Source organism: Chanodichthys erythropterus, chromosome 4 (assembly GCF_024489055.1).
Source record: "Chanodichthys erythropterus isolate Z2021 chromosome 4, ASM2448905v1, whole genome shotgun sequence".
NCBI classification, from domain to species: Eukaryota; Metazoa; Chordata; class Actinopteri; order Cypriniformes; family Xenocyprididae; genus Chanodichthys; species Chanodichthys erythropterus.
This window is the reverse complement of record NC_090224.1, coordinates 1405197-1477285: the sequence shown is the minus strand read 5'-3', so window position 1 is coordinate 1477285 and position 72089 is coordinate 1405197. Positions and strand designations below refer to the sequence as shown.

Here is a 72089-nt window from a genome sequence, read left to right as displayed (position 1 = left end):
GTCAGTGAAAATTCAGAAAATGAGACTGCTCCGTAACATTTGTGATATATTTAATATATCAGGGCCATAACCACCATAGACACTGAGGGGGACAAGTCCCCCCCCAATATTTAGGTCACCTGGAACCGGGAACACTTACTAAAACACCAGATGTACTCGTTACATCAGAAGAATAATGGCATCTACGCTAATATTAGTCTCTCTGTTTATCCCGAGGTTTACCCTAGTCAACCGGATCCGGTCCGTGTCCAGGTGAGATCGAGAACCTGCGCCTAGACATGACCACAACGCAGACCTGAAGTATCAGCAGAGATTGTGTCAACTAGATCATCCATTGTGAAGGCCTCATCGACACGGCAGCCAATGGCACAGATCCTCAACAAACCATTCCATACCGGCGTGATGAATACGATCCTCAACTGGATGGAACTAGATGGAAAGCGCTATATAAATAAAAGTGACTTGACTATTTAGACATGACCAAATTGAACCGAATTTATTAAAATGGCCCCATTCAAAAGTATGTGAACCACTGATTCTTAATACTGTGTGTGGTTACCTGATGATCTATGACTGTTTGTTTGTTTTGTGATGGTTCTTCATGAGCCTCTTGTTTGTCCTGGGCTGCATTTCCCAAAAGCATCGTAAGCCTAAATTGATCGTAAAAACGATCGTACGAGTGATCTTAATATTATGGTCTGTTTCCCAAAAGCATTGTAACTTAAGTAGCACTTGAAAATGATCATAGATCTACGAGTGCTCTGGAGTAATCGTAAAGCCCTAATTGCATCGTAAGAAGACAGAGTTATGAGGTCACCGGTCACACTTTATATTAAGTGGCCTTAACTACTCTGTACTTACATCAAAAAATAAGTACAATGTACTTTTGCTGCTTTTGAGGTGGGATACGGGTAAGGTTAGGGAAAGCTTTGGTGTTATGGGTAGGTTTAAGGGTAGGGGTAAGGTGTAAGGGATGGGTCAACAGTGTAATTATAAATGTAATTACAGAAATTAATTATAGATATAAGTACATGCAGGTGTTTTTAAAATATAAGTACAATGTATGTACACAATAAGTGCATTGTATCAAATGATTAATTTAAACGTAAGTATAAAGTAGTTAAGGCCACTTAATATAAAGTGAGACCAGGTCACCTATAGGACAACCGGCAGATTACATCTTTATTCAAGTGCAATGTGTAGAACATAGCTAAGGTTTTGACTTTGTTCCTCTTAAATAGTCTTTGTTGTTTAATATGAAAAGGGAAGAAAATAAAAAAAATAAAAATACACATGATGTCATAAATAGTGCTGATAGAACATGTCTGCAATAAAAATTTTGTCTGTACACTTGTAGAAATTGGTTAGATGAAGTACATAATTTGTGCTACTGTCACATGTTTGTTTTTGTGAATTGTGGGGACTTTCCATAGGCCGCAATGCATTTTATACTGTACAAACCGTACTTTCTATCCCCTACCCTACCCCTAACCCAACCAGGTCCCAACGATGTAGGTGAACTCAGGTTTATATTACATCGTGGGGACATTTGGTCCCCACAATGTAATATAAACAAAAGCACACACACACACACACACACACACACACACACACACACACACACACACACACACACACATATATATATATGCAGGACACAATAGTTAATTTCTGTAAGTGAGGATAACAAAATAAAGTAAACTGTGACATATACCCAAAAATTCTTCCTACAGTGGTCTACCAGCAAAATTGATACAAATTTGGAACGAAAAATTATTCAGACACTTTGACCTGACCATGTTTTGCTTAAGTGTTATTTGAGATCTTGTCATATTTTATTACCATTAAAAAAATAAATAAATCTGCAATAATGAATGAAATGTTCAAGGTGTCTGAAAAAATTGTGGTTTGACTGTATATATATATGGCTTAAAGAAAATGTCTGAAAATTACATCTTTGTTTAGCTCTACCTCCTCCAGAAGAACATTAATTGATTTAATATTTATTAAGTTTAACACATATTTATCAGTTCTAAACATTCATCATTTAACTGTAGCCTACTATATATAAGATCTTAAAATTGTTATACAGTGATACTGTCATTCAGTGTAATGGATCCTTCAATCAAGGAGGCGCCTTCATCTTTTTTCCCCTGGTGTAATCGATGTATTAATACGCATTCATTTACTGTAGTAACATTATAAGCTACTGCCGGTCTTTTACATTAAATATAATGTATATTCTGTCTATGTATTTTAAATATTTGAAAGGACTGATAATATAGGATTTAGGATTTTGTTGAAGTACAATGTCATTTTGACCATAAAATCTAACTCATAAATATTACAGTAGTATACAAATAATACTATACATACATTTCTAGGTAAAATCGAAGTCTGAGCCTCCAGTACCCATACTGTGACATCCAACAACTTCCCTGTGCAAAGGCTCATGAGGGCTCAAAGTGTCCATCAGTTGTACCCTTTGAAATCCTTAATTCCGAAGGGCCCTTTGAAGTTGCCAGTTTTGAGCACTTCGGTTTGGAACGACACTTCAATATGGCAGCCATGATTGTTTTCACTCTGAAGTGCCCTTCGGAGTGCGATATATCCCGTTTGGAATGCACCGTTAAACTTACTTGCTGCAGCACCACACAGACTTCAGGACGCCTTTTGATGATGTCATAGACTGTCGAATGAATATCATTTTTTTAACACTCTGAGGTCTGACGGTATCGCCGGCAATACCACTGTGGTTTTTTTCCTATCAGTGTGAAAAGAGACTCAAAATACTCCGTCAATGTTGCACATACAATTAAGAGTTATACACCATTTTAATCTGTGGAATATCTTCTTTCATTTGTGTACACTCAGAGTAAAAACAAAATGTTGTGCTTTTTGTAAAATAAAGAAAACTAACATGATGCGTGATCTCTCTTCTCCCTCTGAACGAAGTCCAATCTGATAGTTCTCAGAAAATGAACTGTAACTTAGTGAATACTAATGACAAAAAAAATTACACTTATGTCTAAAAAAACGTTAAGATGTCAGGTTTTAAATCATGTAAGTCAAATCGAAAACAAACCTTCTGTGTTTATGTAATCTGTATGAAAAGAGAGCCATGTCAGAAAAACTCTAGTCTACAACCTCCAACCTTTCAATAACCATGCATAAACGTTATTCCTTCAAAAACACAAACATGTACATACATGTTCCTCACATATTATTGTAGCCTAGTTTGTGCTGAATACAGTGTAATGACACTTTGCCCATTTATATGTTTATGAACAACTGAAAAAAGCACAAATGTCAGGGCATGTCAAAACTTCTCCAGGACCCCAAAAATCCTCAGACACCTGAGGGTTAATATGTCATTTTAGAAACTTGTGATGTTGTGCTTCGTGATGTCATTAATGAACTGTGCTAATGAGCAGGTATAGTATACAGTGCTTCCCACACACAGACTTTACTTGGGCGGGCCGCCCAGGTACATTAACGGGCGCCCAAGTATATTTAGAGACACATTTATGCTTTTATTATTTTTATCTCATACTTTTGTATCCGCCCAAGATAATGAAACCATCCGCGATCGATTAACTAGTGGAAAATCTCCCCTCACCTTACGTGTTTCGTACCTGCTCGTTATGTGTGCGTCAAAACTGTTTACTTGCGCTAACATTCCCATGTGCGTTGCAGAGATGCGGTGGATATTTCACAAAGAGCGCTGCATGTTGCAATGTCACAAGGCGGCACTGTTCTACAAGCTCGCGCAAAAGCGCTTCAGTCTGCTTTCAATTGATTCTCAATCAATGAAAAGCACAGGTTTATGCAAAGCGATTAATACTGAACTCAAGTTGAGGAATTATTACAATGTCTACTTTATGGTTTTAGACAGTTGTAAGGATAGACATTTCAAAATAAGAGTCCCGGTGTATTTCAGGCTTGTTTATAATTAAAAGTCACACACTAAGTTTTTTTTTTTTTCTGGGCATTATTGGTATTTTGGTTACACAATAAATTAACTCTAAAAACTGCTGGGTTAAATATGGACAAAACCAGGGATTGGGTTGTTTTTACCCAGCCATTTTTTTCAAACAATTTTGGATTTATTTTTTTAGCCAGCAATATATTAATATAGTAAAAGGCATGTTTTTGCTCACCCCCAAATAGGGGCAAATTTGTGGGGTATTTTAAGCTGAAACTTGACCATACCAGAGACTTATATTACATCATGTGAAAGAGGGCATAATAGGTGCCCTTTAACCCAACCTGCTGGGTTTGTCCATATTTTACCCAGCTTGGGTTTTTTTAACCCAGCATTTTTTAGAGTGTTGTATTTAATTTGATTTCCATTTAATTCATAGTAAATTATTGTAGTCTCCCCCACAGGAAGAAAGACCAAGAACATTATTTGACACGTATATTATTCATTATATACATTTTACTAGTAAAATCTGTCTCCCATTCACTGAGAGAGACACTATTTGACATAGTAAGGAGAACATAGGAAAAGGAGAACCATTTAAATGCTGTAATTTTGCATAATTTACAATGCATAATATTAGCATGCAATTAAATGTAATAGTATGCTATGTAATTAAAATTAATTTCAATAAATTAAAATACTGTTAAAAATCACACATTATTTGTTTGTCTCATATAGTAGACCATTTTTGTGCCATGGGTAATAGGAGGATTTTTCACCCGGCTACCACCGCAAGTATATTTCAAACCTGTGGGAAGCACTGGTATAACATTATTATGTAGACTTTAAATGTAGAAATCTATCAAGATTTATGAAAAAACAACAACATAGAAAAATATTGTTAATTTAGCTTGTGTTAGACAAGAAACATTTTCTCTGTTAAAAAAAAATCACATGCTCTCACAGTATAAAGCCTAAGGAGAGAAACTCACAGAAGTATGTCTCTCCAGACACACACACACACACACACAGTTGGGCCCTTGTGTTTTGGAGGGAGGGGCATTCAAATCTGATACACATCAGTGCGTTTCGGGTCCCCTGTGTATGTGTGCGTGTCTCAAGGCATGACTGTGACGGGAGTCACTGAGTCTCTCAGCCATATTCCCTCTACAGTCTCCTGTCCCAGAAGTCCCACTACTGTCTAATCCATCCAGAAAGCCACCAGGACATTGAGAAATAAAACTCTTTTATATCTAGGAACTGGCTTAACGTTACAGGTTTGCCAAATGTTTGTTTAGTCTTTGTTTTTGTGAAAATTTCTTAGGGCTATACTTGCATGCCTTGCTCCAAATTCAAGTAAGGGCCTGTCTCTTTCTTTCAGATATGCCTGGTTTGAATACCTTCTGCATATAAAATACTTTCAACAAAAGTTTTACACTGTTCTATCTCTGTCTGTCAATCTCTGTCTTTTCTGAGCTCCAACTAGCTGTTCAGCTATGTGCAGTTGTGTCTCTGTACAATATCTCCAGAAGTTGTTTAAATGTGCAAAACAGCAACACACATGAACTGCCATGAACAACAGGGAAAAGGGACTTCACCCTGTATCTCATTTCTGCTAACATTAATGTGGCCTGATGTGCTAAATCAACTGTGCTTTTTCAGTGTGAACGGTCTGTCCATAGGCATCTTTAATGACAGGGACATGTCAACACCTCTTTTTACCATGGCTGGTTTTACCTCCTACACTTATGGCAAAATGTGGAAACTTGTCAAGCAAGGGTTTCCATTTTGTTTGTGTGTGGAATAATGTGATGACCATGTGCTGGAATTTGTAGCAAATTACTGAGTTACAGCTACAATTTAGGTTTAAATAGAAACCCAGAACCCATTGAATGTAAACGAGTTGCCACATATCCATGCATTTTCCCACTACAAAAATCACAGGACTGACAAAAAGAGGTTATCATATCAAATATTTTATAATCTTTAATATTATAAATGTAAAATATTTTTAAGGTTTTTGAAAAGAAGTCTCTTATGCTCAACCAGGCTGCATTTGATCAAACATACAGTAAAAACAGTAATATTGTGAAATATGTTTACAATTTAAAATAATTGTTTTCTATTTTAATATATTTCAAACTGCAATTTATCCCTGTGATGTCAAAGCTGAATTTTTAGCATCATTACTCCAGTCTTCAGTGTCACATGATCCTTCAGAAATCATTCTAATATGCTGATTTGTTTCTTATGAAACATTTATTATTATCATCAGTTTTTATTATTATTCTTATTATTAACAGTTGTGCTGCTTATCTGATACATAATTCAGGATTCTTTGATGGAATTAAAAAAAGTAAAAATTATAATAAAAGAAAAAAAATTCAGTATTTATTTGAAAGAGAAATCTTTTGTAATATGTCTTTACTGTCACTGTCACTTTAGTATATGACTATTAATATATAAAATGCAAGAATAATTTTAGCTTCATTTGTTGAAAAGCACAGAAATGGTTATTAAATTATTTATAACATATAAAGTCAAAATATTATGGTTTATATTTGAGTTTTTAGTAAGCAAATAGACTTGACCTCTGGTTAAATGCATCACAGAGTATTTATTTATCAAAACTGAAAAACATCATATTAATTTTTTGGCACATAAACTATGACCATATTTAAATTCATAAATATTATCAATATTATATAATGTTATTATAAATATTATATGTCCCCACCACTTTTTTGCAAGTGAACCTCTGTTATAGCGGTTTATATGTGACAACACAGATGGCAGATGTGATTGTGTAGCTCTCATTAATCCATTGATGCTTGACATTTAAGTGCACATGTGTGTGTGTGTGTGTGTGTGTGTGTGTGTGTGTGTGTGTGTGTGTGTGTGTGTGTGTGTGTGTGTGTGTGTGTGTGTGTGTGTTTGCTCACAAGCTTGATGTCACTGTAATAAAGTCTAATTTAATTATGACATAGGAGACCCAGCACAGCCCACTTTGCCCTCAGTCGTACAGTGAGAAGCAGCAGTAATAGCCAGCCTGTACTGATAAGCAGCAAAGCAGTAATTGGGGTGTCATGAGCCACAGGTGTGATGTCCTCCCACATGTTTCTCTGAGTAGTATAGGATGATTCTGTGTAGAAATTAGATACCTGACTCTAATTAAAATGAGCTTGTTCAGGAAGACCTTGCTAGTTTGCTTGCGAATCAGTACATGGACTAGCGTATATACTGTATCTAACGGATTGTCTTATGTGAATGTGTCTGTTCAGCATTCATGATCCTCATAAACGATAAACATTAAGCTTTTACAATATTTAACAGCAATTTGTTACAATAAAATACTGTATTTAGAAGTTTACAGTGAAATCAATTCAGGCTAGGTCTTTAAAATATATGCCTAGTATAATATAATATAATATAATTAATATAATATAATATAATATAATATAATATAATATAATATAATATAATATAATATAATATAATATAATATAATATAATATAATATAATATAATATAATATAATATAATATAATATAATATAATATAATATAATGTCCAAAAACAAACAGCAACAGAAAAAAATCTGCAGCACATGCTACTACATGACAGTAATGTTATTGAATTGTAAAGCGACCTTGAATTTGCAGAAAGGCGCTATATATCATTACTTTATTATTATTATTATTAGAAAAAGAGAAAATGTACTGGTAATTTTCTGGCAGAACATTATCCGTTAAAGGGTTAGTTCTCCCAAAAATGAAAGTTATCCCATGATTTACTCACCCTCAATACTATCTTCTTTCAGACTAAGATATATTTAAAAATATCCTTGCTCCTCCAAGCTTCATAATGGTTGTGATCCATACTGCTCCAGGAAGTTAACAATGGCCTTCTGAAACGAAGTGATTGGTTTTTGTAGGAAAAATATCAATATTTAAAATAGGGCTGCACGATTAATCGCATATGATTGTCACGCACATTTCGTCAGTAAAGCCAGTTCCCTGATTACCGCTAAATCGCCACGCAATATCGCGTTCATTATCGAAGACGATTCATCTGCGATATGAACGCGATATTGCGTGGCTTGTCAGTGAACTACGGCTCTGTCTACTAAATGCCGCTCCATTTGAAAGCAGGTGATGGCGATTTAGCGGTAATCAGGGAACCGGCTTTACTGACGAAATGGGCGTGACCATCACGTGCGATTAATCGTGCAGCCCTAATTTAAAACTTTATTAACTATAATAACTAGCTTCTGGCAGATGGCCATATGCATCGATTTGCGGCGGAAGAGTAACCCCTGACCCGAAGCATGACGTAATGACAAACGCGGAAGCGCAGAGGATAGAGCAAAACAAAACACTAGTCACAAATTAGAAGCCTAAAACAATCATTTTCAAAGAGAAATGTCGATGATTTGTGAGATGATTTCGATATGAGAGAAGAGGAGCTTGAGTTTGTTGCCCAGTCCTATTTGTTTGAACCGCAAGCCACGCTGAACGCACATGAACGCCACCACAATGTCGTAAATATGAGTGGGAATTTGGGGATCTTCTTTAAGCCCCGATCTGGGGGCGTGTCAGTATGAAACATGGTGGAATACTACAATATTATAGGTATTTAGCAATGACATTGTCCAGCTTTTATATGAAGTAAGCTAATTGCCTGCACAAAATATGGTAGCATTATAATATAAAAATATAATGATAAAGTTTACAGTGGCTTAATAAATTCACTAAAAAGAACGCACCTGCCGTCAAATCAAGTCAAGTCACCTTTATTTATATAGCGCTTTTTACAATGTAGATTGTGTCAAAGCAGCTGTACATGATAACTGGTATATAATTTTGGCTGCACACCAGCTCTTAAAGAATAGGCAGATCAAAGCACTGAATATCAAATGTCAAGTGTCCCCAACTAAGCAAGCCAAAGGCAACAGCGGCAAGGAACCCAAACTCCAACAGGTGACATCAGGTGGCAAACAAGTGGCAAATAGGTGTTAAAATGGAGAAAAAAACCTTGGGAGAAACCAGGCTTAATCGGGGGGCCAGTTCTCCTCTGGCGAACAGTGCTTTGTTACAACTCAGGTTGCATAAGTCCGATAGGATCGCAACATTCAAAGTATTTATTTCAGTTCCATCCAGTTGAGGATTGTATTCATTACGCCGGTATGGACGGTTGTTGAGGATCTGTGCCACTGGCTGTCATGTTGATGAGGCCTTCACAGTGGATGATCTAGTTGACTCAATATCTGCTGATACTTCAGGGATGCGTTGTGGTCATGTCAAGGCGCAGGTCCTTGGTCTCACCTGGATACGGCTCGGATCTGGTTGACTATGGTAAACCTCAGGTTAAACAGAAAGACTAATATTAGCGTAGATGCCATTCTTCTTCTGATGTAACGAGTACATCTGATGTCGTAAACACGACTTCCCACCTCGTAAATACGAACTTCCCAGGAGGACTTGAACGTTCCATTAGTATGCTTACGGTCGTATGCCGGAAGCTAGTTATTTGAATTTATAAAGTTTTAAATATGGATATTTTTCTTACAAAAGCGCATCACTTCACTTCAGAAGACCTTTATTAACCCCCTGGAGTTGTATGGATTATTTTTTATAATGGATGGATGAATTTTTTTTGGACTTCAAAATCTGGACCTGGAGCATAATCTTCACTGCATTATAAAGCTTGGAAGAGAAGGATTTTTTAAAAATATATCTCAAATTGTGTTGGTCTGAAAGAAGATAGTCATATTGAGGGTGTGTAAATCACCCTTTAAGTTCACGGACTGGGACCTGGGAGTGTTGTAACGGGGTCAGTTTTCACACTGTCAGTTTGACAAGTTCAAATAGAGCTGTGGTGATGTCATCAATATCATACACCCCCCATCACCTTTTTAAGCTAGCCAGTAGTGGGGTAATTGCAGTGGACAAATGTGGCCACATTTGTACCAAAGTTTGAGAGATTTAGCACAAACAACCACTGAGTTACTGATGCTCAAACAAAAAATGTAACTTCCAGCCCCAGTCTCCCCTATTTCCTTTATCCCTGAAACACATCACAATGCAATGTGTTGGCTAATTAAAAATGACAGGTAAATAATGGATAAAACAGCTGTGAAAAATCAAAACGGAAAATTCCTTCATATTAGTACACTGCGTTTCTTAGAGTGTGTTCACTGTGAAGACACAATGCAGTTGTCATTTAACTATAGTAAAATGGAGAATCACTTCTATGAATAAAATGATAAAAATTATGTTTTTTTACAGTGTACCACCATGAGAAAGAGCATGTGTGCATAGTTAAATGACTGCTCAACTCGTTTATGTCAATGTGGAGACAGAATGACATCAAAAAAGAGCAGTAGGTGTGACCATCAATATAATGAGCATTTAAACGTGTCCCGTTAAAGCTTCCCATTTGGAATTCTTCTTGGTTGAGTTGTTGAACAGGCCGCCAATGCACAACTTCTGATGCAGGAACAGCTCTAATTTCATTCATCATATAGTTTGACACAAATCAAGGATCCAAGAATGGAACTGACAGATGATAGGCTACTTTAAAAATCGTTGAACAAAATATTGTTCATTTACAGTGCAGAAATGGTAAATCTAATCTAATGTAACTGAAGCAGTAAGCTCTGTAAAATGAGTCTGCTCTTGGTGTGCATGTCTACACTGATTCTTCTACACATTAAACAGTCTGATTATTAACATCTGATCAGTGTGATTTCCATCTGCCCACAGCACTGGAGTCGGCACAAGTCCCTCACGCATGGCTCACTCATCCTGAGGAGTCAAGCTGTCAGAAGTAAGTTTAAGGTCCATGCAGTGTCTGTGAACAGGAAATCAACCGTATTGTCGTTTTCTAGACACTGCACAAAGAATTATGTTGAGCTGTTTTGCAATGGCTGATGGTAACTTGGTTTTTCTGTGTATATACTGCCATCTATTGAGGCAGACAATTTATGATTTGTTGCAGAACTTTTGTGGTGTATTTCTGGTGCACAGATATTACAGACCCATAACACTAAGTTCTGGTGCCATAATCTGACTGGCTAAGTTGATATGGGGTCTTCAACAGGTGGGCAATGGCAGTGCTATTTTAGTATTAATTAAGCTATATACTCATTTTTTTCAGCTTTATTTTAATTTTAGATTTCAATCTAATTGTTGTGGGGAAGAAGAAAAAAATGTTAATTTAAAGGGTTAGTTCTGTCATTTATTACTCACCTGTAAGACCTTTGTTCATCTTCGGAACACAAATTAAGATATTTTAGTTGAAATCCGATGGCTCCGTGAGGCCTTCATAGGGAGCAATAACATTTCCTCTCTCAAGATCCATAAAGGTACTAAAAACATATTTAAATCGGTTCATGTGAGTACAGTGGTTCAATATTATAAAGCAACGAGAATATTTTTGGTGCGGCAAAAAAAACTAAATAACGATTTAGCTTCGGAGCATAATGAATCAGTGTATCGAATATTGATTCGGATTGCGTGTCAAACCGCCAAACTGCTGAAATCACGCGACTTTGGCGCTCCAAAAGGCAGATTCGATACACTGATTCATTGTGCTCCGATGCTTCCTGAAGCATTGTTTTGAAATCGGCCATCACTAAATAAGTTGGGTTTTTTTTTGGTTTTTTTTGGCGCACCAAAAATATTCTCGTCGCTTTATAATATTAATATCGAACCACTGTTACTCATATGAACCAATTTAAATATGTTTTAGTACCTTTATGGATCTTGAGAGAGGAAATGTCATTGCTGGCTATGGAGGCCTCACTGAGCCATCGGATTTCAACTAAAATATCTTAATTTGTGTTCCGAAGATTAACGAAGGTCTTATGGGTGTGGAACGGCATGAGGAGGGTAAGTAATAAATGACAGAATTTTCATTTTTGGGTGAACTAACCCTATAACGATCAACCAAAGCTAATGTTTCTAAAGTTAATATAAGCCTACTCAATGTTACATTGCTCCTTAATTCAACATAAAATTACAATGTGTCACTAATGGTTATTTTAACGTATTTATAATGTAAAAGTTCAGGACAGGTGATTTTTTGCATCACTTTATGAAAGGGCACTTACTTATTTTGCCAATAGAGGTCAGTCGTGTTTAATGAAAAAACATCGTTTCTGTAGAAAAAAAAAAAAAGCTTATTTGATGAAAAAAATCCTTCCTTTTGATCATTGCTCATAAAATATTAGTTAAAACATATTATGACTTTTGCAAAGTAGATGGAGTTTCAAATCAAATGTGTCCAATCTGTGCATGTAATGTGAGAACGTGTAATTGGCAGTGACCGTTCGCTCTCACCTATAACGGATAGCATTTGACACTACTAGAGCAGGAAGTGCACTCGAGCGAAGGGACTGGGAGTGGCTTGAACAGTCTACCTGACTCTGAGAGCTGGACTTTGACTGTCTGGGGAACTTAAAGGAAATAAGAAAAAAACCAAGAGAACAACTTTGCAAGGTTAGTGAGCAACTTAAATGAAAAGAGCGTTGACGGCGATGGGCAAAACATTGTGTACGAACTGTTTGTTTTCATATTACTGTCACATCAAATTGTTAATTTAATAGTTAAGTCACTCATTAAAATCACAAAACGTGCAATACATTCCAAAGTGTTGTAATATATGGACATGCTATTAATTAAAATACATAATTTTATATTGAAACTCTTTTATATGCATTTATGTAGACTATGTGGTGTTTTGAGAGGGCAAGTCTGCGCAGGTACGGTTATGTGCACGCGCATTCCAGTGCCTCCAGAGCGTGTAGATATTCTGTCGACGCAACCTGCTGCTCTCGAGGATTTCATAGTGCAGTCTACCTAGTGTTTATTTCGTCTTTAGAAGTGTTTATGGATGTCAGTTTCTTAACTAAGTATTTCACCCTTTGATAGGTGTTTAATTACAGCAAGTCAGTACAGTACCTCAGTTTTTGTCCTGTTTTGGATGAGGATTCAGGAAAACACACACAATTAAATAATTAAAGGCTAAACTTTATATACTATAAGTTGATTATTCCATAAGGGATGATTGGGAAAATGTCATATATATATTGGGAAAATGTCATATATATATATATATATATATATATATATATATATATATATATATATATATATATATATATATATATATATGACATTTTCCCAATCATCCCTTATGGAATAATCAACTTATAGTATATAAAGTTTAGCCTTTAATTATTTAATTGTGTGTGTTTTCCTGAATCCTCATCCAAAACAGGACAAAAACTGAGGTACTGTACTGACTTGCTGTAATACTTATAAAACTATACTTATAAAAGTGTACTTTAAAAATGTTAGGCATAAAATTAAAATTCTGTATTTTCCTTATTGTTTTAGAACATAACATTGAAGTTCTTCTTCCAGGTAATTGAAAATGCTGTTTGCGCATACAGCGCCTTCCTTGGGCTAGTTCTGTTTTGTGTGCCCTGTGGCTCTGAGCTAGCGTTAGCCTGCAAAAACTGTAGCCTCCAGAGGTCAAATCCCACATACTTGTTATCTCTGTTATATTAACAAGTCGTTCTGGTTGCTACACTAATGTTTTCATCTTGTTTTTAAGTAACCATACTTTAAAAATAATGTCAACTTTACTTATGTGACACTTAAACTTTAGTCCTGTGTAAACAAATGATTAGTCACTTAAAATAAAGGCCTAACTGAAATCAAATAATTTTTTTTCTTTCTTTTTAATCCCCCTCCCATTCATGACAAGATTTTGTAACATTAACCACAATGGGTTATAGCCTTATTAATCTCACACAATTTAAAGAAACAGAGCAGACACAGGTTTTGCACACACATGCATGCATTGCACAAGACTGTTTCAGTTTCTTGTGCACAAACACAGATAGCATGGCAGTCCTGCTTGAGTTTTTATTTTTTATTTTATTTTTTTTAGTAACCTTACTTCTAGGAATTCATTGCCTCAGGCAAACAAAACAAACAAGTCAGACCCTAATAGAGAATATGTACAGATACAGATGCTCACATACATGCATTCATAAACCTCCTGTAAACTAGAATCTTGCTGTGCCTTTAGATTTTATGTCAAACCCCCTTTGACCCCACAATGCAAATCAATAATCAATATTGTATCAGCTCTGTATTCAAGAAAATATAATCACATGGGTGTGGGGACAGAGATTATTTGAGACAGAAACACAATCAGTGTGAGCAAACAGTGTAACTTTGGTCTTATCAAATGGATTTTGTAGGATGTGGACGTATAACATCCATTTTGAATCTGCTTTTTTCAGGTTCTCTAATAATGCACAGTTTAGGGGTATGGGTAGCCTACCATATATCAGTTATCAGCCGATTTTAGAGTTTGTTTATTTAGTAATATTTGTTGATATTGTATATTTAATTATGCATGCTTATTTCCCTTATTTTTACATGTAGATCATCTTTGCCATCATCTAACGCTCACTTAAAAAGTTAATCTTTAAAAACACTGTTAAATGGTAATCTTTAGCAAATCTCAAAATGAATATCCTATTGTAATTACAATTCCTATTGTAAAAAGCAGTGTCTTAATTTTTTAAAGCCTTAGCACATGCCACAAATGTTTCATCTAACTATAAACCCTGTTCTTACTACCAGATGAGATGATTGTGTAATGGTGTGTGGATATCTTTGAGGACGTTACTTGGACATGGCGAGTGATGCAAGCACCCTTTCCTGGAAGGTACCCACACAGGACTGGGATGGGGGCATCAAAAGCCCTGACCTGGGTCCTGTTGGAGATGGCGGCCCTGTGAAGATCATCAAAGTGTGCTTCAGTAGCAGCAACAACCTCAGCAAAAACTTCAAACTGGTCAAATGTGACAGTTCATGGCAGATCAAGGTATACATACACTGTCTTTCAAAAGTTTGGGGTTTTAATGTTTTTGAAAGAGGTTTCTAAAAAGAAATTTCTAAACTTTCTAAACTTGAAATTTTTTGTATCATTAGGGGCCAAGCACTGAAGATGCGTAGGCACCTATTGAAATTGTTAGTTTTCGTATTATTATTCTTCCGCTCTGGAAATCTATAGAACCATATGCTAAAAAGTTGTGAAATTTGACACACTGATAGAGGACAGTATGATAGCAAATTTGGAGTCTCTAACTCAATCCCTCTAGCACCACCACCTGTCCAAAATTTCACTCATATTTATGCTAATAACTTTTAAACCATAAGGGTTAGAAACAAAATTATTTTTCTTGGGATTCCTTGGCTTGACAATTCGATTGCACCCTATGACGTCATTTTCCATCATGCACATTTCCCTGGTATTTTTAATTTATCCAAAACTACTTTTTTTAACTGCTGAGACCTAGGCCATTAATCCGATTTTCACGAAATTTTAACCAGATCATCTTCAGACCATGCCGACAAAAAGTTATGGAATTTAAGTTGATTTCTCAAACTGTTTTCGAAAAATGTGCAAACAAATTTTACATAGCGTTTGCGAAAAATAGACATAATGGATATCCTCAGTGCTTTATCGTATTCAGACCAAATTTGGTACATGTCATCACAAGCATTACCTAAGGCAACATGCAGCGTTTTGGCGCAGTGCCACCTACTGGTCCGGAGGTATGAAAAATGGTTATTTTTGCTTATAACTTCTTAACGGATTGTCCAAAAATCATAAATGTGGCCTTGTTGGATTCGGGGCATCATGCTGAGTGGAATTATATGGAATTTTCCCATATAGGCCATTTTGTATTTTGGGCTGAAATGCTGTATTTTATGAACGCATTAGCGTATCGTCACAAAACTCAGTATGGCTCAGTAAAGTAACTCAGCACGCTGCCCTGAATGAGCCTGAGATGTTTCAGATCAGCGCAGATTTTTTTTTGTTGGCGTCTCATCGTAGATTCAAATCTACAAATCAAAATGTCTTGCATTTATGAAGAAAAACTTGAGCACCAAAGGCTCTACCGCTATGCTCAATGGTGTCTTTGGGTGGATTATGACTATTTGTGATTTGGTCTTAGTGATTTAGGAGTCCTCTTGACTACTCCTAATGTTTCACAGATTAAGGAGCTAGTTTTAGCGCTAAAATGCTTTGTGAAATACTCTTAGAGCAAAAATTTAGGACTCCTAAAATTAGGACTGACACGCCCATTATTTTTAAGAGTTTCTCCTAAATCGGCAATTTAGGAGCTACTTTTAGCCTTAAGATGTTTTGTGAATATGGCCCCTGAATCCTTGCCGAGTCCAGCAATACCAAACATGCTAGGTTTTGCCTTGTGGTTTGTGCAACGTGGTGATTTTAGCGCTCAAAAAACTTTTGCGAATATCTTCCGTTAGTCCAATCGAGACGAAACCAGCATAGGAAACATGGAACCATAGTTGGTTAATTTAATGTTGTAGCCAAAATGTCAAAATTTTGATAGGAAGTGGCAAAAAAATCGAATCAAAGTCGCCCATGGGTCATTTTTTATGTTCTCATACATATAAATTCCTATAACTCCGAAGCAAAATGAAATATTTGAACCAAATTTGACACACACATGTATGTATGGCGTTATTTTACTGTCATATGTCGAGAGCACATTATTGTGACGCGAGAGCATATCAATTTAATGCGCGAGCACAAATCTGTCCTCGCGCGCGGATTTCCTCTGCTCTCGCGCAAATCTGTCCGCTCTCGCGCGGATTTCCTTTGCTCTCGCGCAAAACCTGGACGAGCGCTCTCAAATATACAGTGCTCTCATGAACTGCCTCTCCTCTCGCTCAGATATTGCGTGTGCACGCTCAAACTGTTTCCTGCGTGCTCAAACGTGTCCTGTACGCTCAAACTGCACATATGCGCTCATGAATCTCTCTGTGCTCTTGCAGAAATTAATTTGCTTTTGGATTAAATGCTGTCAAAAGTTATAAACCAATCAGAAGAGACGACTGATCCATGAAAATGCTACGTGGAATCTTATTGGCTGAGAGTGAACTGCGCCTGGAATTCTTTCAACAAAGATATATATTTTATTTCTTTACAATTTAATAATATTTATGAAATGTAACCTAGTCTAACTGTATCACATTACAGGTCAAACCCCGATTTATCTAAACAAACAAACAAACAAACAAAAAATTTTACTTAAAGTTATAGTGGTCACACGTTTTGTTTTGAAATTTATATAAAAAATAGGTAACATTTTACAATAAGGTTTTTATTTGTTAACATTAGTTAATGTATTATCTAACATGAACTAACAATGTGCAATACATTACTGTAATTATTAATCTTTGTTAACGTTAAAAAAAACCGCTGTTTGTTGGTTGTTTACTTCACAGTGCATTTAATAATGTTAACAAATACAACTTTTGATTTTAATAATGTATTAGTAAATGTTGAAATTAACATTAACAAAGATTAATAAATGCTGTAGAAGTGCAGTTCATTATTAGTTAATGTTAACTGATGCAGTTAAAAATTGTTAACGAAACATTACCAACGAATATCTTCTGATTTAAGACCAAACAAGATCAGGGTCAAATCATCATTCCCTTAATACTTAATGTGGAGATCACATATACCACCATAGTCAATTTCTTTTGAGGTCTTGTATAAAACATGACATACAAAAATTCCTAAGCTCTTATGTATGCACGATTAAGCAAAAGAACGCAATCTTGTTGCTAAATGACAACGATTCAGGTATGTCATTAAACCTTTGAAATTACGATCATACCAGAATATTTAAACTTGCTTTTGCATTGCAGCCGAAAGCAGTGGTCATGTAAGCTATATGTTTTAAACAGCTTCACAAAGTGTTTTCAACAACACACTATTGCTACATCTGTGTTGCAAACATTAAATAATAATTGCAATAACAATTTATAGTCTGAATATACACTGATTTCAGCAATAAATGACCTTTGAAACTAATGTTATTACACTGTTCTGCCAGTAGCTGGTGACCAGTGACTGTTAAAATGTATCAGATGTATCAGAATCATTCATTCAAGAAATTCATTTAAAAACACAATCATGTCTTCATTAATTTCAAACAATATTGTAATAAATTCATTTAAATAATACATATTTGTTAATAGGCTTTATAAACATTTTACACATTTCTAAATAGACTAATTTATAACATTATATTAGTTGTTTAATCTTTTGTTTTTAATTAATGTTTAATTTAATGTTTTGGTCCATGATATTGGCTAATATGATGGTTTTGGATAAATTGTTCAGTGGGGTTTGACCTGTAATGTGATGGAGTTAGACAAACAAGCTTATTAATATAGAAAACATCCAAGCATTTTTATTAATATTATTAAATTGTAAAGAAATTAAATATAAATTTTTGTAGAAAGAATTCCAGGCGCAGTTCACTCTCAGCCAATGAGATTCCACGTAGCATTTTCATGGATCAGTCATCTCTTCTGATAGGTTGATAACTTTTGACAGCGTTTAATCCAAAAGCAAATTCATTTCTGCAAGAGCACAGAGAGATTAATGAGCGCACAGGTGCAGTTTGAGCACGCAGGAAACAGTTTGAGCGTGCACACGCAATATCTGAGCGAGAGGAGAGGCAGTTCATAAGAGAGCAGTGTATATTTGAGAGCGCGCGTCCAGTTTTGCGCAAGAGCAGAGGAAATCCATGCACGAGCAGACAGATTTGCGCGATAGCAGAGGGAATCCGCGCGCAAGAGCAGAGGGAATCCGCGCGCAACTCAGTATGTGCCATTGGCACCATGCTCTGAAGGTACTAAAAAGGTTTTGAGACAGCGCCTCCTTGTGGTCAAATGTTATAATGAATTTTTAAAAATGCTAATAGCTTTATGTAAATGTAGCCTATTGTAATGAGACTGTAAATAGATTCCATGGGTCATTCTGTGCACATTGATGCCAATATTGCCATAGTCAGACAAACTTCCTGTCCGCCTTTTTACATTTTCTTTATAAACATACTTTTTCCTCCTAGACCATTGGTCCAATTTTCACCAAAATCAAATCATTTTCAGACCACTCCTGCAAAAAGTTATGGATTTCGTGTTGATAGACAAAACCATTTTCATATACCACAGCTTAGGGCTGGACGATATGGCCAAAATTTATATCACGATAAAATTCTTAATTTCGGTCGATTCCGATATCGATATGAACTATATAATAGCCTCAGAAAAACTGCCAAGAACGGCCACAATGGATGTCTGTACCTACAAACGTTTGAAAAATGAATTTGCCAAATCTATGAAATCTCTTCCTATAAAACTATATAATATTTTAGAAATAAAAACAGTACAAATAAATTTATGTTCAGCTTTTATTTGTATTTAGCCTTCATACAAACATAAAAAATAAACATAAGACTCACTCACTTTAATAATAATATCTTTAACATTAAACTATAATGTAGGCTGATTTTATTATCCTTAATATAGATTAAAACAAAAGTGCTTCAGCCAAGATAAAGATTGTGAACAGTAAAAACAGAAAAAACTGTGAGAAACAACAAAAACACATTGCTGGGGCAGGGACATTGTTGAGTGTTGATGCTCACGATTCGGTTCGTATCACGGTTTTAGGGTCACGGTTTCGGTACGTGCTATTAGCACATACCGAACCCGTGACCATAAAAATAGGACTACTTTCACATAAAAATAAAGAAAATAAGAACAAACAATCAAACTACAAGCAACGTCACAAATAAGTACAATAAAGCAAATATTCAAATAAATAAAAAGTGCTTTTCAGGTTTTCCAGGTATCTAACAGTAGCTTTCAGGTACAGAAAATGGATAAAGTAATCAAATATAAAATAACACTGCATATTATCTTTACTGTATAAAATAAATAAAGATGAATCATTATTGAAGTTACAAAAACTATTCAGTCAAGAGCAGTGAGTGATTTCTTTATTTGTTGTTTGATTTAACATTAAGTCCCTTTAAGACATGCACAATCAAGTAGCTACATATTACACATGCGATGTCTTTCTCGACTGTTATACGTTCACTTAAGACATAACTGACTATGTTTGCTAGGATACTTGACAAGACGGGCATGTTGACATAATTTTTGTATGAATTTGTCCGCCGAAGCGCAAGACTTGAAAGAGAACTCAGTATTTGCGCGCTGACTGGAATAAGCGTGTGCGCGCTACGGATGAGCGCACACAAATCTTCTCACAGCGCGCGATCTCTCTTTCGCGTCTTGTTCTGTTTAAATCAGCAAGGCTTAAATGAGTTAGTTTAAACAGATAGCAACGTGTGCTGTTCAGGTCTCACCTGTATCAACACCCGGGTGATGACGGCGTAAATGACTGGACATTAGAGCAGAAGGCACTCGCAGTTAACAGTTTACAAAGAGTGACTGTTTTGTCCACGCTTTCTGATTATCGTTGTTGTAACGTTTTGCGCATCCATCGACTGAAACATACATTATCTGAACTGTTTTCCACGTTGCTATTTTAAACAAACCATATTAACCAATAGATACGCTAAGCACTGGCTGATGGCTGCGTGTCTCTGTGGTGTACGTCATCACGCAAATAGCCAATCGCGTTCTGCTCTTTCTAACCGCTGCGCCTCATATCAGTGAGAAATGCTGTAATGTATATATCGAAATACCGGAAATGTGTTTAAAAATCATATCACCGTTATCAAAAAAAATTATATCGCGATATATATTGATATTGAATTATTGTCCAGCCCTACCACAGCTACGAGGCTTGATGCCAAAATGACTCTTGAGGCTGTATCTCTGCAAAGCTTTGACATATTGACACCAAACTTTGCGAGTGTCATCGTCATCTCACTCTGACCATGCCACATTAATTTGGTCACAGCGCCACCTATTGGTCGTAAGTGATAAACCAGTAAATCTTTATCATTGACTGCATTTATGATGTTTCAGCTATTTTACCTAAAATGATCTTAATAGGTCTTTAATTTCTCACTGTTGCAGTTGATCTGATGCTCCCAGCCATGTTGGCATGACTTTTTGTGCCTTATTTGTGCTTGGCCCCATAAGTGCTGCTTGCAGCTATATTTATAAATGTCTTTACTGTTACTTTATCTATTTAATAATTTAATGCATCCTTGCTGAATGAAAGAATTTTTTTTACTGAGCCTAAACTGTTGAACGTTAGCGTATATGATTGGCAAAACTAATTCATGGTATTTCTAGTAATAATATCCCAAATGTTGGAACACATTGTCTGAACATGTGGTATTTTGCTTAAATCCATCAGACTATCATCCAGTCTATTCTCAACAGTGGGCGTTTGGGCCCAAATGTGCAGAACCCGGGCTGCTTTGGGCTGAAGCTCAAACACCTCAAATCTGAGGAGCTCCACTGGCTTCACCCAGACCTGACTGTAGGAGAGGTTGAGCAACGCTACGAGAGCCATCATGCTGAGGCAGAGTGGAGGTGAGGGACAATGACGGTGGTCAACACTCCCACTCACATCACCAAAATTAAAGGCTGTCATTTTCATTTTGCATATATATGTGTGTTTTATTTCAGATATGACCTTAGAATTCGCTACATTCCTGTTGATTTCATGAAGAGGTTAAAAGAAGACAGAACCTTCCTGTTGTATTTCTATCAACAGGTCAGCAAACATCCTTTTTGCTTCCTATCTGTGGTTGTATGTAGTCACCTTTTGTTAGTCAGTGCATGATAATTCTGTTCCTCTTGTTCCAGGTGCGCTGTGACTACATGCAACATCATGCTAGCAAAGTTAGCGATGGCATGGCGCTTCAGCTAGGCTGTTTAGAGATCAGGTAAAGAACAGCATACTCTGTTTGTCTGTTATTGAGTGTAACGGCAAGACTTCATGACCAACAACTGAGAACAATATTTCAAGTTCTGTACAGTAGATAACGTTTTTTCCAGAACTGAGCACAGTTATAATTCAATAGAGTGCCCCAGGGATGACGCGTTTTTGTAGGCCAACCCGGAAGTTAGCGGCGCACGGGTTCCCTCGATCGAAAGCCTATGCATTTTTCCCATAGACTTTTGGAATATCACAGAAAATAAACTCTGTGTTTAACAAAGGGTTTATGACATTTACACGTTTTGTCTATCAAGATAATCTTTATGAGTTAACACAACATTTATAGATTTTGAAGCCTAAATAAAGTCGTCAGATATAAAAAGCTAACAGTAGGCTATAAACGGACTACAGCTCACCATGGTCGCGGATCAACGTCATCACCACCAAAAAACAACTTTATTTATAAACATGCTCGCTGATTATGATTTGTGCTGTTATGAATACTTTTCCACTTTTTCATGAGAAATGCTGTCAAATTGTCCCGTTTTTAATGATGACGTCTAAAGTCCCCGACAAAGGAAGTAGTCCCTTTTAGCAACTTGTTAGCAACCGCCGATTTTAAGACACAGTAAAAGTTTAAAAAATCACAAGTGGGTTATAACTAGTGTGTTTTATGTCATAGATCAAAACGTGAAAGTATTTAGAGGCTTTGTTAACCACAGAACTCATTTCAGGCGATATAGCAAAAACCCATTCAAAAAACCCATAGACTTTACGGCGTTGGAACCGGAAGTCCTAAAATGCTAACTCGCTTCCGGGTTTTGCCCACAAAAATGCGTCATCCCGGGTGCACTCTATTTACATTATTCTAGAAAAAAAAATTATTATTTAACTGTGTTGAATCACATTATGTGGTTTGTTCTGTCTTTCAGGAGATTTTATAAAGACATGAATGCCAAAGGTCTAGAGAAAAAGACAAATTTTGACTTACTAGAGTAAGTACATATTTTTCATTTGTACAAAAGTTACTTTAAAAAGGTGAATTTGTTTGCTAATATTGTGGCTTTTTTATTTAGAAAAGATGTTGGTCTGGACCTGTTCTTTCCTAAGGGACTTATTGACAGTATGAAGGTTAGATTTGTCTTCTGCTTTTCAGTGGTGACAATAGTTGATTGAATGGCCAGTTCCCAAGTCAAATTTGAATTGTCTATGTTAAATAGTACTAGTAATCATTTCTCCTTAACCAGCTGTTCCGCACAACCTATAATACCAATTGCAAACCTTTTACAGATAAGATAAATTCAGCATGAATTTAGATTTGCTTATATAACATGTATTTTTGATTGAATGAATAAAATGCAGAGAAAAAAAGGATCACCAAATAATCCCTCTCAGGGTGATCAGGACCCTGATAAAATAAACAAAAAATAATAAATAAAAACTGGCAGCTTATGAGAACTTAACACACAGAAATTCTACATCTAAAGTGTAAAAGTTTTGGTTTTAACAGCCTAAGCAACTTCGGAAACTCATCCAGCAGACGTTTCAGCAGTATGCTATACTAAAAGAGGACGAGTGTATGGTCAAGTTCTTCGAGACTTATGGAGAATTCTCCAACTTTGACGAAGAAATATTCCCTTGTGAGCTAGTGGTAAGTTCCCACAAATTTCCTAACTTAAGTGTTAAAAAAATGTTTGGGATTATTTAAAGAGTTAAAAATGCTTAAAAATGCTTTACTTAATTTACTGAAATCCTTCTTAATCTACACAGCAAGGCTGGAGTCTAGCAGTGGATTTAGTCATTGGTCCCAAAGGCATTCGTCAACGCACCAAAGCAGACTCCACGGTGAGCAACGTCATACTTGGAAAATCTTTATTTCAATTACAATCACTTAATTTTCATTCTCATGTCAGTTGTCTATGGAAGCTAATTTCTGCCACGGAATAAAAATATAAAAAAGGTAATTGCAAGTTTTTATCACGTAATTCTAGCTTTTTTTTTTGTCAAAAATGCATTTTTATATCCTGCAATTGCTAGTTAAATTCTGAATTCACATCTCACAATTCTGTTTAGACACTTGACCTTATCACATGCACATGCAGAATTCTGAGTAAAAGTGTGAGAATTGCAGGATGTAAACTCAGAATTCTGAGAAATAATTATGAATTGCAAAGATGTATAACTTGAAATTCAGAATTGCAAAATATATAACTGGCAATTCTGTGGAAAAATGTCTAAATTGTTATATATAAACTCAAAATTGGTAGAAAAAAGTCAGACTTGTGACAGAAAAAGTCGCAATTGCCTTTTTATTCTGTGGGGAAATAAGCTTCTGTAGTTGTCAGCAGTGGCGGAGGCAGAAAGTTGATGGTGGGTGGGCCTCTTAAAGTGTGGGTGGGCCAGAATAATTCGCATCATTCCGTGTTTTTCAACTGGCTTAATTTGGGAGGGGAAAAAATTATGGACCATCCCTAAGTGGCGTCAATTCACAAAAAGTCAAGGTATGACAAGTTCAAATTACGTTATTTAATATAATATTACGTGACAATATCAATTCAAGTAAATCTACGAGATAAGAACAAGACAAAACTGCAGTTACAACCTGAACCAACAGCATCCAACCGATTAAAAAAAATAATAATAATTTGGAAACAACCTGGGATGGTAACAGGCAGCTATATGGATAAATAAAAATAACAAAAAAGTCAGCTTGCGATAAAAAATAAAAAAAAATCAATATTGATTTGAAACTTGTGACAAACGCTCACACGTTAACCCGATCACTTATTTAGCGTTCATGTAAACATACGTTCGGATTCATCGAATGAATTTATATTTATTTATTTAAGAAATTCATTAAAAACAGAATATTGCTTCAGCCTTATTCAAAGGCCACATAAAACATGTTCGTTTGTTAAATATGCCACCCGACGTTTTTGGTTTTCTTCCTATTTATTAAATATAGGCAATTGGTTGATGAAACAGTGATTGAAATTAAGATACAATTTCTGCAAAACGAAATTCACTTTAAAGAAAGGCTTACTATAAAACAAAACTTAATGAAGTGGACAAACTCATGTCTGACCAGCTGCATGTCTCCCGACATTGCGCATCCGTCATTCACTTTTCATAATCAACATAGGTGAAATTTAACAAATAATATAGGCTCTATAGCCTAATGTTTAAATATAAATATGAAACTAAATTGGCTATTTTTATCCCTCTGGCCGACGAACGCGCCGGCGCGTTCTGATGGATTTTTTCCTCATGACAGAAACAATTCTTTCGTCAAGCCTACAAATGGTTTACTTTTATTCTTTTACGCTCACAATAACAACAAAACCTTGTACTTTTGTGAAATAAAATAAATAAAAAACAGGGTGTGCGTCTCAAAAATGTGGGTGGGTGGGTCAATCAATCAATGCCAATCAATCGGTAGTTATTGATTTTTTTTTTCTTTTCTTTTTGAATAGAACAACGAGACACAAACCTTTACATTCAATCGCATTTTTGCTCCCATTTTCACACATTGATCATAGTGCATACAAAGTTTAGTCCCAAAGCGCGCACAACTGGAGAAATATACGTTTAACTTTGATTTCGTTCGATAGAAAAGAAGCAGGGCCGTACGCAGGGTTTCATAATTAGGCCTACAGAGGTTACAAAATGTATTATGCTAGGGGGGTTCGGGGCATGCTCCCCCGATAAAATTTTGATTTCCTTGGTGTACATATATGAATTTTAAGACGTTTTAAGGCCAACAAATTGGATAACAATAGCTTTAAAACCATGTCAATAAATACGTGCACAGTTTTGAGGCAGCTTTAATTGCATGTTTGGTAATTTCATGACTTAATTTACAACAGAATAACGACGGTGCATGCCCGTAGCTTCTTTTGCGCTTTAGTTAAGCTATAATTAAAGTAAAATGCAGCGCGCGCCGCCGCATTTGCGGCTGATTGGAGTTTTACTGGCATAGCCTGACAACATCTCATCTGACCGCAGTTCACTGTTGTTCAATTCAAGTTACCTTTTCCGAGCTCGTTTGACTTATGCCTGGCGCTGAGGCGAAGGTGGAATGCGCGTCTGAAAAGTGTCCCGTTTTTTGTGGTCGTAAAGAGACATTTCTTTATAAACGCGTTTTACTTGGCGATGTTTTAAAAACTCTTTATTTTTGATATTTTTTATGTTCTGTTGGTAGTTTGTGGAGTAGCATCACCTGGGGGGATTAGACAAATGCTGAATTAGAGACGGTAAAAGTGAGTGGGTCCAATATATTGCTCTTAAAAAGTACAATGGTTACAATGTTTCCGACGCCCATATAATATAATATATATTTCCTTGGATCTGACTGGGTGGGCAAGCTGTCAATCTTCCCGTAGCTCCGCCCCTGGTTGTCAGTCTCCAAATGTTGTTTCAAGTTCATTCTCTTTTACTCTCCCCAGGCTGTCTGTCTTGCTGAATTTAAACAGATTCGAAGTATCAAGTATAATGCACAAACTGATGGCAAAACATTGTTACTTATTGATATTGAGGGTGCCAGACAGGTAAGAATGTGGTATTTTAGGTTGTTAAACTTTATATCCACAATGCCACTCTTGTATTAAACTAGCCATGACCTTCTTTCCATTCGTAGCCTCTCTCTGTCAGTGTGGCATCTCTTGCTACTGCGGAGAACATGGCTGATCTGATCGATGGGTACTGTCGGCTGCTTAACTACACAGACTCATCTTTGATAGCTGGACCAAATAAAAGTAAATCTCAAGGTAAGGCCCAATTAATGAATGTCTGCAAATGTCCATAGTCATCTGGCAAAGTGTCAATTAAAGGATTTTGTGTGAGCTAGTTTCAGAGGCATTTACCAATGAGATAAATTACTAAAAGTTTTCCAGTTGATCTGAGAATAAAGTTTATAGCAGCGTTCTTCTGAACGCTGTGCATTTTGAATCATGTCTTTTGTGATTAATGTGGGTTTGGGAAATGCCATATATCTCTGTGTTGCAAACTGTGATTTATCTTTGCTATCTTAGGAGTGCAGTTGCGCAACTCTCTTCCTGAAATTCCTTCTGGGTAAGTACATCAACATTCCTCTGTCTCTGTTTTCTTCTCCACAGAAAGAATAATAATTACTATAACTCAAAAGTGATCTCATATGGAATAATTTACAAGAAGTGAGATAGATCTGGACATGCTTATTAAACATTGCACAGTTTTTAGATACTTTGTCCTTAACGCTGTTCACTCTTTCCTGCTGTTAGGAAGCAGACAGAAAGCTTCAGATACAGCAGTGAGTATCAGACCCTCCTTTACTTACAATCCCATTCAGGAACACAGCTTGATATTTACTGTAACATCTTTTCGACAATGTGAATAACATCAACTCCATTTTTCAGACTCTGATATATACTGCGAAATCCCAGATGAAAAGCCGCCACCACCTGGTATGTAAAGGAATTGTTTTATAGCACTGTAAAATCAATATTGTTTGTACTGTATTGATGTTTTTTATTGATGTTCGAGTCCTCTCATAGTTTTTCATGTGTTTCGCAATAGCAAAGGTGGGCCTATACAGGAAAGACATTGTCCTGAAATGTATGCTGGGTGAAGGGTTCTTTGGGGAGGTTCATGAAGGAGTTTACCAGAAAAAGGCAAGCAGTTCTTCCCGACACTTTAGTCATGTGATTATGCAAACGAATTCTAATAGGCTTTTAGTGGGTCAAATCTGGGTTTAGCATAATGTTGTTAGATGTCTCACAATAACATTAGTAAATCTTATCATCAGTGACTTAACTAACATGATTATGAATATTTTAATTGAATAGTTAGAATTTTCAATAATTGTCTTGGTTAGAATGGGGAGAAGATCAGTGTTGCGGTGAAGACCTGTAAGGAGTGTGCACCTGACGTCAGAGAGAAGTTTGTTGGTGAAGCAGGTATGTGAATGAAAACTTAACTTAAGGTATTTATTAAAGCCTATGACATAAGTGTGTCTGACGTCAAGAGATCTGTGTTTTTTTTTGGACCTGTGGACTTTTAGACAATAAATATATAATTTGTGTATATACAACAAGTACATATCACCAGAGAATTCTGTCATTGTCTGTCACAACCGTCATTTTTTTCAAGCATATCTCAAATGATATATTGTTTAATAACATTATCTGGTGGAAATAACATTATAAATATTTTGGAGTAAATTATCAGACTCCTTTATCTTGCTAAGGCTAATATCATAGCTAGCATTTTATGTCTTTTACATACACATATTTAATAAATATTTTTGCATATTTTGAAAAAATTGCAGCTTGATTAGAAATGATGCACAAGAAAAAAGTTATATTTACCTTGCTTTTTATTTATTTATTTATTGCATTATTCTACTACACCAGTGGTTCTTATCCAAGGGGTCGGGGCCTACTAGGGGCCTTCAGCACACTTCCAAGGGGTCTCTAGATGACTTAAAATGACTTAAAATAAGACAAAACAAGATTTAAAATACTACAAAACAGCTAAAAATCTAGATTATCAGATAATTGTTATTTTAAATCACCACCACAACTGTTTTTTCTTTTGATATGTGAAATACTGTATAAGAAGGCCTAATATTAAAAGTGAAAAAGTCATGAAAATTAAAGGATTAGTTCACTTTAAAATGAAAATTACCCCAAAAGTTACTCACCCTCAAGCCATCCTAGGTGTATATGACTTTCTTCTTTCTGATGAACACAATCGGAGTTATATTAATAAATGTCTTGACGCATCAAAACTTTATTATGGCAATGAATCGGACCAATGAGTTTGAAGCTCTAGAAAGCGCATCCATCCATCATAAACGTACTCCACATGGCTCCAGGGGGTTAATAAAGGTTTCCGAAGCGAAGCGTTTGTGTAAGAAAAATATCCATATTTAACAAGTTATGAAGTAAAATATCTATCTTCCGCCAGACACCTTCCATATTCAAAGTACAAATAAAAGCTTTTTTAGTAAGTTGAATACAGAAAAAAAAAAAAAAAAAAAAAAATTATAATTAATATATGTTTCTAGTTGTCTCGCTTGGCTAAAATATTTTATCTGGTAGACATAAAGTCATACAATTTATTCAATAATATATAATAAATAGTTTTCACAAAATAGATTTTGAAGTTTTATGTAAGGGTTAATGATGGAGTTTCTTTTTCTGGGTCCCTTTGGAATCTAGCAAAAATATTCAGTAAAGGCATGATACAGTGGTACTATGCTTAATGTTAAATAATAAGTAACTGTATTCTTTTTTGCATTATAACATCCCATCTGTCTAGTTATCATGAAGAACCTAGACCATCCACACATAGTGCGGCTGATCGGTGTCATTGAGGAAGACCCTGTATGGATCGTCATGGAGCTGTGTCAGCACGGAGAGGTAAGTAACAGCTCTGTTCATGGATGTTATCACTCTTATTTTTATTATATGTCAAAACACATCTTTTGGAAAATTGCAGGGCCAATAATGTTGTCACTTTGAGGGATTATTTTGGCAAGGGTAGTAATACATTATGTGAGATAGAGCGGTTTACATAACTTTTAAATTAAATCAATAAAATTCCCTTTCAATCCATAGTGTAATTCCATTTGCCGAACGACTATGATTGATGTAGCAAACTCAATTAAGTGAATGCCATAGATGTGGCTCTCTTAATATTTACAGGCTCTGTAAAACCGTCATAAACTGTTTACAAACTCACAGGAAGTTCAGTATTGAATGAATCAACACCACTGATTCTTGTCAGTCAAGTGGTGGTAAGCACAAACATGGGCATAATTTAATACAGTAAGTCAATCCTTTAGAAACCATCATAGGGCCTGAAAAATGCATTTCAGGGCAGAAGAAAAACTGTATTCCTATATGATGTGTAATGCTCCATTTGAATCTTTGATATCTTTCAAAGTGCCTTTATTCTTCCACACTAATCCCTCTCTAAAAATTCTTATTTTGCTCTTACAGCTGGGGAAATACTTGACAAAAAATCAGCAGAGTTTGACCAGCGTGACTCTGGTTCTCTTCAGCCTACAGATCTGCAAAGCGCTTGTTTACCTACAGGGAATGAACATGGTCCACCGGTGCGACTTTCAATTCAGTATTTTTAATTTTCTATCACCCATCTGATATATATTCAAAAGTTTGATGTTGTTACAATTTTTTTATGTTTTTGAAAGAAATCTCCAGAAACACTTTATTATACAGTGTCATTGTTACATATGTTACATGTAGTTTCTCCAGTAATAACTATAATTTATGCATAATTACATGCAACTAACCCTAAACCAAACCAAACCCTAATCCTAACCCTATAGTAAGTACATGTAATTACTTAATATTACTCAGTACTTAAAGGTGCTAAAGAGGATGTTTTGTTTTATACATTTTTGCAATATTACTTGAAACTGTCTTTACTAACTGATAAAAGACTATTTATTAGGTGCACTGAAAGTAGTTATATTAATATACATCATCTGTGCACGAGGTAGGGCCTTAAAAACATCAGCCAGTCGTTTACGTGATCATCGCGTAAACGATTGGCCCTCTGGCTTGTCAATCACTGCCATGACGTTCCTTGTGAGAGACGTAGCTGCGCGCTCCAGTAACTTTCCACACTCTACAGGCGCCACATGCAATGTTTTTGTCAGGAGACAGGAGTAACAACTGCAGATTATGAGTTACCTGCGGTGAGTCCGACATAATGAATCCACTAACACGACACAGTGAATGCCGGTGGTAAACACTCGTGTTCCAATACTCGTGAACGAGTTTTGGGAGACATTCCCTTGAAATGAGCTGTGAAGGAGGGGGGTTGTTCTTACACATGCGCTCATTTCAAAAACTCACTAACAGTCTTTGGTTTCTCAGTCGACGAAAAGATCCTCTTTAGCACCTTTAAATGTATAATTGCAGTGTAACAAAGACACTTAAAATAAAGTGTAACCAAATCTCCTATGTCCACCAAAGCTGTATTTACTTGATCAAAAATACAATAAAACAACATTACTGTGAAATATTATTACAATTTAAAATATCTGTTTTCAATTTTAATATATTTTAAAATTGTGTGTGCCTGTGATGGCAAAGCTAAATTTTCAGCATCATTACTCTAGTCTTCACTGTCACATGATCCTTTCATGAAATCTTTCTAATATGCTAATTTGGTGTGCAAGAAACATTTATTATTTTTATCATTTATTATTAATTATGTTGAAAACAGTTTGCTTTATATTTTTGTGAAAACCATGATTTTTTTTTTTATAGGATTCTTTAAGTAGAAAGTTCAAAAGAACAGCATTTATTTGAAATAAATTTAAAAATCTTACTGACCCTAAACTTTTAACTGTTAGTGCATGTACTGTAGTAATGTGTTTATATTTTTAATGCACAGCATTCTAGGAAATCACTCAAATTGTTTATATACATACAGTAAGCCAAAAAGTCCATACTTGGAAGTAATCAGCGTTTTTTAAATAATGGAATATTATGATGTAAAATAAAAACAAAAAATCTGTCCTATATTAGTCACTAATCAAGTAAGTAGATTTGTGACATTGTCCATACAACTCTTTGTACGGATGGTCAGATGTTCTTGATTCCATTGAAGCTCGAGATGCTCTTTAGATCATCTCAATAAATGCTGGAGAATGGGATCATCAGGTTTTACTTAAACTTGTGAAGTTCATACAGCTGGAGTGCGGCTGTCATTACAGCAAAAAAGACAAACCAAATACTAAGACATTGTGAAATCCGTGCATTAATCTTAAATTTTCATTATTGATGTTGTTTGTCATCTATTTGACAGAGACATAGCTGTACGAAATGTGCTTGTTGCCACCCCTGATTCTGTGAAACTGGGTGACTTCGGCCTTTCCAGATACATAGAGGATGAAGAATATTACAAAGGTTACCTCAGCTGTTTTACACACTCATAAAAGCTGTAATTTTTTAATCATTTCATGATTCATTGTTTCATTCCCTGTTGAAACTGCATCTAAACTCCTCTAATGCCACATAACATTAATCTTCAAAAATATAGTTGTGTTGATGTTTATTTTTTGTTTAGGAAGCGTAGCAATTTCTCATTACCTTGCATTATGTCTGCAGCATCTGTTACTCGTTTACCAATCAAATGGATGGCTCCTGAATCCATTAACTTCAGACGCTTTACTGCGGCCAGTGATGTGTGGATGTTTGGTGAGTGAATAGAAGAAAATCATCAGATTTAACACATGGCCAGTGTACCAACCAATAACACTGTTACAATAATTTAGTCAGACGCTTGTTTGGCTAATAAATAGTGCCAAAACTTTTTTGTATATATTTATACTTTAAGTCTGGTGTTTAGAAACAAGTATATATAAAATCTTTATTAGTCATCGTAAAGTTCTTGGAAGGCACATGATTCATTTTTATGAATCCAATTTCCTGTTTTGGCATGCTTAACCACCTCCTGCTTGAAAACATTATTCAGTGCTCCAGGCCCACTATCAAACTTAATTTATACAAATTATTATACAATAACTGACTGTCATTTCCTTCACAATAATTTGCTAGATCTTATTTCTTGGTATGATTACCAAATAATCATTTTGATATAAAACTCAACTAATCTTTCTTCTGTACTGTATTTATATTAGTCTTCAATTAACTGATATCTTCCTTTATATTGAGCTTGAGATGTCAACAGATTTTATTTCTGAAGCCCCTCACTGACACATTGGGTAAATAACACATGACTAGAGAGACAGAGAATCCTCTTTTTCTGGGCCTCAGCTGCCATGTTCTGTGAATCATGAGCTTTCACTCAGTCTTTCTGATGGATGGCTTCACATAAGAGTGCTGCCTTTCCAGATGCGCTATCTTCAGTACTGAAGTAAGTAAAAAGTGCTGCACAGACGATCCCAACACAGTTACTCAAGCTTTGGCCTTCACTTTTCAGAAAAGAGGAACTGAAATTTAAAGCTGCTGTAGGGAGTTTTTAGAAAACGTTGACTTAGCCTGAAAATTTGAACAAGCACAACTCACAGGTCACTCCCCCTTGCTCTCTGCTGCGCTACAGCCTTCCCTCCACAGCTCCTCCCCCATCACAACGGAGCCTGCCGTGAACACGCAGGCTAGTAAGCAAGCAGGGCCACCGATGGCGGCGGATAAACAGTTATAGCACATTCACTGATACGGACGAAACATCAACAATATGATTTACATTGACTATGGCCTGCCCATACTTTGACTACAAACTTGGTCCTCAAAACATTACGTATTTTGCAATACATGTAATGTAACTATATGACGTTGCACTATTTCTATAAGTAATAAAGAGCTAGTAAGATAATATAACGGTAACTAATGTTACAGTACGCAAGTAATTATTCTGTCGATATGTAATGCTAAATAAGGTTTGCTAGTACATTATTTCAGCAACATGACAAGACAGTGAATTAGTAGGTTTCAATAGTTGCTTTGCACAGTGTGTGACATTTTATCTGTATGTTATGCGGCTAAAGTTTTGACACCGAGTCAATGGGCTCCGACAAAGAATTAACACCCAGCGACTTTGAGTCGGGTGGGGAAAAGAGGAAGCATCAGGCAGGGGACGAGCAGGCCTGTTTTGAAATTATCTTAGTTGTGTAGTTCTTAAAAAATGAATCAAATCAAGCAGGGATACTTACTTGTCAAGCAGAAATGTGGCTAACTCTGCATCGGTTTTTAATCCTTTCAGGACACGTAGCTCCCTCCACCTCGTTTTATTTAGGGCTCTATGTAATTCTTTCTTTTTGGCTTTTTTATCATCGTCATCTGTCTTTTTCCGTTTACCCGTCTCTATTTTATGAGAAGGAGCCACTCGAGGAATTGGCAGTTTGGATTGTTTTTCCGCCATAAGCAAAGCCGCGGCACATCGGTAATCTTGAATTTGAGCGCCTGTACGCGCTGGCGCTGTGCATGAGAGGGGTGTGTTCAGCGCGCACGCAAGCTTGATTGACACTGCTAAGACACTCCTCCTGGCTCTGATTGGTTGTTTCTTACCGGGAGCGGTGTATTTCTGCAAATGGCAATAGGACCACTGGGAGGAGCCAGAGGAGCTTAATTTTTTTTCAAAGATTATCTGTCTCATATTTTTTTACTGTCAGGACATAATGACAGGTTTAACAAATATGTAAAAAATGCATTTTTACAAAAGTTACCTACTGCAGCTTTAACTGTCTTTAATGTTCTTTTGGATTAATTTAATGCATATTTGCTTATTGTAAGTATTAACTTCTTTAAAAAAAAAAAAAAGGTAGCACTTTACACTTTACAGTAAGGTCCCATTAATAACTAACATTAACAGTGAGCAATTCATTTTTAAAATATTTATTAATCTTTGTTAACATTAGATAATAAAAATACAACTGTTTGTTGTTAGTTCGTGTGAACCCAGGTCGATTAAATAATATTAACAGATACAAATTTTGACTTTAAAAATTTATTAATAAATGTTGAAATTAACATTAACCAAGGTTAAAGGTAGGGTAAGCAAATTTTTTCATAAACACTTTTTGTTATTCTGGTTTAAACTCTCTTTAAATCCTGATAACAATCAATGATAGAAGTGATCTAAATATTTTAAAAAAAAAATACATATATTGTCTGTGGAAGTCTCAGGACCAAAAAATTGTCTGAATGGAATTATACAATGTAATACTTATACATTTTTAAAACACAGAGCATTCTGGGAATTTACTTGGATTGTTTATATGCATACAGTGGGCTAAAAAGTCTAAGACCATACGTGAAAATAAAAAAAGGTTTTACGATTTGAATTTTTAATGTAAAATGAAAAAAATGTTAAGTCACTGATGAAATAAGTAAATTTGAGAATGAGAAGAGTAAAATTTGATTCCTCCTCATGATCATTATTTTTTCTCATGTTTCTCCCATCCAGCTGTGTGCATTTGGGAGATTTTGAGCCGAGGTAAACAGCCGTTCCACTGGCTGGACAATCGTGATGTGATTAACCAGCTGGAACAGGGCAACCGGCTGCCCAAACCTGAGCAGTGCCCTCCTGCCCTGTACTCACTCATGACCCGCTGCTGGAGCTACGACCCCCGCGAGAGACCCACCTTCACTGAACTAGCCTGCAATATCAGGTTTCTGCCCTATAATAATTACTGTTATTGATATGAGAACATTGCATTAACTGACATTTTATTCATCTTTTTCCATTGTGTTTATATTCAGTGTAACTAACACACTCTTTTTACCAGCGATGTCCACCAAATGGAGAAGGAGGCAGAGGTGGAGAGAGAGAGGGACAAAGTCCGTAACACCCGGTTCCTAGAGCCCAAGTTTAACATTAGTGAACCTCCACCAAAGGTAGCTCTCAGCTTTCATTTGCTTTTTATTTGCCCTTACACTCAGTTACAGCAGCACATTCTTCTTAACAGTCAGTGTATTTTGTTTACACCTCTAGCCTTCCAGAGTCAATACTGCCCGCTTTGGAAATACTCTTGGAGTCGGCCTACATCTTCAGGTAGTTTATTCTTTTTGTTTAAATGTTCTATAGGAAAAGTATACTTTTAGGTTTAAAACACTAAGCACTGAATTGTTGTAAATATAGAATAATTGAACATTTAAGCATATATTGCATATACCTATACTCTATATTGTATATAGGAGTATAACATTGTACATGATAAATGTAAAAAATTATAATTTAATTTTACATTAACTCAATCTGTTCTGCTCTTATTTTCACCAGCTTAATGAGGCTTTATGTGCCAGTTCCCCAGACCTGGCTAGCCCATGTGATTACCAGTCACCTGTGGACTCAACCAACCTCCTGTCCGTTCCCAAGTCTTCACCCCGACGCCTCAGTCTTGGGGTAAAATTAGGCCATGATGTCTATTTTAAATGTATTTTTATTTGATTTCATTATTTTATTATCATTTGTTTTAAGAATTTTTTTATTTTTAAAAATGATAAAATAAAATAACTGCAGACTTTCATTAGAAGCTATATGTGTTTGTGTGTGTAGGAGGGTGAGTTCAGTTTTGGGCCATCCAGTAAGGAAGATGCCCAGCGGCTGTGGCAGGTGGAGAAGGATCGCATGCAGGATACTATGAAGATGCAAAAAGAGCAGATGGAGGAGGACACAAAATGGTTAAAAAAAGAGGAGAAGCTTCTGGTAAGGAGGAAAACCTTTTTACCCATCTCTTATTTATGGAAATATAGGTCTGTCTTTAATATTTGTTATAATACACATTGTGTATGCTCACTGCTCTTTCTCAGGACCCAATGGTTCATGAGGACACAAATATTCCTGAGGTATGTTCTTTAATTTTTAAATCCATATTACATGTTTTATCAATTATATTTTCATTCCAGATTTCAGTTCATAGTACTATGTAAAAAAAAAACCTGAATGTAAAATTTTATTGTCACATAACTTGACAACACCAATAATTATTTTTTTATTTATTAACAGGCACCTGAACCGCCACTTAGTTATGGTAAGTCCTCTGTTGATTCAAAGTGCATTCAAAGCGATAATTTTACTCAATTTCAAATCAAGATACGGCTGTCAATCTATTGCAAATTATATTGCATGTATCTATATTTGATGAGAAAATTTATGTAATTCTTGTGTCGTATTAACCTGTTACCTCCTATACTGACTGTTTCCTGTATCTACTTAAAGCTGAACTGCATCATCCTCCTTCAAAACCACCCAGAACTGCAATGCAGGTAAAGACTCATTTACACTTATGTACAGTATGCAGGTTGTATATGTTTAATGTGTAAATAATTGACCCAACTTTCCCAGTACAATTATTGTAACCATAATTCATTTTTATGTCTGTTCTCTCTCTTTCAGCCCACTCCTACAGCAGAGCTGGACCGCTCAGAGGATAATGTGTACCAGTGTGTCATGGACGTCGTGAAAGTGGTGGTGCAGCTGAAAAATGACATTAACACACTGCCATCTACTGAATACATCTCTCCTGTCAAGGTGAGATTAGGCCTGGGCGGTATGAAGATATATCGTAGTGACGATATAAAGTGTCTGTCATAGAGATGTAGAGTACTACTTAAATTTATTGACACTTATAAGTGATAAAGAAACATGAATGAATGAATGAGAAAATAAAAAGTGGGACGTGTGATGTTAAAAAGTGTTAAGTGCAATAAGCTTTGAAAAAAACAAAAAACTAAATGCATTACTCATACTGACTGACAGCGTAATATATATCTGGTGCTGTCTGAGTCATTATTGTTAATCAAAGTCAAGTCTTCTTCATGTATATAGCGCTTTTTACAATGCAGATTGTGTCAAAGCAGCTTTACAGTGATAACAGCAAAATAGTTTTGGCTGCACAGCAGCTCTAGAAGAAAATGGTGAACCAACAAAAGACAAGAGAAAATCACACTTCTCTTGACTGAATTAATTTTGTATCTTATAACTAATAAGAATCAGTTTATATTTAATTCATACAGTGAAGACTATACATTAAAAAATATTTATGTCTAAATTTAATATTTTTGTAATCGAACATATAACATATATCGGCATATAAAATTTCCATCCATTTGGATTACACTGTTTTAAGAGAAACTCATGAACCTTATTGTGATGCATATTTGTCAGTTATACATAAATGAAACGGGTAAGATTTAATGGCATAGACTATTAGGATCTATTTTATTTTGTTCAAATAATCATATTTTCAAAATGCATTTATTCAAATCATCATAATGTTCTTTTGATTTTAATATAATTTATTCACTTAAAAATGTATGTGAGTTAAAAATTATGAACATGGTTAAAATATGGCTAGCTAAGGAACAAGCAATATTCAGTTAGTTAAAATGTATGAGACTGAAACTATATCATAAACAGTGAAATAAAATTTCCCATTGAGAAATAAGATTTTGGTGATATCACCTAGTGATAGCAAAAACAAAAAGCCTAGATTTAAAACTTATTACAATTTTGGTCTGAGGATTGTGCTATGTGGATTCACACACTTTTAATGTTTTTGCCTGTTCATTTGCAGACTGTCGGACTCTCATTAAGAAATCTGATCAACAGTGTGGATGATATACTACCAACTCTGCATGATTCCTGTAGAACAGAGGTATCAGACCTGATTTCATGAGACTATGGGTCCTATCATACATCCAGCACAATGCGAAGCCAGGTGCAACGCAAGTGTTTTTTGCTAGTTTCAGCCTGACGCAGTTATCATTTTCACGTCCTGCGTTACGTTGTTTAAATAGCAAATGCATTTGCGTCCAATTGTGCGCCCATGGGCGTGCTGGTCTGAAAACGAGGTGTGTTCAGGCGCATTGTTGGCGCATTACTATTTTGAGGCAACAGAAATAGAGTTGCGGCATTGACCAACTGAAACCTGGTCTAAAGTAAATGGTGCAATATTTCGTTAGTAATATGTGCCTATATGCGGGTGCACCACGCGTACACTCACGCATTAGTGCACAAACATGCCAAATATTAAAAATAAAAAGGACTACAATGTAAAAGATTATTATTGTGTGCATAATGATAAACATGCTTTGGTGGAATCCAGCTTGTCCCATAAATGGTCTGCTTGTACGCTTTAACCTCATGCACGAGCAGATCCGTTTCCTCGCTAGAGAAGCATTCAGTTCCCATTCAGTCGGTCACGTTCGACGTACGTCGGACAGACCGACGAATAGGAATCTCGCTAGAGAGGCCAATCTACTTCGAGTGTAACTAAACGAGCCAATGCACATTGGCATGCAATCATATGCATCAGCTGCTCGCCTCGCAGCGCGGGTATATAATGAGCAGCAGGTGCGTTGCATCTTCAGCTTTTCGCTTCGGAGCCGAACGGTGTTTGTTCCTGTTCTCTACAAGCGAGTGTCTGCTAGAAGACGAGTCAAGCTTTTGGTTGAACTTCTCTTTTTTTTCCGAGTGCGGGCGAACAGCACAGCAGCGGGGTCGACGTCCTCTCTTTTTCTGTTTCGTTTGCCGTTTTTGAGCAAATAGCTGTTTGACAGCGTCAGAAGGCTGTTCTCACGGCCGGTACGGTGCGCTTTTGAGCGCTGAAAAGCCGTTTTTACGGCTGGTAAGAGTGAGCGCCTTCAAAGAGAGAGAAAGCACATGACAGGCTGCACACAATCCCTGTCTGTGTTGCGGTGGCCGTTCCCCTGCGTGCTTCAGCACTTCTAAAAGAGTAAAGTCCCTGAAAGAGCTTACACAAGTAGATTCGCGTCTTTTTAAAGACGACATCCTACTTGTGTTTCTGGATGCGATCGTTCCTGTCCTCACTGACGGCCACGATCACCGTTTCGCATGTCTGGGCGCGTGCTGAAATGATGTTCGTGGGTGTTCATGTTTTCATATGAGAACATGATCACGTCGACACGCCGGTCGTGACTCTTCTTTCTCCGGGAAGCTTGAGTCCCCTCTGTTGTTGGCCAGCTGCCGCTTGTGTGTAAAAGCACAGCCGCGGCTCTGCCCGACACTCTGGGAGACCGCGGAGATCAGCGAGAGCAAACCTCTCGCTCCTCTGCGTGTCGTGTGCCGTCGAGCTGCCGGGCTGCAGCGCGGGTTGTCACGGCAACCCAGCGCTCGCTCGGCGCTCTAGATGCGCGGTTCCCTTGCGTAATCTCCATTGTAGCGCCCTCTCTGGTGCACCAGAAGAGGTCTACTTTGCTGATATGGCTTGGGTGACATGAGGTTGAGGGGTTCCTTCGGGGAACCAACCCCCTAGGGCCCCTCCCTCTCTAGCGCATTGCAAGCTGTGCAGTTTCTGGATTGAATTGCTGGTCCTTTTCATAGGGGAACCTAGCATTTCATTCAGAGCTCCAGCTGAGGGACAGACGTCGATTGCAGCATCGGAGAGAGTGCTGTTATGCTCTGGAAATGAGGGTGACGCTGCCCACTGTAATGGTGTGTGCTTATGCTGACTCAGATTCAGAGTTTACAGCCATGCTTTCCTGGGTCTTCCAGATGTGCATGGAAAACTTGGCAGTATGGGGGTATATTGGTGCCATAAATATGGAATGCCAAAGGTGCCAATCTGCATAAGTTTTTCCTCTCTCACTACCCTCTTGGATGGGGTGGCTGTACACAGACCACACCCACCCTGCATGTGAGGCCAAGGCACTCTTTTTGCAGGAGGGTAGTTCTGTGCTGGGGTTGAGCTGCGCTTGTTGACTAACCGTGATCAAAGTCACGGCGCAGGCCCTCAGCCAGACGATGTCCACCTCCGTGGTCCAGAAGTGCCCCCTGGCTTACCTTGTGAGGTGTGAGAGGTTGTCAAGCTAAATGCTTTCTCAATGCTCCCATCTTACGAGGTGGCCTTTCGGTGACACTGTCGAGGACTGAGCCCAGCGGTTCTCCTCAGTTAGTAGCGGATAGGGGAGCTTCCCATGACAAACCATTGAGTTCCTCTTGGGCCGCCCCTCAGTCTGCTCGTCGCCAAGGGTGTTGTCCCCTGCAAGAAACTCCGGCCCAGCAGGCTCTGCTGTATCCATTGCGGGGAGATGACGCCTCCCGTCTCTGCAGCTGTTTAACTGGTTGGTGAGAATCACCCCTGAGACGGGCGACCCAGAGATGGGTGGGGCTGCTCTTCCACCCCTGGAGGAGGGCCAGGTGGTAAATCCTTTATTGGGTTTGTTTCTGTTCCGCCACTGACCCAAGAGGCAGCGGTACCCAAATTTTAAAGAGCAGTTCCTCCATTTCCAGGTCTGAAGAGGGTTTGGAGAGCAGTGGGAGGAGAAAAACCTCACCACTCTCATCCCCCTCTTCTGTCGCCAGCGGACAGCAGCGAGCAGCGGGCAGCCAAAGCCTCGACTGCTCCCTCTGTCCATCCGTGGAGCCAGGTAAGTGTTGCCTAGCACACTGTGACGCTGCTTCGGGCCGCCTCACAAAGAGAGCCCCCCGAGCCGTGTCCCTGTGTTCCACCTCGCTGCCCTGCTGCGGGTACACCGGTGGTCCCTTTGGTCCTGCTTGTACGGTCTCTGCGAGCCGGGTTAGCGCTCCCCAGTCCGTCTCGCTGGCTCCTTCGGACCATCAGGGTCGGCTTTGCGATTCAGTTCGCCCGGCTCCCCCCCCCCAAGTTCAGGGACGTCCTCTTCACTACAGTGAAAGATGCCGATGCCCCTGTCCTGCGTGCGGAGATCGCAGTCCTACTGGCGAAGGACGCGATAGAGCCGGTCCCTCCAGCCGATTTGAGGTCGGGGTTCTACAGCCCCTACTTCATTGTACCCAGGAAAAGCGGCGGGTTACGACCGATCTTGGACCTGCGAGTTTTGAATCGGAGCCTCCACAAGCTACCATTCAAAATGCTCACGCAGAAACGCATTTTCGAGTGCATCCGTCCCCGAGATTGGTTTGCAGCGATTGACCTGAAGGACGCGTACTTCCATGTTTCAATTCTTCCGCGACACAGGCCATTCCTGAGATTCGCGTTCGAAGGTCGAGCATATCAGTACAGAGTCCTACCCTTCGGGCTGGCCCTGTCTCCCCGCGTCTTCACGAAAGTCGTGGAGGGAGCCCTTGTTCCCATGAGAGAACGGGGTGTTCGCATTCTCAACTATCTCGACGACTGGCTCATTCTAGCACAGTCCCGGGATCAGTTGTGCAAACACAGGGATTTGGTGCTCAGACACCTCAGCCAGTTGGGGCTTCAGGTCAACTGGGAAAAGAGCAAACTCGCCCCGGTGCAGAGGATCTCTTTTCTCGGTATGGAGTTGGATTCGGTCGAGCAGATAGCACGCCTCACAGAGGAACGTGCTCGGTCAGTGTTGAACTGCCTGGATACATTCAATGGCAGGACAGCGGTCCCACTGAAGTTCTTTCAGAGGCTCCTGGGGCATATGGCGGCTGCTGCGGCTGTAACACCGCTCGGTCTGCTTCATATGAGACCGCTTCAGCACTGGCTTCACGGCCGAGTCCCGAGATGGGCGTGGCAGCGCGGCACATTCCGGGTGCCAATCACTCAGGAGTGCCGCCGAACCTTCAGTCCGTGGTCGGACCCCTTGTTTCTTCGGGCAGGAGTGCCCCTAGAACAGGTGTCCCGGCATGCTGTGGTGTTCACAGATGCTTCTGCCACCGGCTGGGGTGCCACGTAATACGGGCATGCAGTCTCAGGGGTTTGGACGGGACCCCATCTGCATTGGCACATCAATTGCCTCGAGTTGCTGGCAGTACGCCTTGCTCTGAGCCGCCTCAAAGGCCTGCTTCAGGGCAAGCATGTACTGGTCCGTATGGACAACACTGCGACCGTTGCGAACATCAACCGTCAAGGTGGTCTACGCTCCCGTCGCATGTCACAACTCGCCCGCCATCTCCTCCTGTGGAGTCGGAAGCATCTGAGGTCGCTTCGCGCCATTCATGTCTCCGGTGTGCTCAACCGTGTGGCCGACGAGCTATCATGAGCTGCGCTGCCAGGAGAGTGGCGACTCCACCCCCAGGTGGTTCAGCTGATCTGGAGAGAATTCGGAAAGGCTCAGGTAGACCTGTTTGCCTCACCAGAAACCTCCCACTGCCAGTTGTTTTACTCTCTGACCGAGGGGACACTCGGGACAGATGCACTGGCTCACAGCTGGCCCCGGGGCCTGCGCAAATATGCGTTTCCCCCAGTGAGCCTACTTGCACAGACCCTGTGCAAAGTCAGGGAGGACGAGGAGCAGGTCTTGTTAGTTGCGCCTTACTGGCCCAACCGGACCTGGTTCCCAGAACTCTCACTCCTCGCGACAGCCCCTCCCTGGCCCATCCCTCTGAGGAAAGACCTTCTTTCTCAGAGACTGGGCACTCTTTGGCACCCGCGTCCAGACCTCTGGAAACTCCATGTCTGGTCCCTTGGACGGGATGCGGAGGTTCTAGGTGACTTACCCCCTGAGGTACTTAACACCATCACTTCGGCACGTGCACTGTCTACGAGACGTGCTTACGCCTCCAAAGTGGAACCTGTTCGTCGAGTGGTGCCCTTCTCGCCGGGAAGACCCCCGAAGATGCTCGATCAGAGTCGTGCTTTCCTTCTTGCAGTAGGGTTGGAGTGTAGGCTGTCCCCCCTCCACCCTCAAAAGTCCATACTGCTGCTATATCCGCTTACCACGACCACTTAGATGGCAAATCTGTTGGTCAGCACGTCCTGGTCATCAGGTTCCTTAGGGGGCGAGACGGTTAAATCCGTCTCGTCCCCTCTCCATACCCTCTTGGGACCTCACTCTGGTGCTGAGAGCACTTCAGATTGCTCCCTTTGAGCCTTTGCTGTCAGCAGACTTAAAGATTCTGTCTATGAAGACTTTGCTGCTGGTGGCATTGGACTCCATCAAGAGGGTAGGGGACCTGCAGTCATTTTCGGTCGACGAATCGTGCCTGGAGTTCGGGCCGGGTGATAGCCACGTGGTACTAAGACCCCGGCCTGGCTATGTGCCCAAGGTTCCTACCACTCCCTTCAGGGACCAGGTGGTGAGCCTGCAAGCGCTGCCCTCGGAGGAGGCAGACCCAGCCCTGGCTTTACTCTGTCCAGTCCGCGCTTTGCGACTGTACATAGACAGAACCTAAAGCCTCAGGACCTCAGACCAGCTCTTGTCTGTTATGGAGGCCAGCAGAAGGGAAAGGCTGTCTCCAAGCAGAGGATGGCCCACTGGATAGTGGATGCCATCGCCCTGGCTTACCAAGCTCAGGGTGTGCCCTGCCCGCTCAGGTTGCATGCTCACTCCACGAGAGGTGTCGCATCCTCCTGGGCGCTGGCTCGTGGCGCCTCGCTGACAGACATTTGTAGAGCTGCGGGCTGGGCGACACCTAACACGTTCGCTAGATACTATAGCCTTCGTGTCGAGCCGGTCTCCTCCCATGTTCTCGCCACAGGTCAGAGGCACGGAGAGGCCCCGGCTTAGTGTCGGCTTGCTGCGCTACATGCGCTTCTTTTCTCCAGAGAGTCCCTACAAGGCAGACCCTGTCGAGTCCTCCAATATCCCTTCGGCAGCCGACGTGGCGGAGCGTCTGGCGCCAGGCCTATACTCCGTTGTATCCTTGAGAACCGGGTTTAGGCTGGGTTCCATATGTGTGACCCTACGGGGATCCCATATGGTTGGTTCCACGGTTGCTCCTAAACGAAGCCCGTGTCTTTCCCTCTGGGAGAACCTACCCTTCATCGGGTTGGAGTCACCCCAGCTCTTCCATATGTAGCACAGCCCTACAGGGTTAGTCCATATGTACTTCTCCACATAACTCCTTCGGGGAAGGATGTGGCTTCCGCAGCGTTCCTTTCCCAGCGAAGGGTACGCTTTCCCAGCGTTATCCAATAGTCTCACTGAATGGGTTTTGGGGAACAGCAGTGATCGACTCTCTCTGTGTTAGCCCTGTCCCACCATCCTCAGGCAAGGGGGTTCAGGTGGCTTGCAACAGAGCGCTGGAAGGGGGCAGCTCCTGTGGCGCTTTGGTAGGGATTCCTATTCGTCGGTCTGTCCGACGTACGTCGAACGTGACCGACTGAATGGGAACGTCTCGGTTACAAAGGTAACCCTCGTTCCCTGAAGGAGGGAACGGAGACGTACGTCCCGTCGCCACAGTCGCTGTACCCCGCTGATGCTGCCGCCTATCCGGTTCGGCTCCTCAGCGAAAACCTGAAGATGCAACGCACCTGCTGCTCATTATATACCCGCGCTGCGAGGCGAGCAGCTGATGCATATGATTGCATGCCAATGTGCATTGGCTCGTTTAGTTACACTCGAAGTAGATTGGCCTCTCTAGCGAGATTCCTATTCGTCGGTCTGTCCGACGTACGTCTCCGTTCCCTCCTTCAGGGAACGAGGGTTACCTTTGTAACCGAGACGTTTTTCCGCTTGCAAATTCCACCATGAATAAATTATGGCGCCATTATAATGCCAATAATGACCGAGCGCACAACTGATGCTTGCGCGTGCAGTAAATCACTTCCGCGAGAGGATAACAGATCTACACGCGCGGAAACGGGAGCCCGTGAGCTCATTTGAAACCGCGCGCGCGCATGTCATCTCCTCTGCGTGCAGATCAAGCCCGAGCACGGACATGACTTCAACTGGTAGGGACATATTATAATAATAATGCAATCAATCAGTCAATAAATAAAGTTTAACCCACTTGCATCTGGTCCATTGATGAAGCCATGTCTAATCGTTTTACAACAGTCGTCCAATCACAACAGACTTCCGGAAGAACTGAATTGACCAATGACATTTGAGCTTACACTGAAATAAGTAAAGTCCCGCCCCACGACTGACAAAAATCAAAAGTGTTCGTGCGAGCGTGAGTGTGGGAAGTGATGGTGCGGGTGTTGCGAGTCAAAGGAAATGACATGTGCGTGCGCAGGTTTAAAATGAGCTCTTGGGCTTCCGTTTCCTCGTGTGTAGATCTGTTATCCTCTCGCGGAAGTGATTTATTCGGTCATTATTGGCATTATAATGCCATCATAGATATAGTGAATCTGCCATGGCGTGAGTGTAGCAGGCTTTTAAAGGGAATGGGAGATGAGACTCTGATTGGTTTATTGCATGTTACAGCCAAAACGCACCCATTACTCATTAAGGGAATTAGAGACAACCCTTTTAGACTGCACGCCAACCATTTTTCCCATCCTTAAACTAGCATAATTGGATTCAGACACGCCCTAAGCGCACTTGCAACTAGATCGTTAAAATAGGGCCCTAACAATATAAAGGTCCATACGGTTTTGCATTTTCATAGTGAAATGCTTCCTAAGTGTTGCTAAAAGTGAGTTTAATCTTCTCTAATACAGATTAGTCTTTAAGAGCACAAAGGTGAATTCAACATTGCTTTATCTCTGCTCTCAGATCGAAGGCACTCAGAAGTTGTTGAATAAGGACTTGGCTGAGCTCATCAGTAAGATGCGTCTGGCCCAGCAGAACGCCATCACCTCTCTGAAGGAAGAGTGCAAGAAACAGATGCTGACTGCGGCCCACAGTTTGGCCATGGATGCCAAGAACCTGTTAGATGCTGTAGACCAGGCACGGGTGCGCTCGAACCTGGCCAGACCCAAACCTGAGGACGCAGACTAGAGGAGCAGCTTGGGACATGCCGACTCACAGCTTGAGTACAGGACAGATTGAACCACCTGTTTGTATTACCACAACACAAACACCAGTATGGGACATGAAACATCCAATAGTTTTACTGCTGTCATATCATGTTAAGTGCTCCATGTAAACTTTTATGATTTAGAAATTTTAGTTTGTTTTTAGATTTTGTTTGGAGAAAACATCTTGTATAAATGTTAATAACAACTAGCTTGCTGATCCGTCTACATGACCCAACATTCCTCTGGACATATTGTCTTAATAATTACATTTTTATGTATTGTAGACCAAAACTATGTAAGAGAATCACATATAAGCAAATATGCCTTTAATGTTTGCAAACAACATTAAAAGATGTTGTTACTGGTATCTGTATTAAAGGAGGTATATGTAGAAATCCAGAAACCCTTGTTATTAGCGACACCGGTGGCCGTTAAGTGAAATGCAGCCTGCAACTTATTGCTTGTGCTTGTACTTGTGCACACATAATGTACAAAAGACTGAACTTGATTTCGAGTTAAAGGTAGGGTAGGCAATTGCAGAGAGGTTAGCAATAGCAAGTTAGCTTTGAAAACATAAGATCCCACCCTCCTTTCAGAGCATCTCCAAAGCCAAGCCTCCTTCAAAACACATGAATGCACACAGCCATAGCAGAGTCTGTAAAGTATCAATTCTCATGGGTTAAATTACCTCCTGTCTCAAAGCACATAACATTACAATAATAATGATCATACCACCTGACTGTCATATCATGTACCATCTGACTGTCATATCATGTACCACCTGACTGTCATATCGTTGATAATGTTGACATAGAAACACATAAATCCAAGTCTGATCACTTGAACAGCTTCAGGTAGAACATCACTGGTTGCTATCTCATAATTACTGTTAAGACATGGCGTGAACACAGCATGAACTCATTTTTTTGTTTTGGGAGGAACTGTAACAGGTGGCTGCTGTTTGTTTTTGGCAATCAGTGGCTGTCTGTCAACAACTCTGCATAGCCTTATCGAACGCATTCTTGGATGTGCAATGTCTGTGCAAGCAGGGTGCGTGTTGGTATCTGATTGGACGAACATTTTTTTTTGGTCCTGAGACTTCCAAATCAAATATATAAACATGTTTTAATATTTATATGTTTAAAAAGTGTTTAAAAACAAATTGCCTACCCTACCTTTAAGAAAGCATCTGATCATAGCGATGTGGATATGTTTGCACCGGGTCTGCAATTCACCGGCATCATGTCAACAGATTAGGTATTAAAATTATACAGTTTGATGATAAAATATATTTGAGAAGCAAAATTCATTTTGTGTGTCATAGAACAGAAGAGAGGCTCTCGGGAGCGTGCATAAACATCACATCCTTTTGATTTTCCTGGCAAAAAACGACCCAAGTCGTCACATAAATATCAGTCTATAGGCTTTCATAGACAACCTAGGAAGACACGGAAGGTCTTTTTTTGTTTGTTTGTTTTTTGTTTAAAAGCTGTTTACACGTAGGTAATAAAAAAAGTAATTAATAAATAAATATTCGGTAACACTTTACAATAAGGATCATTAAACATTAGTTAATGTATTAACTAACATGAACTAGCCATGAGCAATGAATTTGTTACTGAATTTACTAATCTTCGTTAACATTACTTCATGAAAATACAGCGGTTCATTGTTTGTTCATGTTAGTTCACACTGCATTAACTAATGTTAACAAGATTTTAATAATGTACAAGTAAATGTTGAAATCAACATTAAAAAATGATTAATAATTGCTGTATAAGTGCAGTTCATTATTAGTTCATGTTAACTAATAATGTACCTTATTGTAAAGTGTTACTGAAAATTCTTACATATAGCCAGTCTTTAAAGGAACAGTTCATTTAAAAATGAACCCTCATATCATTTCAAACCTTTGACTCTTTCTTCTGCAGAACACAAAAGAAGAAATTTTGAAAAATGTTGGTAACCAAACTGTTGCCAAACACTGAAACATTTCTAAAAATATTTTCATGTTCCACAGAACAAAGACATGCATACAGTTTTATAAAGACATGAGTGTGAGTAAATGACAGAATTTTCATTTTTATGTGAACTTTCTCTTTAAGTCAAACAGACTCACCATTACACGCATACCCACAAACCACTCCATCTCTTTAGTGTAGACTCCTTGATATGAAGAGTACCAAGACATGAGAAATACCAACCGCGGTGATTTTATTTGTGTATTCGGTTATAGTAAGTCACCAAGTCTCTTTCCAGTTGGCACTTTTAATTTGGACAATAATATTCAAGGTTATACAGTACATTCAAATACAAGCGTTTTCATATACAAGCTTCTCTCCTCTCAATTTCTGTCTTAAAAAAAAAAAAAATCAGGCGTTTGGTGCCACATTCCTGATGTCAAACATGCATCTTCTTACCCCATGCAGGGGAAATATTCCAGCTAGGAGGGGCTTTGTGCCCCCATGCTGGTTCTTCCTGTGGAAGCCCATAATTTAGAAGTCCTTGTTGTTCATATATTGTGCTCACTAGCGGGTTTTCTAGATCATGCCTGCGAGCCAGGGTGGGAGAAAGAGCCCGATTGTTCCCAGCAAACATACTATGATGAACATCCATAGGAAGATTCTGTCTATTACCATAGCAACATACTTCCAGTCCTCTTTTACCTGTGTGAAGAGATAAGACAAATGAAGAAAGAAGTTTGTAAAACTTTGATGTTGACTTGACAAATCCTTTCTCGAACATTTAAAATAGATCTTAAAGGCATAATATGTATATTTTCGCTGCTAAAGGTCGTCTGTTCAAAACAAAGGTGTAGCTTGATGACAACAAAATTGAGCGTGGAATCATGGGAGATGTCGTCTTCACCTCACAGCCAGAGGAAAAGAATCCGACGGGACTCGCTCAGGGAGAAATGTTCATGGATGAGATTATTAACGTTACTGCAGTATGAAGCAGGACAGGGCTGCGTGCTGTGGGAGCTGAATCACTGGAGTGATTGCTAATGAGAGATGAGTGCGACACGTCTCGAGAGCAGCGGAACTTTTATTATGCCACAGTCGCCGCTTCTTCCGGTCGAGCGTATGTAGAGTAAATGCAGCGCTGTTTTCATATTAGATACATTTGAGGGTGTTGAAAATTATGTTATAATGTTACTCTGTGCGTTCGCTTAGCTGCTGCTATGAGACACTTGTTGCACACTTCAGTAAGCTAGATCGATTTTAGAATATCATATTAATATAATCAAGAAAACGAGATTCAAACAACAAGAATAAAGGTGTTGAGCTATATAACAGTAATTAGTTTTCTGTCTATAAATGTATCCAAACAGTTATTCCCTTGTATAATAAAAGATATAATATATTAAAGCATCTTTGGTGTTTCCATGGTTTCTACAAAATAAAACCGGAAATCAAGGGTAACGCAGGTATAATGTCATTGATAGGCAATGCACGGACACGGACAGTGTCTTGGTTAAAATTGCTTATTTCTCTGGATTTAAACATTGTTGGAAACATCTGGGATAATGTAAGTACACAAGTCAACAAAATATATAACATTGTTCTAGTGGTTTTTGGATATTTTAATCCAAAAATCTTACATATTGTGCCTTTAACAGGCTAAATTTGATTATGTACTGTAACTTGAAAACTATATAAAATGTTTATGTATCTTATAAATAAATATCAAATAAAAAATAAATAGGATAATACTGAAATTACCATTTTATATACTACCGTTCAAAAGTTTAGGAGCAGTATGATTTTTTTTAAGAAGAAATTTCAATTTCTTTTTCTTTTTGCTTTGACAGGAGTGTGGGCATGTAAAAGTTCTTATAAATAAGAAGGCACCAACCCATTTAAAATCTTAAAAACAAGCAATTAAATCTCAAAATCAATCCTGAAGAGGACAGGAAGCCAGTGGAGCGAGGCTAAAACTGGGGTAATGTGCTCACGCTTTTTAGTCCCAGTTAGAAGCCAAGCTGCTGCGTTCTAGACTAACTGTAAGTGATGAAGAGATGACTGATCCAATCCAACAAAGATTTACAGTAAAGTAGTCTAGTCAAAACATAATAAAAGCATGAATAAGGCTTGATTTTAGCCAACAGTCTCAGCTGGAAGAAACTGGCTTTTACAACAGAATTTAAATTTAAATTTTATAAATTTCAAATTTAAAAGCACTTTCAATAATCACACCGAGAAAATTACCAAGAGCATCTACACAGGCACTTAAATCCCCAGAACGAACAAACACAACAACCTCAGTCTTATTATAAGACAAAGAAAGTTTTGATCCAACCATATTTTTAAATCTCTCAGGCAGTTAAGCAATGGCTGAACTGAGTCTTTGTTATTTGTTTTCATGGGCAAATAGATTTGTACATCATCTGCATAGAAAATGCAAGGAAATATTGTGTGTGTTTTTTTAAATGGTCCCCAAGGGCAGCAACAGAGAAAACAGCATGGGGCCCAGTTTTGGGACGCCGGCCTTTACGTGCACATAAACTTTAATGACATCCCATTCTTAATCCGTGGGAGTTGGCCCACCCTTTGCAGCTATAAAAGCTTCAGCTCTTCTGGGAAGGCTTTCCACAAGGTTTAGGAGTGTGTTCATGGGAATTTTTGACCATTCTTCTAGAAGCGCATTTGTGAGGTCAGGCAGTGATGTTGGTTGGTCTCCGCTCTAATTCATCCCAAAGGTGTTCTATCGGATTGGGGTCAGGACTCTGTGCAGGCCAGTCAAGTTCCTCCACACCAAACTCAACTCATCCGTGTCTTTATGGACCTTGCTTTGTGCACTGGTGTGCAGTCATGTTGGAACAGGAAGGGGCCATTCCCAAATTGTTGCATGGAATTGTCCAAAATGTCTTGGTATGCTGAAGCATTAAGTGCTCCTTTCACTGGAACTAAGGGGCCAAGCCCAACCCCTGAAAAACAACCCCACACCATTATCCCCCTCCACCAAACTTTACACTTGGCAAAATGCAGTCAGGAAAGTCCCGTTCTCCTGACAACCGCCAAACCCAGACTTATCCATCGGATTGCCAGACAGAGAAGCGTGATTCGTCACTCCAGAGAACACGTCTCCACTGCTCTTGAGTCCAGTGGCGGCGTGCTTTACACCATTGCATCCGAAGCTTTGCATTACACTTGGTGATGTAAGGCTTGGATGCAGCTGCTCGGCCATGGAAACCCATTCCATGAAGCTCTCTATGCACTGTTCGTGAGCTAATCTGAAGGCTACATTAAGTTTGGAGGTCTGTAGCTATTGACTCTGCAGAAAGTTGGCGACTTCTGCGCACTGTGCACCTCAGCAAGCGCTGACCCCGCTCTGTGATTTTACGTGGCCTACGACTTTGTGACTGAGTTGCTGTTGTTCCCAATTGCTTCCACTTTGTTATGATACCACTTACAGTTGACGTTGGAGTATTTAGTAGTGAGGAAATTTCAAGAATGGACTTACTGCACAGGTGGCAACCTATCACGGTACCACGCTTGAATTCACTGACTCCTGAGAGCGACCCATTCTTTCACAAATGTTTGAAGAAGCAGTCTGCAAGCCTAAGTGCTTGATTTTATACACATGTGGCCATGGAAGTGATTGGAACGCCTGAATTGAATGATTTGGAGGGTTGTCCCAATACTTCTGGCAATATAGTGTATATAATAAAATAGAAAACAATTTTGAAATTGTAATAATTCACAATATAACTGTATTTTTTATCAAATAAATGCAGCCTTGGTAAGCATAAGACTTCTTTCAAAAACTATTTAAAGTCTTACCCACTCCAAAACTTTTGAACAGTAGTATTCACATTTTTTCATTGTATTTAACATGTAAGGAAATCTGAAAGACACTTACACTAAAGTCAGCATCTTCTGCTCTCAGGTGGTCTGCTATATAGTGAACCCCCTCCAGAGCTTGCAGGACACTGGGGGAGAGAGGAAACCCTGGCTTGTCTGGTATTAGGTTGTCAGGCCTCTTTGTGACATTAGCTCTTCCACGGGGCTGCCTGGAAGCCGTGCCCATCTCCAGTCTAGGGGAGGGACTGAATTTCTGTAGAGGAGGTGGAGTTGAGCCAAGAGGACAGGGCGAAGCAGTTTGGAGTGAAAGGGAGATCGCAGAGGACAGTGTCCCCAGTTCTAAGTCCTTATAACAGAAGCGCCTGCGGGACTCTTCCCTAGAGTTCTCCCCTCTGAACCAGCTAGTAGAGGTACTGAGGCTTGTGTTTGCCGGTCCAAGCACCCGTGATGACATTCCTTGACCCTGCCGCTGCAGGAGGAGGAGTTTCTGCCTGCGACGGCTGTCCGGTGCTGGTCTGCGCATAAACAGCCACCGTGGGATCAAATCCAAGAAGACTGAGTGAACCCAAAGGGGCATCTTATGAGTGCTGGGCGAGCGGTGATGGACGTTAAGCACAAAGACGGTGATAACGATAGACAGGGTGACGAAGATCATAGTGAAGAGCAGATATTCGCCAATGAGCGGGATCACGAGAGAGGTAGACGGGATGATTTCTGTGATGAGCAGCAGGAAGACAGTGAGCGAGAGGAGGACTGAGATACACAGTGTGATCTTCTCACCGCAGTCTGACGGGAGGTAGAAAACCAGCACGGTTAGGCAGGAGATGAGCAGGCAGGGGATGATGAGGTTGATGGTGTAGAAGAGCGGAAGACGGCGAATGATGAAAAAGTAGGTGATGTCTGGGTAGATCTCATGGCAGCAGTCGTACTTCTTGGTGTTGTAGGTGCCAACAGCATTGATGATGGCCCATTCACCACTCTCCCAGTAATCTTTCAAGTCCACCGTGTTTTCGATGCGCTCCAGGTCGATCTTGGCTTTGTCGTAAGTCCATGAGCCGAATTTCATCTTGCAGTTCTGCTGGTCAAAGGGGAAGAAGGTGACATCGATGCTGCATGAGCTCTTGTAGATGGCAGGTGGAACCCAGCGCACTTTACCTGTGTAGAAGAGGTGGGCTTTGGTCATGTGGGTCACCGCAAACTCCCCATCTGCACTGAAGAGGACAACAACATTTATTTCAGCAGTTGCCACTTTTTAATATTATATTAATATTTTGCTTTGAAGCAATTAAAACTTGCTTGCTTGCAGTTACAATGACTGTAACAATCGATATGATGTTTTATTACTATTTGTATTATTTTCCAAACTGTTTTACATAAGTGCACAGTTTGGTTATAGGACTTTTTAGACTTTTAACTGATTAATGAAGCCTTATAAAAATAAACCAAAACAATATTAATTAATGAATAATATATAAACACATAAGTGGTGTACCAGATTAAGGGTACAAGAGGTATTTCATCATGTTTGCTGCTACAATGACAGTAACAATATCTATAAATATGATGTTTTAATAAGATTTACATTAAATGTACACAATTTGGTTATTTTGCTATTTTACTTATATAAATAAAAGGAAAATAACTAGATTAATGATGTTTTAAATAAATTGCAAAACAGTATAGTAATATTCATATTATTTTATAAGCTGATATGTTATAAATGATGCCTTTCACTTGGAGTTTCAGACAGGACACATTTGTTACTTTATTTTAATAATGATCCAGCGGTAAACAGTGTATGAATTGCCTCTGTGCATTACCTCACTCAAACAGTAGGTGGTAGTCTAAAGAAGTGTGTGAGTTCATTTCAGTTTAAGTGCAACTCCAATGGCATTGTGTTACATACACCTTATAGATCATGTCACTGCTTCTGCGCTTCTGAGAACCGACTCTGCATTTAAAACAGTCTACACAGCATTACACAGTGAACATCTTAAGCTTTGGCTTGATTTCTTTGCATTTAGCTAATATAAATTGTGACTCACTTGTTGTACAAGACTATATCTGGGACCCAGATAAGTTCAGACGGAACCCTGATAGAAGTCACATTGTCGTAGTCTGAAGGCTTCCAGCGCAGTTTATAGTCATTCCACTCCTGAGAGAGAGGCCACAAATATTTAAGAAATGAAAACTAATTCATTACAAAATGTCTACCACCATTATATTTGCCAATTTGAGGTTATTATTTAGTCATTTTATTAATTAATCAACTTTGCCTTTATTTATGGTGCCAGATCATTTAAAAAAAAAAAAAAAAAATTCTTCTCCGTTCCATGTATTAACTTTCCTGCAGCACATACCTGCTTTAGCCAGACATTTGTTGTCATCATCTGATTCTTCTCGTCCTGTGGAGGAGAAAAAGAAGGAAGGACAGTGGGTATTAGATGAGTCAGGATGCTGGGTTTGCTCCAGCAGAAAGCTTTTGGTTCAGAAAGGTCACAGACACCTTAACATTTTAATTTTCTGATGGACTTCAGCCTTCAAGGACCATATACCCTAATTCATCTAGATTCTAAGGTTTAGGGCCCTTTGCCATTTACTGTAGGAGGCTGGTGTTACTGCCACTATTAAATGAATAATTCACTACATCTGTAAGCAAAACAAAAAAACAAATGGCATTTTGTTATGTATTGTTACAAGTATACTAATCTTTAGATGCCTTGGGCCAAAACAGACCAATATTGATCAAGGATGCACTCCTGAGGCTACAACTGGTTCATAATGTTTTTTTTAAAGGTTTGAAATGAATGGAAGTCTGTGTAAGCTAATGACAGGGACATTTGTGTTTTTTTCTTCCATTTATCTCCATTGCAATCTGATAAAGCAGTAGTAGATGTATAATAGTAATAGTAGATGTAGATGTATAATAGTAATACCATAAAAATAGTATGTTAACTACAGTGTCATAGTTAACAAATATAATCCTGAAACAATCTATCAGTTTCCACAAACATTTTAAGCAGCAAAACTGTTTTCAACATTGATAATAATAAGAAATGTTTCTTGAGCAGCAAATCAGCATATTAGAATTATTTCTGAAAGATCATGTGACACTGAAGACTGGAGTAATGATGCTGAAAATTTAGCTTTGCCATCACATGAATAAATTACGTTTTAAAATATATAATAAAATAAATATAAGTATTTTAATTGGAATAATATTTCACAATGTTATTGTTCTGACTGTATTCTTCATTAAATAAATGCACCTTTGTGAGCATAAGAGACTTAAACATATTAAAAATCTTACCATTCCCAAACTTATGAATGCATATAGACACAAGCTTTAAGTCTATCTATAACTATATGTAAGTCTCTATATAGCCTAATTTTAAATTGTTCATCATGTTCCTGTTAAATCATGCAGGTGGTAGGAATTTTCAAGTGCTAACATGTTGAAATCATGATAAATTGGGTGTCACTCTTTATTTAATCTTTTCAAGCTATAGCCTGCAGTACCTTACCACATCAATCAGCTGGGCGATAGATAAACCGAACTTGACGATGACAACATCAGAGGTGTTTGGTACAGGCCTTGACCACTTGTTGTAGCCGTCAAAGAGCTTTTTGAAGAGTTCATCTTCAGCATGTGAGTGAGTCTTCTCACAACAAGAAACTGCCAGTGGAAAAGACAAACTTTTAAACAAAACAAAAAAAATACAGCCAATTTTTATATTTTGTCAAAATGTTTCAAAAGAAATTCTAATATAGATCTCTTATAGGACTATTGTGATTTTTGATCGGTGAACAACAACAACTACAACACATTTTATATGTTTAGCCATACACTGAGTATTTCACGTAACTAATCTAGCCTGTGTTAATATGAATCCTTGTTAACACACATACAATCATGAGAGAGTAGAGACAATTTATATTGTTTTATCGTCCTATCCACAGTTTGATAGCATATAATGTCAGCCATGCACACATTTTAAACTAAATTCTATCATCTGATCTGTAGATCAGATGATGCATCACCCTCAGCATTTTGAAAGTTTTCTTATAGATTTGAGAATGGCATGAAAAATCATTAAGCAAGTGTGTGAATTTGCCAAGCTAGACTTTAAATATTTAATGAACTAATGGGACAGAGAGTCTATTAATTTATCTAGGGATCACTGACCACACTATTTGCATGTGAAATAAGTAAAACATATAGTATTAAAGCACTTCATCAGGAGATTAACTCTCATTCATTTCTCTAATCATATATAATTACACGCACCATCACTTCTCATCCATTGACTGGCAGTAATGGATTTGCTCAAAAATGTTTCCAGGCGAATTATTCCACACGCTTAAACTTAAGCAATATCACATGAGCCTTTCAACTGTACAGTATCTGCCGAGTGCCGCCGGTAATCACAGCTGAAAACAGTATGATTTGCCAGTATAATATTACCTATAAACAACAGTTCAAGAAGTTAATATTAAGTAACTTATATTTATTATAACTTATATGCCAGCTACTTTGTCTGTTGTTGGTCTGACAATAAAAATACTTCCAAACAAAGAACCCCTGTGCATCTCTGAACAACACAAAACACATCAGGTGTTTTAATGAATTGGTTGAGTAAATGATTCAATGACACACTCGAAATATCACACTCTTATCACAGGCCTATTACTCTTACTCTGTCATACAAAGATGTTGCAGAAATAGTTCACACAGCACGCATTTTTTGCACTCCACTGTGCTTCTTTTCCATTGTTTTTCCACATGGGTCTACTACACACTGCAGCTAAATTCGATTGTCAATACACCATGGTCACCACCGTGTCAATCATTGAAACTTTGGGAGTGAGTTGTGTTCTGTATCTATATATATGCAGTTTTATTCTTGTAACTGCTAGAGGGTCAAAAGTTACATAGTAGTTGAATTTCTAAAGAAAAACAGTGTCTAGACCTTGTGTGTGTGTGTGTGTTCTGTCTTTTTTTGAAATTACACTGCCATGAGGCTTTTGTATTTAAACACAAAAACGACTGACAGGCTATCTGGAATGTGCAAACATGGGCAAGCGGAGTGATTCAAACAGTGAAAAGTTCCAGTGCTGCCTGGTATTGGAACGCTGCTAGGTATGAGAACCATAAATAACCATTTTATAATAAATTGCTATATTTCAGTTTTCCTTTAGATCTATACTGAGAAGAAAAAAAGCTATCTGAACATTGCTTAAAAAACCTGATATATAAAAAAGCTAAACATTTTTAATGATATTTGGGCTTGTGTGGCTAACTGCATGATGACTGATTCTCTTCTTTTTCCGGGAGGTGATGTCCTGTAATCTCTGGTTGACACCTATACAGGACAGAGCCTAGACACCATTAACCTGGCCAACTTGGTCTCATCTCTGAGCTGAGAAGGCATTAACACAGAACCCTGAGGACAGTGTTTGCACATAGTATGTGTCAGGCCTGCTATTTGAGTGCTGTAGCGTGGCTGGAGTTGCTCTCTGAGCGCAGTCATTTGCTGTGTGGTGAAGTGAGCTCCCTTGGGTCATGCTGGCACAATGAGTCACACTCTGGGCGAATGACAACATGCCATTAACAAGTCAGATTTAGGGTGTGCACCACAGGGCATTAGCACAGTGGGACATGATGTGAAACCCAAGCACAGCTAATGAATACAGTCAGTGGACTGCAGATTGGGAGGAAAATATTTTCTCACCTCTGGCACATTTCTTGCTTTTTTTAAGCATATTATGGACAGGCCATGCCGTTCAAAGCTATTATTACTCTGAGCAAGAAATTTATATTTTTAGAGGAAAACAGCCTATCTAACCTGTATCTAACCCAAATGATTAATTTATAGCATATATCTTGTTTTCTTAAAAGAGATATTTATTCTTAGTAGTCATATTATTATTATTATAATTATCATTATTTTTTAACCATATATCCACTAAAATAAAGTATTACTCACCATTGTCATAAAACAAACAAAAATTATGGAAGATTGAGAATCTTATTTTTATTTTTCTATTAAGGACTACAAGTAAATAACTGAAATGAGGCATCCGAATAAAAAAATAATAATAAAGTGCCTTACTATTTTTTCTGCCTTACATTATGTGGTGGCCTAATAAATTTGTTAAGCACTGTAGCCTATATATGTACAGTACTGTGCAAAAGTCTTAGGCACGTCAGTATTTCCACCCCCCAAAAAAGGTTTTAAGCCAGTTATTTTTATCTTTTGCTGTAGTGTGTCAGTAGGAAATATCATTCACATTTGCCATTAATTGTAATAATCCAGTAAGATTTTTGAATACACAAAGAGTCTGACAACAGCCAGCACTCCAAAAACAGATGAAACTGAGACAAACTAAATCCAGAAGAACTGTGGCCGTGTCTCCAAGACGCTTGAAGAAACCTTACTGCAAAGATATTGTGAAGAGTTTTAGGCACTTGTGTAAAAAGTGAAGATGCTTTCAAAAATACTGTCATAAATAGATTTTATTTATCAATTAACTTCTGTTAATTAAAGGTGCCATTGAACGTTTTTTTACAAGATGTAATATAAGTCTACGGTGTCCCCTGAATATGTCTGTGAAGTTTCAGCTCAAAATACCCCATAGATTTTTTTTTTATTAATTTTTTTAACTGCCTATTTTGGGGCATAATTAGAAATGCGCAGATTCAGGCTGCGGCCCCTTTAATTGCTCTCCGCCCCCTCCCGAGCTCTCAACTCTATCACTGCATAAACAAAGTTCACACAGCTAATATAACCCTCAAAATGGATCTTTACAAAGTGTTCGTCATGCATGCTGCATGCATACATCGGATTATGTGAATATTGTATTTATTTGGATGTTTACATTCGATTCTGAATTAATTTGATAGTGCTCCATGGCTAATGGCTAATGCTACACTGTTGGAGAGATTTATAAAGAATGAAGTTGTGTTTATGAATTATACAGACTGCAAGTGTTTAATAATGAAAATAATGACGGCTCTTGTCTCCGTGAATACAGTAAGAAACGATGGTAACTTTAACCACATTTAACAGGACATTAGCAACATGCTAACGAAACATTTAGAAAAACAGTTTACAAATATCACTAAAAATATCATGTTATCATGGATCATGTCAGTTATTATTGCTCCATCTGCCATTTTTTGCTATTGTCCTTGCTTGCTTACCTAGTCTGATGATTCAGCTGTGCACATCCAGACGTTAATACTGGCTGCCCTTGTGTAATGCCTTGAACATGAGCTGGCATATGCAAATATTGCGGTCATACATATTAATGATCCCGACTGTTACGTAACAGTCTGTGTTATATTGAGATTCGCCTGTTCTTCTGAGGTCATTTAAACAAATGAGATTTATATAAGAAGAAGGAAACGATGGTGTTTGAGACTCACTGTATGTCATTTCCATGTACTGAACTCTTGTTATTTAACTATGCCAAGGTAAATTCAATTTTTAATTCTAGGGCACCTTTAAATAAAATCAATATTTACTGTGACCACCCATTTCATTTAAAACAGTGTTTGTCCAGGTACACTTGGGCATCATTTTTCAGGTAGCTTTGCAGGTCGGTTTCTTCAAGCATCTTAGAGACACGGCCACAGTTCTTCTGGATTTAGTCTGTCTCAGTTTCATGTTTCTTCATGTAATCACAGATGGATTTAATGATGATGAGATCAGATCTCCGTTTGGAGCACCAACTGTTGTCAGACTCCTTGTGTATCCAAAAATCTCACTGGATTATTACAATTAAAGGCAAAATGAATGTTTGGAAATGTGAACTGATATTTCCTACTGACACACTACAGCAAAAGATATAAATAACTGGCTTAAAACCTTTTTTGGGGGTGAAAATACTGACGTTTCTAAGACCTTTGCACAGTACTGTATATATGTAATAATAATAGTCTAATAACTATAGCCTATATATATATATATATATATATATATATATATATATATATATATATATATATATATATATATATATATATATATATATATATATATATATATATATATATATATATACACACACACACACACACACACACATTAACAGTGTATACATCATTTAAATTAGATCTCATGTGAATTTACGGTGATTTTTTTTTTAAATAACAATCACTGTAGTAGCCTACTATAGAAACTATTGGGTCCCGTGAATTTTTATTTATTTATTTTAATGTAAAAGAACATCAGAATCCTAGCCTCGTTCAGAATTCCACTTTGGAATGGTGACGCCTGCGTCAGTTATGCAGCTTCTCAAACAGCGCATCTGTTCTCCAGTCCGTGAGTGTGAGGAACAGCAGAGCATGTGGACGGATTTGACCATACAGTGTACTAGGCTGTAGATCAAAGCCTCAGACCTGAAATTGGATGGCAACCTGCTTCTTCGTGTATCTCCGTTCAACTCTGGAAACTTTCCAGAGCTCAGGATGTCCTTAAGCAAATCCGACGCAAATAGTGGCGGTAAAGTGCATCCAGCTGCAGCTCGAGCGCACGCGGGAGGTGTCAGATGCCCGCAGTGTGATATTCATTCATCAGGAGTCCAGCGGCAGATGACAGCGAGCGGCCACATAAATGAAGAGACGCTCGTGGAGAGTACGAGCGTAAACGCAGAGTGATGAGCAAGCCCAATAAATCTGCCTTGATTTAAGCGCCATAGACACATGGCCGTGGAAGGACGTTTCATTTTACAGGCAATCGTGCGTGTCATTCTAATGCCCACTACACATCTCTGAATGTGGTTATGAAAGCCAAATGGGCTATACACTGTACCCCTGCGCACCACTCACGATGGTTTGCTGGTTTAAGGTAGTCTTCAGCCTAACCAGTTTAAAAAGAAAAAAGCAAAGAAAGCAAATAAATCAAATTTATCAAACTCATCCCTAAAAGTAACCCCTATAGAAAATCCATCTTAAAATGGACTGTGTTTCTGGTCCAGTGTGGCATTAGCTGGTTTAGGCTGACAGACCAAATTAGATCAGCAACAAAGCAGCAACATTTGGGCTTTCCTTTAGTCCTTTTCTTAAGCAAAATGTATGGGAAAATGTGAAAAAACAGAATTGAAACTTACTTGACTCACATAGGATAGTGCAGAGAAGAGTAATCCGCAGGAACTGATTCTCAAAGCGCTCCATCATACAGCCAATTATTTTCAAAACATTTCTATTTTTTCCAGCTTCCAGTTTCCGTAGAATTCAGTTTTTATCATGGTTTCTGTGTTTTCTATTGTGGTATCATAGGCTACTACATCTTGGGCTGGTGGTTGTAGGCAATTCAAGGCGAGATGTTCTCCTCACAAGTTATTATTATTATTTAATATTGAGTTAGCCTATAATTTATAATTACCTATTTTTTATCACGTGTATTTTAAGTGCTGGCAGAATCGGCGTTACATGTTTCGACTTAAGTTGCATAAATCCATTTATCAATATTTCTACAAACTCGAAGTTTCCTTCTCTCTTCGTGAAAAGGCACGATGATAAGCTTAAGTTTCGCGCACCTGTTCAGCTTAAGATCAGGAACACAGATTCCGTGCTGCAAAAGTATCATTTATTTCCATTTGCATCCAAAAATAAGGATTTTTAGAATTAGATATATCCCAGAGTAGCTCCATTTGTGTCACAAAGTGCACAGATGTACTCATGACCTGGCTCCTGCTGTTTCTAGGGTTTACTCCTGAATGAGCATCTCTCAGTCCGCCCATCTACTTTCATGTCAGGCAGAAAGGGAGGGAGGGAGGGACCTAATCACAAGTTCACGAGCTTGACCTGATTTCAAATTGCCCGATTTCAATTAGCAACAAATATAAATGTATTTATTTTTTCTTGTATGTATAAGCAGTATAATAAACATTTAATGGATACGTGCGCGAACCGCGAACGCGTATGGAGACAAATCTTGATTTAAAGTGATTCAACTATTGAATCTTATGACCGCTAGAGGTCAGGGTAGCTGAATAAATGCTGAAGAGTAGCGAGAACTCTGGAAGAAGGTGCACACGCAGTTTGTTTAGAGACAGATACTCTATTTAGAATCTATTCATAATAGCAATTTAAAATCTGTGCTGATTAAACACACTGGGCAGATAATACTGAACGATTCTGTGAACCTATCATGGATTGAGGAATAGGCTACCCTTTATTTCCTACATAATGTTGTCAGCACGCACGAATAAAACAACGGAATATCCAGAAACAAAATATTTAAACACAACCAGGCATACGTTACGAGATCGCAGGAATAATTAGTCAAAATAATGGACCAGAATGTCAAAATAAAATAAAATAAAACAGAACGGAACATAGCCTAACTGACAGTATTAATGTAGCCTACATTTAGAGGGTTAGTTCACCCAAAAATGAAAATAATGTCATTTAATACCCACCCTCATGCCGCTCCACACCGGTAAGACCTTCGTTCATTTTCGGAACACTAAGATATTTTTGTTGAAATCCGATGGCTCAGTGAGGCCTCCATAGGGAGCAATGACATTTCCTCTCTCAAGATCCATAAAGGTAGCTACTAAAAACATATTTAAATCAGTTCATGTGAGTACAGTGGTTCAATATTAATATTATAAAGCGACGAGAATATTTTGGTGCTCCAAAAAAACAAAATAAAGACTTATATAGTGATGGCCGATTTCAAAACACTGCATCAATAAGCTTTGGAGCGTTATGAATCAACGTATCGAATCAGGATTCGGATCGCATGTCAAAACGCCAAACTGCTGAAATCACGTGACTTTGGCGCTCCGAACCGCTGATTCGACACAAAAGATTCATAACGTTCCGAAGCTTCCTGAAGCAGTGTTTTGAAATCGGCCATCACTATATTTAAGTCGTAATTTATATATTTATTTATTTTTTTGGTGCACAAAAAATATTCTTGTCGCTTTTATATTAATATTTAACCACTGTACTCACATGAACTGATTTAAATATGTTTTTAGTAGGCTAGGCTACCTTTATGGATCTTGAGAGAGGAAGTCATTGCTGGCTATGCAGGCCTCACTGAGCCATCGGATTTCAACAAAAATATCTTTAAATTTGCATTCCGAAGATTAATGAAGGTCTTGCATGTGTGGAACGGCATGAAGGTGAGTAATAAATTACATTATTTTTATTTTTGTGTGAACTAACCCTGATATAATTGAACTTGCCTATTGTTTAGATGTATACTTTATTATCTATAGCCTATATAAAAATATTTTAGTCATACAAGTAGGCAGTAATTATGTCTCATTGCCAAAACTGTTACTAATTCAAGTAGCCTAATTGTTACAATTTCTTATTGTAAGTTGCATTTCAGAGATCTCACACCTTCTGACTAATGGCTTTTCAGTGACTTTTACAGTCGATTGTGATAGGCCTATCTGGATTTTATTCTTAATAAATTTAAAGCTGCTGTTTTGGGGTAAAAATGATCCAAAATCTAATTTTGAGCAAGTTCATAACCAGGCAGTGTCTCCTTACCTTAGCCTGATTCACAACGGTATGCTTGTATTGTTTTCTAATTCGGGTCGTACTGGTTGGTTTCCTTGGGAAATTCAAGCATGCAGCCGTTCATCTTTGCTTCATTACATCACATCTGTTTACATAAAGGAGGAGTCCCAGGCTATATTTCTCACAGCAGCTGGAATAATTAAACTTATAATTTTGATGGCGGATTGTATGAAAAATGGACAATTAGAGATTAGACTGTAATTGAAATCTACAGGTAACGCTAATACACACTAAATACACATAGTCACGCAATGCTGATATTGTTAACATTAAAAATTTGAGAACAAAGTATAACAATAATTTGCACAGTTTGATGTGATCCGAGCTATGCGATCATTAGATTTAATCACCATTGGTAGCATGATTTATTGTAATGCTTTTTTTAATCAGTTGGTCAGAACAAAAGTGGCAGATTTGTTACTTACTTGTTCAGATGACATCCTCCAGAGAAAATTCTTATTTTGGTCACACTTCCAAGTCTACAATCTGTGATTCTGAAGTGCTTGTACAGTATCCACTAGTGTGGTGACTGACAGCCACACATTCTCCTCAAAACATTAGATTCATCCACGCTGAGGAGCTGTGCCGACGCACAACCCACATAAAGCTGATAATTCCACAAATAACTGCAATTGCAAGTTTCAAACAGAGATGGCGACAAAGAGGCAAAACGTCCGGACTGCAGCTTTAAAGAGTTCATGCACAAAGAGCAATTTATAGCTCAGAAATTACTTGAAGAATCTAATAATGATTATAGAACTTTCCATGACCTTTTCAAAAAAAAAAAAAAGTATTCCCTGATATTTGAAGTTTTACAGAACCCTGATATTCTTTTAACACAAAGTTGAATTTATGTGAATATCATATTAAACAATGGCACATGACTAGCATCAATAGTTTTTAAGTATAAAAGGTTCGATATAGTATTTACATATTTCATGTCACTGAAATTCATTCATTCACACAGGCTCTATATGACCATACAAACACTAGCATATACTCAAAAAAGCATATTGCATCAAAATACACAGCAAAAGTGACCACAACTGACTATTAGAGGAATATACTGAAAATTAACATTCTTCAGTTGCAAAGATTTCGGATTCTTTGTTCATCTGTTTCTTTAGATTCTGGCTCTAAGCTGCCAAGTCACGTTTTCATTTATTCCTCGGTGACATCATTGCCATATCTTTTTTTCCCTTTTTCTTTCTCCGCCTTGCTTTCTCTTTCCAATGTATATGAGTTCATGCTTGTTGTTTTCCAGACCCTCATACAGTCTTTTCACCATCTGCTCCCTAGCGCCAAGACAGCCAGACCATAGCTGCAGGGTTGTCTGTACTTGGAAAGAAAATATTCTTTTAAGATGTCACCTCACTGCCAATATCATTTTTTCAATTTCCTTGTACTTTTCATTATGGCTCACAAATGAACATCGGACAAGAGAGTAAAAATATATCTGATAATAATGCTGTTTCATAAAAAAACAATGTAAGGACGGGAGATAACACATATAGACTATTTAAAGTGATGACATGGTATCACTGTTATTAAAACATTGTGGACATAAATAGAAGTGACACTTTAGCTATTTTTCCAGGTTGGACGGCTTCCCACTGGGTCATTTGGTTTAGCGCGGCTGTCTCGTGTTCTTCCTCAGCTGTTCGATCATCTCCACGTGCAGGGCTCTTGAGGAACTCTCCAGTCGAGTGGCAATGGCTGACGCGGTACGCAGCATTTCTTCAAAGGCAAGGGACTCCTCTTTTATTCTTAGATAAAAACATAAATCAGACACAACATCAGAAATAATCTAAGACAGACGTAGAGAGAGAAAGAGAGAGAGGGATGGAGGAGAAGGAGGAAATGAACATGGGGCCTCCTTAGGGCCTCAGCTTTGTTTTTTTTTTAAACCAGGGGCCTTAAAGGGGCTGAAATTTGCATTCCTTCCAACCATCCAGGCTGGTGATGGAAAACCCAGAGACCAGAAGCAAAGCAGCATCATTGTGGTTAGTCTGAGGCTCTATGTTTCTGTAACTCATCACTGTGTTTATAAGCCCTATATTGTTTTTAACACTTTCTTTTTAACAGTATTATTTGGTTGTAATGTATCCTTTACTTTGAAAGTGTTAGGCTATGCAGACTTAGTCGTCTAGAAATAACTTTAAAGGGATAGTTCACCCAAAAATGAAAATGATCCCATGATTTACTCACCCTCAAGCAATCCTAGGTGTATATGACTATCTTCTTTCAGATGAAAACAATCGGAGATATATTTAAAAATATCCGTAGTCCTCCAAGGTTTATAATGTTTGTGAATGGGGGGCTCCGTTTTAAAGCCAAAAATAATGCATTTATCCATAAAAAAAAAAAAAATCCAAATGGTTCTGAAGGAAAGCGATTAGTTTTTTTGGTGACTTGCACCGAATGAGTAATCCTCTGACGTGATGTATGACACAGGATGTTGGAGTATTGTAAGCATAGATATGGAAGGCCGTTTCAGCATAAAAACGTTCCAGCGTTACTCGTCGTAATTATATTTTTACTAGTAACAATTACAATTATTGAGCTCTAGAATTCAATTTTTACTAGTAACAATTATGATTGTAGAGCTCTCTAATTCGGTTTTTACTAGTAACAATAACAATTATAGAGCTCTACAATTCAATTTTTACTATTAACAATAACAATTATGGAGCTCTACAATTCAATTTTTACTATTAACAATTACAATTATAGAGCTCTACAATTCAATTTTTACTAGTAACAATTACAATTACAGAGCTCTATAATTAAATTTTTACTATAGTAACAATTATGATTATAGAGCTCTCTAATTCAATTGTTACTAACAATTCCAATTAGAGAGCTCTACAATTCATTTATTACTAGTCATATGTCTCCATTGACTTCCATTTATTTTTAATTATAGAGCTCTGTAATTCAATTGTTACTAGTAAGAATTGAATTAAAGAGCTCTCTAATTCAGTTTTTACTAGTAACAATTACAATTAGAGAGCTCTATAATTTAGCTTTTACTAGTAACAATTGAATTAGAGAGCTCTCTAGTGGAATTGTAGAGCTCTGCAATTGGATTATTACTAGTAACAATTGAATTACAGATGTCTGCAATTGAATTCTTACTAGTAATAAATCAATTGTAGAGCTCTCTAATTGGAATTGTTACTAGTAAAAACTGAATTATAGAGCTCTACAGTTCAGTTGTTACTAGTAAGAATACAATTGCAGAGCTCTTTAATTTAATTGTTACTAGTAAAAATATAATTATGACGAGTAACGCTGGAACGTTTTTATGCTGAAACGGCCTTCCATAGCATAGACGCCTCTCGCGGTTCAAACAAATAGGGCTGTGCAACAAACTCAAACTCAAGCTCCTCTTCTCTTATATTGAAATCCTCTGATATTTCTTTTTAAAAATGATTGTTTTATACTTACAATCCAAGACCGATGATTTGTTTTGCTCTCTCCTCTGCGCCTCCACGTTCGTCATTATATTGTGCGTCAGGTCAAAGGATAGCCTAATCTTCCACCGCAAACCGACTTGCGCATTGAAGCTAGTTATTTGGATGTATAAAGTTTTAAATATGGATATTTTTCTTACAAAAACACATAGCTTTGCTTCAGAAGTCCGTTATTAACCCCCTGGAGTCATATGGATTACTTTTTTTTATGGATGAATACATATTTTTGGCTTCAAAACGCAGCCCCTCATTCACAACCATTATAAACCTTGGAGGACTAAGGATATTTTTAAATATATGTCCGATTGTATTTGTCTGAATGAATTTTTGGGTGATCTATCCTATAACTCTTTACAAAATTTTGATAATAAATTATAAGAAAGTATTACACTGATCAAAAGTGATTATTAAAACATTAATGAAAGATTGATATTTCATATAAAAGCTGTTCCTTTGAACGTTCTATTCATGAAAGATACTGAAAAAAAGTATCACGGTTTCCTCAAAAATATTACAGCACAGCTGTTTTTAACATTGATAACAATATGAAATGTTTCTTAGAGCAGCAAATCAGTATATATTAGAATGATTTCGGAAGGATCATGTGACAGTATATCTTTATATTTAGACAAATTAGTATAGAGATTTTCAAATGGATATTTTAATACTGGTGCATCCACAAAATCCAAATAAAATAATTCCTAAAATACAATAATAAAAGAATGACCTCTGATCTTCCATCACCATTTTAAACAAATTGTACAATTTTGACTCAAAATTTTCTTGCTCACGTATTAAATATTTCCCTGATTCAGGTTTGTTGCCTTTAAGCAGTTTAAATGTTTAAAAACCTTGGAGTTTTGCCTCAAAGATATGAGGATATGAATGTCTTATTAGGATTCAACTCATCTCACTTCTGAATTCCAGCCGAAGTGTCTTGTGTGTCTCCCTGCAGCTGACTCTCCATCTCCTCTGTTGCTTTTGTCACCACACTCTCACAGCTCACATGATCCTCCCTGATTCCAACAATATTCTCTTGGATCACCTCCTCATAGCGTTGATCTCCCATTTCTGCTCCTACAAACTGGACCAGATTCTCCATCACTGCCTGGTTCCCATGTTGAAGAGCCTTTAGATAAGCAACTTCCTCTCTGAAAGCTCGTAACCGCCTTGACATGACTTGGCTGGTGTGGAAGTTGACATAACAGTCTCCACCTTCCGTCTCTGGCAGGGTTTGTAAAAGTGGCCCGGTTCTGTCTGGCTCATCCCCGGCTGCATGGAAGACTGAAGCAGAGGAGTTGCCAGTGACCACAGGCCCGGAGACGTCACCTGATCCCCATTCTCCATCATCACCACTCTGGCAGTGGACTGGCATCACTAGGAGTGTGAAGAGCCAAGTGCCCAGTGTTGAGTGCAGCCTCATCATGACCCAGAAGAGGGAATAACCTCTATGACCTGGGACTTGACGGAGTGATGGATGAGAACTCAAGCGATGAGAAATGTAAGGTCCCTCTTGAGCCTCTCAAAGCTGGACAGAGCTTGTCCACACAATCACCACTGTTGCAAAGCTCTGACCTCATCTGTGAAGAAATAAACAGAAGCTTGAGTAATGATTTGCTTTGAGAACAGGCTAAAAATATGATTCTGTATTCTAAGGGAAACTATACATTACTGTTCAAAAGTTTGTAAAAACTTTGTCTGTGAAATGTTTTAACTTTTTTTAAAAGAAGTCTCTTCTGCTCACCAAGGCTGCATTTTTTAGATTAAAAATACAATAAAAACAGTAACATTTATATTATATTTTTTACAATTTACAATAACTGTTTTCTATTTTAATATATTTTAACATGTAATTTGTTCCTATGATAGCAAAGATGCATTTTCAGCAGCTATTATTTCAGTCTTCAGTCACATAATCCTTCAGAAAACATTCTAATATGCTGATTTTTGCATTTTTGAAACTGTGATACAGTTTTTCAAGACTCTTGAATGAATAAAAAGTTCAAAAGAACTGCATTTATTTGAAACAAAATCTTTTGTAACAGTCTAAAAGTCTTTACTGTCACTTTTAATTAATTTGATGTATTCCTTGCTGAATAAAAAACAGTATTATGTGTATGTGGGATGTATAATATAATATAATAGATTAAGTGCTTTCCAAATTAATGTAGAAACAACATAAAAACAGTATATTTTAAATATTTGTTTAATGGCATCTTTTTACCTGTCTAACAGGTAAGAAATATACAGAAATTGAATAAAGTTACCAAACACTTAACAGTCTTCACTGCATAAATTATAATTTAAATATAGATTAATCCTTATTGAAGCAACAATTTTCTCTGTTGCCTTTGTTCTTTGATTAACATTAATGACAGACATCACAGCAACTGTTTTATTACGCTGCTGTCACTTTAAGACCTGCTGCTGCCAAACATGACGCAGATCTGAATCTCATCTCATAACTAATTTAAGACTGCTTTTGAGGATACTCCACAAAACAGGCATTTTGGCATAATTCTCTGTATTATTGATTGTTCAAGCGCAAAAGAGAACTCGATACTGGTGCACGTCTTACTAATTATATTATATTATATTATATTATATTATATTATATTATATTATATTATATTATATTATATTATATTATATTATATTATATTATATTATATTATATTATATTATATTATATTATATTATATTATACCAAACTGACTAAAAGGAAAAATACACATATCTTCCAATAATTTCCTGTAACTTATGTTAAAACATGACAGAAAATGAAAAGTCATTGGATGATTTGCTTTATTTACAAAATTATACTGTCTGCCAACTGTACTGTGAAAGCTAAATGAAGCAGTCACTTTTACAGGGTTTTCCGGAGCATGTGGTGGGGCTTCCTGCTGGTATATAGTGAGCACATTCATTTATGTGAGGGCCCTGAGGTGTAGCACATGACCCTTTGAGAAAGGGAGGCTGTTTGTTTAGTCTTGCATGTACAAGGATGAGTGCTCTCTACCTCTCTCGCTCTTTCATTCTTCACTCTTTCAAAGAGAAAGTGTGAGACCCATTTTAGATCACACTCACAATCACACAGGCCATTGTTAATCCCGGCTTTCTTTCCTTTTCAAATATTCTACCACTCATAATGGAATCTTGACCGTTGTTTTTTGTGATTATTTTGGAGAGGCAAGACTGGAGATATTTAAATGTAAAAAAAACACATAGGCTATTAAATTAAGTTTATATTTCATGTTTAAAGCATAATATTTAGAGAGGTTTATTTTTTAAAACTAAAAAATATATGTAATGGGCTATATTCTCTGAAAACAAGTCTTATTGTCTTACACAATTTTGCATCTTAATTAAACCTTGCATTAAGTATTAGTTATTTTTGCAGCAAATCAAGTCAAAAATGCTGGATAAGAAACGGAATTTTGCAGTGAAGTTGTTAGAGCTCCTGTTCTCTAATGCAGAGAGGACTCATCATCTTATCCCTAATGTCTCCAGATGTGACTGAAATGAACACTCACACAATTTCTTTCAGTGTCCTGTCTACTCCAGGGTGTCCCAACACTCCTCTCAACATCTGGAAACATGTGAAATGCGATATCTATCTTCAAGGGAAGCAGCAGCTCTTTTTCACAGATTGAGAACTTTGGGTTTTGCGGTAAAGCAAAGTTCAGCTCGCTTGAGCAGCATGAAAATTTTATGCATCTCATATATATTATATATATATATATATATATAGCAAATGTCAAATCTGCAGTCATCTTTTTTAAAGGCTTGATCTATGGGGTTGCATTCGGAGTTAGACGTGTTCCTGGATCAACATATTTTGTTGATCCTGAAACAACATTTCTGTCTGAAAATTAAATCCTAAGCATAACCCTACCCTTAAACCAAACTATACCTATAAGATATTTCTAAAATCAGAGGAAAATGATAGGTAAATAACACAGGTGTAGAAGCACCTAACCCTGGTTGTAAGCCTAAACTTAATATAAACTGTAAACTTGTCACTCAAATCTGATTGGTTGATTGGAATGTTGTTCCAGGGTCAACAAATTTGTTGATCCAGAAACATGTTGCACTCGGTCAAATCAGGTTCTGCTACATGCAGACAAATAAAACTTTAAAAAGTCACTGGTTACATATCATATCCAATCTGTTTGCATGTTTTTTACATTTAAAAAACACTATCAATGACACTATAAATGTTTATCAAGAACAATTTAAACAAGCATCATCAAGAGCATCTTTGCCTCTCCACAGCAGTAATTTGCTGTTCATGCTCGCTGATTGACATTAGTGCTCCATGGAGGAAGGATAATATCTGTAACTCAGCAGACCAACGCAGCCTGTAATGAACTTCTGCTCCGCTGTGCACGCAATGATGAAAGCACTTATTTATTTCTCATTTAGTCCTGAAGCACTAGGAGAAAATGAATGAATCTCTTTCATTATTTTTGGCTGTAAAAATTAAACGCTGAAATGTTTTTGGAGGGGTTTTTTTGTAACTGAAGTCTGAATGTGACAAATGTATTGAGACGAGAAACACTGAAACTGATGCATATTGCAAAATGACGCATATTGTTCTTAAACCATATGCAGTCATATGCAGATATTATTTTTAGTTTTACTGATCAACATTGTGAATGAACAATGGCACAAATGCCTTGATTTGATTAGCCGCTCCATTTTTATCCCACACAACTGCACGCTCTACCACTCCAGAGCTTGTAAATTTTTACAGCGGAGAAAACAATTAAACATTTTAGACACTTAAATGATACTATTGGAGCCATAAAAGCCCATTTAAACATTGCTTTTGACCTTTACATTTCCTTCAGGCACCTTTAACATTGTGTCATTCCTAAAAATAAATGCCAAACTAATTCAAAGCTAAGGAAATGCAGTATCTTTTTAATGATAACAAAGGCTGATGCTTAGTTCAAGTAAAAAGTGCTCAATTAACCTTCAGTATTAATGCCATGTGTCTGGAAGTTGTCATGTTCACCCTTGTGCTGAAACTCATCCATCAAAGTAGATGAATCATTTGCAATATTGGAAGATTACGCAAGTAAGCCACAAGTCTCTTTGAACGGAAAGTACAATGTCACTTTTCCAATTTTTTGTCTTAATGTAATCTTGCTTATGAAAGAGAATTTTTAACATAAGCTATCTCTGCCATATTTATCAAGACATATGTCTTGTTTTTTCAAGGTAGAAACATAAACAAAATCAAATTCACAAAGCCAAAAACTGACAGAACTCACCAGAATCTTCTGCCATGTCACAAGTTAGAGCCATGTGTCTGGTCAAATGTTCAAAGCTCCGTTCTGTGCTTTGCCATTCAAAGGCAGAGAAGTGGAGCACACAATCAGCCTGCCTTAAACTTCTTTTCACTTCTTCCAACAAAGTTTGCTAACCTAAAAGTCTGAGCCCCTATTTGGAGACTACTAGAAGGGGAGGGAGT

At 38.0% G+C, this 72089-nt stretch overlaps 3 protein-coding genes across 3 annotated transcripts; 1 reads left to right on the top strand and 2 right to left on the bottom strand.

The window, feature by feature from the left end:
* Positions 1–12301: 12301 nt before the first annotated feature.
* ptk2bb (protein tyrosine kinase 2 beta, b) lies at positions 12302–47037 on the top strand. The gene is made up of 31 exons (XM_067383586.1): positions 12302–12426; positions 14590–14833; positions 21182–21360; positions 21457–21544; positions 21637–21716; positions 22642–22704; positions 22786–22840; positions 23220–23360; positions 23480–23554; positions 26155–26256; positions 26346–26475; positions 26740–26779; positions 26968–26996; positions 27103–27150; positions 27263–27357; positions 27561–27642; positions 29009–29109; positions 29692–29807; positions 31532–31632; positions 31834–31923; positions 34652–34856; positions 34974–35082; positions 35180–35239; positions 35468–35590; positions 35744–35893; positions 35998–36033; positions 36194–36218; positions 36407–36453; positions 36584–36718; positions 37764–37844; positions 45538–47037. Exons 2-31 carry the CDS (start codon positions 14642–14644, stop codon positions 45760–45762), a joined length of 3003 nt encoding a protein of 1000 aa, XP_067239687.1. The 5' UTR covers positions 12302–12426; positions 14590–14641; the 3' UTR covers positions 45763–47037.
* Positions 47038–48128: 1091 nt separating this feature from the next.
* chrna2b (cholinergic receptor, nicotinic, alpha 2b (neuronal)) lies at positions 48129–60764 on the bottom strand. The gene is made up of 6 exons (XM_067382946.1): positions 60701–60764; positions 55111–55262; positions 53947–53991; positions 53632–53741; positions 51645–52797; positions 48129–48448 (listed from the first exon to the last, which is right to left on the bottom strand). Exons 1-6 carry the CDS (start codon positions 60762–60764, stop codon positions 48323–48325), a joined length of 1650 nt encoding a protein of 549 aa, XP_067239047.1. The 3' UTR covers positions 48129–48322.
* Positions 60765–64761: 3997 nt separating this feature from the next.
* si:ch211-142k18.1 (uncharacterized) lies at positions 64762–68051 on the bottom strand. Its single transcript, XM_067383529.1, has 2 exons — positions 67525–68051; positions 64762–64900 (listed from the first exon to the last, which is right to left on the bottom strand). Exons 1-2 carry the CDS (start codon positions 68034–68036, stop codon positions 64762–64764), a joined length of 651 nt encoding a protein of 216 aa, XP_067239630.1. The 5' UTR covers positions 68037–68051.
* Between the last annotated feature and the right edge of the window lie 4038 nt (positions 68052–72089).

What these genes read in the sequence shown, in the direction of transcription:
- ptk2bb (XM_067383586.1), top strand. Translation starts at nt 14,642, where the DNA reads ATGGCGAGTGATGCAAGCACCCTTTCCTGGAAGGTACCCACACAGGAC. An exon ending in CTAGGCTGTTTAGAGATCAG is followed by an intron (nt 21,717 to 22,641) that starts GTAAAGAACAGC and finishes TCTGTCTTTCAG; the next exon opens with GAGATTTTATAAAGACATGA. An exon ending in AATACATCTCTCCTGTCAAG is followed by an intron (nt 36,719 to 37,763) that starts GTGAGATTAGGC and finishes GTTCATTTGCAG; the next exon opens with ACTGTCGGACTCTCATTAAG.
- chrna2b (XM_067382946.1), bottom strand. Translation starts at nt 60,764, where the DNA reads ATGGAGCGCTTTGAGAATCAGTTCCTGCGGATTACTCTTCTCTGCACT. An exon ending in TCGCCCAGCTGATTGATGTG is followed by an intron (nt 53,992 to 55,110) that starts GTAAGGTACTGC and finishes TCTCCTCCACAG; the next exon opens with GACGAGAAGAATCAGATGAT. An exon ending in CAAATGTCTGGCTAAAGCAG is followed by an intron (nt 53,742 to 53,946) that starts GTATGTGCTGCA and finishes CCTCTCTCTCAG; the next exon opens with GAGTGGAATGACTATAAACT.
- si:ch211-142k18.1 (XM_067383529.1), bottom strand. Translation starts at nt 68,036, where the DNA reads ATGATGAGGCTGCACTCAACACTGGGCACTTGGCTCTTCACACTCCTA. An exon ending in ACTTCGGCTGGAATTCAGAA is followed by an intron (nt 64,901 to 67,524) that starts GTGAGATGAGTT and finishes TTTTTATCTAAG; the next exon opens with AATAAAAGAGGAGTCCCTTG.